The sequence below is a fragment of the Sapajus apella genome, unplaced genomic scaffold, assembly GCF_009761245.1.
Source record: "Sapajus apella isolate SASKATOON/1434 unplaced genomic scaffold, GSC_monkey_1.0 scaffold131, whole genome shotgun sequence".
NCBI classification, from domain to species: domain Eukaryota; kingdom Metazoa; phylum Chordata; class Mammalia; order Primates; family Cebidae; genus Sapajus; species Sapajus apella.
Genome location: NW_022437071.1, coordinates 83,348 through 152,473, shown reverse-complemented (window position 1 = coordinate 152,473; position 69,126 = coordinate 83,348). Strand labels below are relative to the sequence as shown.

General features: G+C 35.0%; 1 pseudogene; it reads right to left on the bottom strand.

The window, feature by feature from the left end:
* Positions 1-9,019: 9,019 nt before the first annotated feature.
* LOC116539715 lies at positions 9,020-44,467 on the bottom strand (annotated as a pseudogene).
* Positions 44,468-69,126: the final 24,659 nt, after the last annotated feature.

Below are 69,126 nucleotides of genomic sequence, written 5' to 3'. Positions count from 1 at the left end.
TGATTTTTTGTATTTTTAGTAGAGACAGGGTTTCACCATGTTGACAAAATGATCTCGACCTCTTGACCTCGTGATCCACCCGCCTCGGCCTCCCAAAGTGCTGGGATTACAGGCTTGAGCCACCGCGCCCGGCCTGTTCTCCATTTTAAAGTTTAACTTCCTCGTTCATCTCCTTACCGCTAGTTTCAGTAAACAACCTTCTCACCGGTTCTAATAAGTAGCTCACATCTGTTCCCCTGATGCCCTGCACCTATTCCTCTTGCTGAAATCTCACATCCCACTCACCTATCCCCTCCTAATCTACATATTTAGAGTCCTGACTCATCCTGGTCACCTGTTCTGACCTGAGTCACCTTTAGTTACTGACAGAAGGGAAAATACAAATTAAAAGTGAACAGCTTAATTCTCTGCGTTGAAAATAAGAGAGTTTCCTCTGCCTTTTCTTGGAGCATTTACTTTAGAAATCTTATTAGTTCTCTCCCTGTCACTTTAAAATGCACATAAATGTTTTTAAAAGCTAAATAAGCCTCTTGCTAGCTTTACAACCTAGAAATGTCTTTCTCAAGAACCTTGAAGTCACTACGTGAGATATAGTCATATATATATTCGTTCATGCGGTCACATATACTGGCACCCCTGTCTTCCAGTTTCTGCAGTAAAGCAAAGCCTAACTTCCTCAGGTGACTCACTCCACGTTGTAAAACTAACTTTTGTCATGAAGATACAAAAACTTCATTGTGTCTTTGGATAAAGGCAATTAGTTTACATAGATGGTCACTCCAACCATCCAATGAATTTAGAATGAACTATGTGTGACAAATGGTGCTGTCAAGACCTCTAACTTGAGGCCTAGTTATTGTTTATCTCGAGAACATTTACATAAGGAATTATATCTGCTTGGATAAATAAAATGGTGAAATTTTTTTCTGTCTTTTCAGTTGCTGAGCGGATTGCCTGTGATACATGTTACATTCTAGTTAAATGCATATTTAATTATCAAACTGTTACTTTCTCTTCTGCAATTGTGGAGAGGTTTTTTGAATTGGGAGGATATTTTGTTTCTATTTCCCAATGAAGGCAAGAGCAAAATCAAAGAAAATAGTTAAGAAATTACTGTGGTATTCCAAAAGACCAGTAATGTGATACGTGTCATTTGAAGCACTGGAAACTAAAATGTAAGTTTCATGAGGGTCAAGGCTGTGTTTTCAGCAACTAACAATGTGTCATGTGGCCAAAGTCATCTATTTGTTCTTTTATTTACCTAATTAGCATTTATATGATTATTTGCTATCTGTAAGATATGAACTTAGACCCCAAAGGAAATTAAAATACAATCTACTTGCATTATTTATCAAATTACCAAGTTTTTAATCTTTTTCTGATAATTATTACATAACGTCTTAATTGTGCTAGACTCCCAATCAGCATACAAGATACAGAGCTTACTTATTCAATTTAATTTTTTAGTGTATTTTCTTCTGAAGGTTATTCATCAAATCAAAATATACTAAACCATTTTGAATAGTGTATTTAGCAATAAATTACATGAAATTATATATGTTTATATTAGATATTAATAACAGTGACAATGATCTTAAAATTATAAAACAAGATTTTAAAACAATGTTAATTAAAATTTGTGTGCCCATTACTTATATAGTTAGTGTCTTATTACCTTTCTGGTTTTGTTGTTGTTGTTGTTGTTTTGTTTTTGTTTTATTTTTTAAGACAGGGAAAGAAAAAAAATAAAAAGGAAAGTATCTTGGATAATTTTTCCCATAGTAGGAAAAATAGGATTAATTGATGATTTGCAGTCTGCTCACATTTTCTGATTAACTTGTCTGATATGACTTGGAGGGAGATACTTCTCCTGGAATATTTTAAAGGTAAAAGTAATCTGTACCCATAATTTGGAATGCAGAAAAGGCCAAGCTCTATCTAAAAAGGAAATTCTCTAAAAATAAATAATAAAAGTATAAAGTAAGCATCATTTAAACCAATAGGTATCAAAAGCTGCTTGAGCATTTTGTTTAGCAAAGTGGTCACTCCAGAGAGTTTCTGTGAATGCATTCTGATGGGTGATATTACGGCATAACTATCAACTTCTTGAAACAGGGCAATTTAATTTCTCAGAACAAAAAAATGAAAATATCCAACTTCTTTCATTGACTTCTGGGCTACAACTGGGACTAACTCTTAACAGGACTAAGCGTACCAAACAAAAAGGAGTGATTTTTTACTCTCCTAATTGGTTTTTACTTTATTAACACAAAACATATTCCATTATGTTAAGAAATAGGAAATTTAAGACAAGCAAATCTAAACATTTACATTACCAAACCAAGGACTGAAATAATTGTGTATGCTACTTTTACCAAAAACAAATCCCGCATTGTGAAAATTAGGTTGAGTTCTTAAATCATTTTGAAGAGCAGTCCAAAAAATTGGACTCATTAGATGTTTGTTCAGCTCTCTGGTTTGTGTTGATTAAGCTAAGTAAATGGCAATGCTTTGAAGTAGAAAAAACTTTTTGAATTTGAAATTAAAATACTTATGTCCTTGATTTCTACACATGTAAACTTAGGCAGTTGAGGTAACATTAAAATGAGTCTTTTCTCCTCTGCAAAATAGAATTAATGGCAACATTTTTCCCTGTGTAACACTGTTAAAATGGAAGGATGCAATTTAAAAAAGCTTGAAAATGGTAATCTATTTCTAAGTGTAAGGCATGTTATTACCTCCATAATTAGAAATGTTAATTATTGAATAATATTACGAATGTACAAAAAACATTTTTACTTATTTTTATTTGACCTTTAGAAATTTTGTGATAGTATATAACTATTAAAAATGCTCCAATAACCCAAGTGTTAATATTACTAAGTCCTTTTAGAGAGGAGAACTGGGCAGGTGAGGACCCGGGTTGGTAGGAACAGAATCTGAATTATTAATAATGCATACCTAATGCCTAGATGTTAGTAGATGATAAATTCATGTGGAATAGTTAATAAGTAACATATATTCTTAGCACTTTAGTGTTCATGAATGTATTATCTTGTCATGCCTTTGCTTGAAGGGTGAGACAAAGAAAATTTTCTGCCTAAGGGGAAAGAGGGTATTAGAGAAGGTAGAAATCACATTCACATTCCTCTCCTAATTAAGTTATTTAAAAATATGTATTGATTTCCTCTTGTTGCAGTCATGTCATGGCTTTCATATAGCATGTCCTAAAAAGGACAAGAGAGCAGAAAAAGGTAAAAGACAGATTTTTAGATATTTACTTATTTGTTAAAGGTAAAATACTGATTTATATGTATATATCTATTCATTAAACAAAAATTCATTGTACTCAGGACCATTCTAACCAAAAGGGACATAGCAATAAATAGATGAACCTTATGCTTGTCCTAACAAAATTATAGAATAAATATTAAACAGATGTTTACAATAAGAAAACCTGACATGATTGGTAAATGCAGAAAACATGAGAACATTAGCCTAACATTAGAGTCGCTGAAGTCTAAACAAAGAACAGATGTATTAATTGATTGATACCTGAAAAGTGATTAAGCTAACAGTGGTGAAGAGTGTCCTAGGAAAAGCCACTTCCTATAAAAATATATGCAGACAGGATGAAAGGAATCCCACCACCCCACTCCCAACCTGAAACCAAGGTTCTTCATTAAACATGGTCATATCACTTTGCAGTTCTAGAACACTTTCACATTTGTAGCTATTTATTTGAATGCCTATCTTATGAATCATTAGGCCATCTCCACGAGGAAAGGAAAATCATCTGCTTTTTTTAAATCACTGTATCCTCACCTCTTATTACAGGGATGACTAGTTTTTAAAAGCTTGATAAATAAAAGCTTAATACAAAATAAGGTAATAAAAAAAAATTTAGTGAAGCTACAGCTAAGAAGACTAAAGGTAGTTTGGAGAAAAATGAGTTTGAAAGTATGGCCAAAGATGAGATTTTTATCTTAATTTAATATAAAATCATTGAACAGTCATGGGGGGGCACTAAGCTGGTCTGAATTATGCATTTAAGAATATCACTTTGCTTGACAGTAAGAGGAATTTGGAAGAAATATCATCAGGAGAAAGAGATACCAGTTACGAAACTGTTACAATAATTCTTACTATTGATAATGGTGGTCTGGTCTAAGGTATAGTGGAACATATGAAGAATATGGGATGGCCTCTGGAAATATTTGGAGAGCTAACAAAAAGAAAGAAAGAAAGAAAGAAAGAAAAGAAAGAAAGAAAGAAAGAAAGAAAGAAAGAAAGAAAGAAAGAAAGAAAGAAAGAAAGAGAGAAAGAAAGAAAGGAAGGAAGGAAGGAAGGAAGGAAGGAAGGAAGAAAGAAAGGAAGAAAGAAAGAAAGAGAAACAAAGAAAGAAACAAAGAAAGAAAGAAAGCGACAGATATCATTATTTCAATTCTGCCTTAATCAATCTCTTTACCCAATAAAAATGTATTGAATATCAATATAAATTCAAATGTGAGCATATAGGGAAACTCACAGCTATAGTAACAAACCATTATTATACCATAGTACAAGGGCTATAACAGAGTAAGTAAAAATAAAAAATACAGAAACAAATAAGAAGCTTCACTCATTTATTTAACAAATTAAATGATCATTATGTACCAAGTACCATATTTGTAAATGCCTTCAAGAAATGTACAGTATTGTGGAAAATTCAGATAACTATAGTATAATAGTTAACTAGTAGCAGACAGCTAGAATTCACTGAGTGCTTACTTACTAAAAATGAATCATGGAGCTAAACGGATTTATTGTTATATCTTGTTTAATGCTTCTGAAAAATGTCTCATGATAGTTCTTTTTTTTTTTCTCTCTCTTTTTTGAAACAAGAGTTTTGCTCCTGTTGCCCAGGCTGGAGTACAGTGGCATGGTCTCGGTTCACAGCAACCTCTGCCTCCTGGGTTCAAGTGATCCTCCTGTCTCAGCCTCCCATGTATCTGGGATTACAAGCATGTGCCACCAAGCCTGGCTAATTTTTGTATTTTTAGTAGAGATGTTGTTTTACCTTGTTGGTGAGTGTGGTCTCAAACACCTGACCTCAGGTGGTCCACCCATCTTGGGCTCCCAAAGTGCTGGGATTACAGGCCTGAGCCACCATGCTTGGCGGGAATAACTCTTCTGTCTTCTTTGTTGAGTTCTCTTCTCCCTTACAACTGAATTTTGAAATGTGCTAGGACTCAGTTCTTGATTCCCTTCTCATCTCCATCTACACTTATGTACAATGTGATTTTATTCCTTTCAGAGACTTTAAATGCATCTATTTGCTGTTACTCCTAAATAAATATCTGCCACTCAGACCTTGCTCACAAACTCCAAACTTCTATATCAGCTGCCTACCAGAAATGTCCGCAAGTAACAAAAATGAAATGTTAATACCTGCTTCGTTATCAGCCTTTTCCATTTCAGTGGATGGTACAGTCCCTTCCAATGGCTCAAGGCAAAAACTTGGGGTCATTTGTACCCCCCTTTTTTTGTTTAGCCCTTTTTAATGTATCTGTTTGGAGCATGGGTTTTTAAAAGCTGCGCACACATATAAAATGGAGATAACGGGACTTATTTTACTGAGCTGTTGAAAGTAAAATGAAATAACGTATGTGAAATCATTTCATGCTATATAAATGTTGAGTATTATTACTATGGGTATCATCATAATTCTCATCATCTTACATTTTCTGCCACAAAGTTCCTGGGTAGTTATTTATTGTTAGTATTGATAGTTGTCCAAACGCAAAAGTGTAATTGAGCAAGTATATGGTGAAAACAAGAAATGTGATTCCTTTTAGGTTATAATCATCCCAGGAATGCAATAAAAGATGAGCTGAAATAATGTACTCTAAGGTACTTTAAAAACCAAATTGCTATATGACTGTAAGTTATTCTTTTTTTTTTTTTTTTTCAGGACACAGCTGAAAAATGTTTGGAACTTTGACGGGTCACTTAAGATTTCTGGATGTATGTTCCTCATGTTAAGAATGGAGAGGTGAAACCAGATGGTATTTTTAAAATGTCCCATCCTTAAAAATATATTGTTAAGTCTACACATGATTAAAAAAAAAGAAAGCTTACAGAAAAAGGTTACCTAATCATCTACATCATTTTGGTTATAATAGTTTGCTTTCACTGGTAATATTTAATTTCCTGATGAGTACACAAATGTGTCCTTCACAGGCAACAATATGAAAACCACAAATCCCCTAAACTTCTAAAAAAGTGGCCATTGTTGACAAGATGATAGAAGCTCATTGGCAATATATTTGTGTTTTATCTCCCCTAAACTTCTAAAAAAGTGGCCATTGTTGACAAGATGATAGAAGCTCATTGGCAATATATTTGTGTTTTATCACCCCCAACCTAATTACGAAAGTATGAAGAAAAAGGCTGGTATTGAGGGAACAGTGAAGACTACAGTATTATACTGGGGAAATAAGTTATAATTAATCTGGTAAAAGAAAACATTGAAGAAATGATCAAACACTGAAGAGCAAGCCTACTAATATATATCAGGTAGTAACGTGTTTATATGAGAAAACTAGAGAAAGCATGTGTCAATAAGATTTAAAATTATAGTCTTAGGAACAACAACAGATTTAAAAAAAAAAGAATTCTGCTTGGAAAACTTGAAATAGCAACAGGAATTGCCATACATAAGTATTTTTTAAAATATAGTTTGTCTAACTCCGATCCACTTTATCCTTCAATTAACTGCATGCTCTTCAAAATGATAAAATAACGATCTCAGAGTGCCCAAATAATTGAGTGTTCTTGAATCATATGAATAAGATTACATTCTTTGTTCTTTTACCCTCTACTGAAATTGGTGTAATGCTTGTAAAAAGATGCTCACTTGACAGTTCTAAACATGTAAGCCCTCCATTAACCCAGAAAGCAGGTATAGAATACAAAGGAGATTCCAAACACCTCACATGAACTGAGTGCGTGCTAAACACTCCTCCTATCAGACCACTTGTAAAGTGAGAGGCTCATACAGTTCACAGGCCAGTTAGCATTTTCTCTGTTGCTAGCATATTCAGAGATGAAGCTAATTAACCACAGATTTGTAAAATTATTTCAGCTCAGAGAGAATCTCCAGAGATATGTTTCTCAGTTTAATGGTGAATTTGCTTCCATTGTGATATTGGCTAAGGAATGTTAATTCATTTCATTCAAGTTAATAAAATAAATTAACTATTCAACTATCCTATACTCTTATTTACCTTAAATGATATATGTTTATTTCTATGATCTATAATTTTATTACTTTTACCATGTATGGCCTAAATATACAAGGTGGGAAAAAGATGCACTCTAACCTGAAAATTGCTGATTAAGTAGCTGACATTATAAAAATTACATCTTAAAAGCTTCGCACTCAACATCTATGAGCTAATGTTGAGACTTGAAAAGTGCATGAAATATTTGAAGTTATATCAAATAATGACATTATGCATCTTTACTGTATAAACTTGGTGCATTGACTATAGTTAATGTAAAAAAATTACACAATTTAGAAAATCTAAGCACCAAATCCATTATGCACTAGTACTTCTCAGGTGTAAAAAATGTTCCCAGATACCAAGAGGTGTCTTTGAAATCTCCTTCACATTCTTGCATTGGCACAAATTGCTAGACTTCTATTAAACTGGGAAATGTAACTCAATAGATTTAAAAAAATAGACTCCATACTATAAATCCCCATTTTTCCTTTGATACATGTCAGTTTTCCAAAGTTGATGACCCAGAAAATTTAAAACTCTGAAGAAAAACTCCATCAATTTACAATGTGTAATGATATAGAGGAAAGTTACACAAAATTTGAAAATCAAAAGAATCAACCCATATTCAAAGTATGGCATGTACTTTTAATGTCATAACAAGGAATTACTTAAGAATTGTTACTTGTGTTTGAATTTATTATTCAGTTAGAGTTGCAACATTTATAAGTTTAACCTTCAATTGTGGATTTATGTCTGGCAGAAAAAATAATTCCAAAGGTTATGTTTTTATTGCCATGTAGCAAATTAACTATTTAACATTGCAGTCTTATTTTAACTTTTTTTTCTTCAAATATGTATAAATAGACAGATTCTTAATATAATTTTGTTCTACCTTTAAAATATTAATTGTTTTCTTAAAAATTAATGAATTCAATAAAGATCTGTGGCTTGGGTTTATTTATTTAAGAATCACATTTTAAACTACTTGAAAATTATATTTTGATTATAAAACTTTCATGTTAAGAAGACTTGAGTTTCTAAACTTACCAAGTCATCTCCCTTGTTGCTTGATCCTAGGCAAACTATTTCATTCCTAAATCTTACTTTCCCTATCACGATAAAAAAAAAATAAAATATAATTTTATTCTAATCTACAATAGCATATTCCTCTGAAGTACACATGGACATTCTCCAGGATAGAGTTCATTTTAGGCCACTAAACAAGTTTCAATAAATGTTAAAGGATTAAAATAGTATAGTGATTCTTTTCTGATCACAATGGAATGAAACTGAAAATCAACAGCAGAAGTAAAGCGGGAAATCTACAAATATGTGGAAATTAAGCCACACATATTTTTTTCAGTGACCCTTCCTTACTTTAATATTTATTGTCTTTTTCTGCTTTTGAAATGTGCTCTCAATTACAAAATATCAAACTACACTCAGAAAAGGGTGTAGAAAAAGCCAGCCAGAGGCACGGCATGGAGAAGCCCACAGGTAAACACTGACAGCAGCAGCAGGCGGCAAGAGGTGGGGGGTGACTGAAGCAGTGGTTACAAATGTTCACAGAAAGCTAAAAGTATCCAAGAGGTTGTGCCCTAATGTTAGCACATGTTAGAATAGTTACTACCTTGCTGGGTGGCCTCAGAGTGTTTGGGTTCAGATTCTACACAGAAATACGATTTCTTCCAGTTAAGTGTTCTTGGCTTGCACCGATCACAGTGCTATTGGAAGGTACTGAACCAGTCTTGTTAGTTTTTCAAAATGCTGATGTAGACCTGATAAATGTTTTGAGAGATTTCAAGAGCTCTACTCTTCAGTGACAGCACATAATTGGGGTTTTGTAAGGTGAATATGTAGCTCGGCCAAAATCCAAATGCCATTAGTGAGCTTCAGGGATTGATACAGCATGTCCTGCCCTCTCTCATTTTGCTTGGCAATAGTAGAAACATTGTTGTTTTTCAACTTGCTGGAAACAGTGTCAGCATTTAAATGACATTTATTAATCTGAAACTGAAGTTCATTTTCACTGGGAATATCCTTCACTGTGGACCCTGGCACTCCATTTTGCCATCTTCTATGAAAAGCACATTGAGTGGGATGAGGAGGTTGAAGTGGAAACCATCAACATGGTTTTTCACAGCCATCTGTTGGTTATTCAGAGATTCCATCTTCATGCCTGTGCAAGGTGTCGAGAGGCAGGGAGACATCAATGCTCTGGTTTGGCATTAGTGGTGTATGGATGGACAGAGGGGTGTTGGGGATGACACCAAAGTTATTCTTGTTAAACTGGATTGCAAAATGTGTCAAATGCTGCAGAGCTTTATTGGTGAACTTCATTTCCATAAAGATGTACCCTTGGTAGTGAGTCAGTGTTCCTGAAATCTCTGTCTTTATCCTTTACTGCAGGTAGCCAGATAACCTTAGGAGCCACATACCCACCAGGTGCCATGCCTATCCCTGTGGAGAGTTCAAACAGATCATTGAGTCCACTGCTGACCACACAGGTGTAGGTGAAGAAGCAAAGGTTGCAGGCACTAATGATGGGATGTAGGATTGCTCTTCCAGACTATCTAGTTTGCCTCCAGAAAGATCCACTGCTCCCATCAGCATGGAGAACACCTGTGGCACACTGACCTGGGGACTGAGTTCAAGGTTGAAAAGATTCCCCCAGAAGATTACCTTGAGGGGGGATAAACTGAAGCTGTTCCAGAGTAGTTGCAGTGGTGGGACCAACAGGGCTTTCACCTGGATCAGTGCTCGTGTGATATTGGCAAGTGTTTATGATGGACTCCATGACTTTCTTCCAAAAAAACATAGGGAGGTTTATAACACACAGAGGCCAAAGAACCAATGTGGCAGATGAGCTCATCCACTAGAGTTAGCTCAATAAGATCCGTCTCCTCAGAGATCAGTGGCATCTCAGACAAGACTTGTTTAGCTTTGACAGGGTCGGTTGAGAGAAGACACCAAAAAATATAGCCCCAGTCTCGAAGGTCAGGATTATTAGAATTCTGTACAACACATTCTTAAACAACAAGTTGATCAAAAAAAGAAATCATAAGGGAAATTATAAAATATCTTCAAGCAGATGAAACTTATACTGTAACATACCAAAGCTTACATGATGCAACAAACACAGTATTATAAGAAAAAATTATAGCTGTAAATGCTTATATGAAAAAGACAGAAAGATCTCACATCAATAAACCTAACATTATACTTTAGCCAACTAGAAATAGAAAAGCAAACTAAACACAAAACTAGCTCAAAAAAGGAAATAAAAATTAGAGCAGAGATAGCAAAACAGATAATAGAAAATAAAACAATAGAAATAAGAAATGCAAGAGTTGGTTCTTTGGAAAGTTCAACAAAATTGACAAACTTTTAGCTAGATGGATTAAGAAAAGGAGAAGATTGAAAAAACTAACATCAGAAATGAGAGAGATGACATTACTACTATTTCTAGAGATATGAAAAGATTACAACAGAGTACTAGGATAAATTGCACTCCAAGAAGTTTAATAGCCTAGATGAAATAGACATGCACCCAGAAAAACAAAACCTACCAAGACTGAATCATGAAAAATTAGAATATCTGAATAGACCTATAACTAACAAGGAAATTAAATCGGTAATCAAAAACCTCCCAGCAAGGAAAGCCCAGGGCCAGATAGATTCACGGATAAATTTTCTCAAACATTTAAAGAATTGATATCCATTCTCCTCAAACTCTTCTGAAAATTTGAAGAGGAGGAAACATTTTCAAGCTCATTCTGAGTAAAGCATCAAACTGATACCAAAGCCAGATCAAGAAAAAACAGAAAAAATTAATCTATAGACCAATATCATGATGAACAAATTGCTTACCAAAAAACTGTTAGCAAATTGAATTCAGTAGCTCATTTAAAATATTATACACCATGACCAAGTGGGATTTATTCCTGGAATGCAAGCATGGTTTAATACATAAAAATCAATCAATGTAATACATTAACAGAGTGAAGGAGAGACTAAACCACAAATTCATCTCAACTGATGCAAAAAAAAAAAAATGACAGGAGAATAAAATTCAACACTATTTCACAATCAATCAGCCAACTATGAATAAAAGGAAATTACTTCAACATAAAGGCCATGTTTGAAAAACCCAGCTAATCTTATACCCAATGGTGAAAGACTGAAAGCATTACCATTGAGATTAAAAACAAGAAAAGAATGCTCACATTTTGTCATTTCTATTCAACATAATACTGAAAGTCCTAGCCATGACAATTAGGCAAGAAAAAGAAATAAAAGTAATCCAAATTGAAAATACGTAAAATTATCTCTGTTCACAAACAGTATAATTTTATAAGAAGAAAACCCTACTTCACACACGAAAAAATTTTAGAAATAATAAATTCAGCAAAGTTGCAAGACACAAAATTAACACACAAAAATTAGTTGCATTTTTTACACTAGCAATCAACAATAAAAAATAAAAACTGTTTTATATATAATAGTATTGATAATAAAAAAATTCTTAGGAATAGATTAAACTAATGTAGTGAAAGACTTTTACACTGACAACTATAAGACATTGCTGAAAGAAATTTTAAAAGACCTTAATAAATTAAGCCATACTGATTCATACACTGCAAAACATCATATTGTTAAGATGTCACTAGCCCAGAGATACCTACAGATTCAATGCAAACTCTATCAAAATACCAATGATGATTTTTTCCAGAAATTGAAAAATCTTCCTAAAATTTGCATGTAATCTCCAGGAATCCTGAATAGCCAAAACAATCTTGGAAAAGATGAATTAAGTTACTTATCTTCTACATTCTGATTTTAAAACGTATTACAAAGCTACAGTAATCAAACAGTGTGGCACTGGAACAAAAATAGTTATATAATTAATGCAATAGAGTAAGGAACCCAGAAATAAACCCTCATCTATATCTTCAGATGACTTTCAGCCAGATTTCTCAGACCATTCAGTAGAAAAAGAAGTCTATTAAACTATCTTTGTAGAATGGGAAATCCACATGCAGAGGAATGAAATTGGAGCCTGAACCCATACTATATTGAAAAATTAACACAAAACAGAGAAAGGAGCTAAACATAAGACCTAAAACTATAAAATTCTTAAAAATAAAACATAGGAAAAAGCTTCATGACATTTGACTTGGCAATAGTTTTTTGGCCATGACACCAAAGGCACAGGCCAAAAAAGAAAAAATGTAGACAAATTAGACATCAAAAATATATTTTTACTTTATGCAAAAAAAGACATTATTAACAGAGTAAAAGGGCAGCATGCAGAATAAGAGAGACAGAAATACTTGCGAATAACATATCTGATAAAAGATTAATTTCCAGAATAGTATATGGGGAATTTCTAAAACTCAACAACAAAAAAACACAAAAAATCCAATTTAAAAACAGGCAAAGTAAATAAATAAATGTTTCTCCAAAGGAGATATACAAATAGTCAATAAGTACATGCATATATACTCAGCATCACTAATAATTAGAGAAATGCAAATTAAAACCACAATGAGATATTATTTCTCACCCATTAGGGTTGCTATTATGAAAGAAACAGGAAATAACAAGCATTGATGAGGATGTGGAGATACTGGAACCCTTGTGCTTTGTGGTTGGAAGTGCAAAATGGTGCAGTCACTGTAGGCAACAGTATAGCAGTTCCTCAAAAAATTAAACATAGAATCATCCTGTGATCCACCAATTCCATGTCGGTTATATACCGCCAAAAATTGTGTAAAATGGTACATCCACTGTAGGCAGCGGGATAGCAGTTCCTCAAAAAATTAAACATAGATTCATTCTTTGATCTGCCAATTCCATGTCGGTTATATACCTCCAAAAACTGAAAGCAGGGACATGAAGTGATATCTATACAACTATTTTCATAGTAGCATTATTTGCATTAGACAAAGTGTAATTGTATACATACAATGAAATATTATACCCCCTTAAAAAGAAATGAAATTCTGGCACAGGCTAAATAAAGCATAAATGGATCTTAAGGACATTATGCTGAGTGAAATAAGCTGTTGACAAAATGACAACTACAACGATTATACTAAAATATCTAGAGAAGTCACATTCATTGATATAGAAAGCAAAATGCTTGTTTCTCAGGGCTTCTGGGAGGGGGAAATAAGAAATTATTATTTAACAGATACAGAGTTTCATTTTTGCAAGACGAAAATTCTGTGGATGCATGGTGGTGATGGTAGCACAACAATATAAACATATTTAATGCCACTTAACTGTATACTTAAAAAGGACTAAGATGGTAAGTTTTATGTTATGTATATTTTACCATAATTTAAAAATAAATATTAAAGGAAATAAAATCGTAAAAGGTAGATAGAATAAATATATCTGTGTTCATCCTACAATATCATCTTTAATCTAGCCTTTGAGGAGTAAAGTGCTATTGAGAAGTTTAAAAACTGAACATATGGCTCCTGAAAGACTCCCACACAGCAAATTTACAAATTTGCCCTCGTGACTCCTTTAGTTACTATATCTTCCTGAAGTACTCCTTTTTGTTTAGTTTTTTCTATAAGCATGAATATATGTTCTCCAGTCTACCTTCACTTTAACATTTCCTAGCATAGAAATTTAGAAACATAACATCCATGCTATCCTTGTGCTGAAGATCCAATATTTGCAATAAGCAACCCTGTAAATAAGATCTGTGTCCTGAAAATCTCTGCAGACCCAATTTTCTGAACTTCTTTCTCCATTGCAGCAAATGGCAAAAGCATTTTCTATGTCAGTATGAACTGAATTGTTTCCCTCCAAAATTCAAAATTTGAAACCATAAGCTCAAATAGGAATATAGTAAATAAACAGTACAATAAATAGGTGTAATAAATAGTATAGAATAAAATAGTATGAGTAGTATTTGAAGATATGGCCTATAAAGAGGTGATGAAGGTTAAATGAGGTAATAAATCGTGGCTCTAATCCAATAGGTCTGGTGCTCTTTTAAGGAGAGACACCACAGCAGTCTCTTTCCCAGTACACAAACAAGAGGTCATGTGAGCACACAATGATATCATGGCCGTCTGCAAGCCAGGAAGAAAACCCTCACTAGAAACTAAATACTGCTCAACTGTGATCAGTGAGAAAATAAATTTCTGTTGTTTCAGGCATCCCGTTGATTGCATTTTGTTATGGCACCCTGAGCGGACTAGGACATCCTTGCCTGATGTTCTTCTTTTTCCCATATGTATCACAAGTGCAAAGCAGACTAGAAAGATTTCTACATTGGAACTATGTTTCATGGAGCTCTCTAAGCCCAAGTGCAAGAGCTCTAGAGAAAAACAGAAATCCTCAATCATCTCAATCATGCTTTTTTTTTTTTTTTTTTTTTTTTTGAGACAGAGTCTCCTCTATCCCCCAGGCTGGAGTGGTGCAATGGGCAATCTCTGGTCAGTGCAACCTCCACCTCCCAGGTTCAAGTGATTCTCATGCCTCAGCCTCACAAGTAGCTGGGATTACAGATGTGTGCCACCACATCTGGCTAATTTTTGAATTTTTAGTAGAGACTGGGTTTCACCATGTTGGCCAGGCTGGTCTCCCAACTGCCAACTTCAGGTGACCCGCCTGTCTCAGCCTCCCAAAGTGCTAGGATTATAGGTATGAGCCACTGCACTTGGCCTCTATTGTGCATTTTTGCCTGAAACTTCTGGGCTAGATTTCTGCATTTTCCCAGAGTTTGTCTTGAGGCACTATCAAAACCTCTTTAAAAATTGATTACACACTTTCTTGAGGCCGTAATATTTTTCCCCAGTAATAGTTTTTACTTATGCATTATATCCTATAATATCTGCATTCCCTGATCTGCTAACAAAAATTCTTAGGATTTTTATGAGATGATCTAGACACACGAAGCAGTTTAGGCGGAGGCTTGAAAACACACATGTGCAAACACACATACACAAACACACACCTTTGAGTTCATGATGACTGCATTCAATTTTTATCTCTCCACATTAGTTTAGGAAATCTTCCCATATAGTTAGTTCCCCATGACCAACATAGTGAAATCCTATCTCTACTAAAAATACGAAAATTAGCTGCACATGGTGGTCTGTGCCTGTAATCCCAGCAACTCAGGAGGTTGAGATAGGAGAATCACTTGAACCCGAAAGATGGAGGTTGCAGTGAGCCGAGATTGTACCACTGCACTCCACCTGAACTTGTGATCCACCCACCTCAGCATCCCAAAGTGCTGGGATTACAGGTATGAGCCACTGCACCTGGCCCACTAACACAGTTTTCTAATGTTCACAGGAGCCATCTAGTGAAGACAGATGGTGGCAGGTCAGGCTATAGATACGTGGTAGTCAGTAAATCACCAAGGGCTGATATTCTCTATTAGATTGTTCCATTTTGCTTTTTAAATTTACTGTAAACAACGTAGAGCAGGAAAATAAGAGGATTTGGTTAAAGTAGTGTGGTTATGGCCTTTTAAAATATTGTAAATGAAACACAATATCCAAGTTAGTTATTAGACAAATCATTCCTCCAAGTTTGCCAGAAAAGGTAGTTACTTGCTCTTAAAACCGAGATCCTAACACAGGCTACCAAAGAGTCCAAAGCCTGTACTTTAAAGCCATGTTCTGCCTATTTGGAAAAGAGAATTCCTGGCCTACAAAGGACTCTATACCTTTTAAGTTTCTACGTAAAATCTATTCAGGCAGTACCAGTCACAGTGGGATCCTTGCTCAGTATGATTTCTCCTTTTTGTGTGTCTGTGTGTTGAGTCCAAATTCCCTGAGTGTATAGCCGTCACTTTTGGGCCTTCTAGGCAAGACTGTTGTTAGAAGTGAATGTGCCAATAATCCTTCCTATTAAGGTACCTATTCCTGCCATGCTTGATTCTTAAGGAATTTATGGAAAAGGAACACTCCAAGCAAAGATACACTCTATTCTTGTAAGAACTCCTTCCAAAAATTCTTAAGTGGCAACCAGTTCTTATTAAGGGGACTGGAAATGATATAAACTCAATAATGTCTGGCCTCTCATAGCCTAGAAGTTAGACTGCCTTAAGCAATTGACCCCATAGGCAGCACTTTTTTATGATGATTCTCACTCTTACTCGCAAAGGGCCTTGGTAACCACCTCTAACTTACACTAACTATTCCAATTCTGTGAACATAAGAGTAATGGATTGTTCATAATGAAAGAATATTGGCCACTTGCATTCAGTCTCGGAAAGTTTCATTCTCTGACATTGTTCCCAAGAAAAGGTTTAGACCACAGTGCCATATGGAGAATGCATTGAAAACACTGGTCTAAGGACTTTTCTTAAGCCTATTAACCCAGGCTTCTAGACCTGGGTTGTTTTAATGTTCTCCATGTTGCATTTGTTTCTTAGTGAGAATTGGAGACAGAAGCCTGCAATAAACACCACCCACACTAGAAGCTAAGTTACAAAGTATTTTTGACGATATATTGATGTTGTAATAAATATTAGTCATTTGTGCTTATTTTATTTTCATTTCACCCAGCACAAAATTTTGTTCGTAGCATATAGTAGGCTCTAAGTAAAATTGTGCAGAGTGAATAAACAAATTCCTAAGCAAGTATAAAGTATCTGCTAATTTTCAGCTAATAAACTGTTAAATAACTTAGCCTACATGCACTTCTACTAGAATTATCTTTCAAAAATATTTATTCAGTGCTTCTGGTAAAGTAAAATTAAACAGTGAATGAATGAATAATAACATAGAAATACTATTTAACAATATATTTAAATATATTAACAGATATAATTTTTAAACCCCTACCTTTACTGGGTTTATAGTCTGATGATAGAGATAAGCATTATGTAAATTAAGTAAATAGCTAATAAAATGATATCAATTAGTGGAAAGAAATATTATGAAGAAAAATAAAGTAGAATGAGGGGATACAGAATGTGTTTGTGCTATTCTTCATGGGATAGAGCAGGTACAATGGGACAAACACTTACGGGAAGGAGCCACGGGTATAGTGGGAAAAGACAAGGCAAGTAGTCTTAAAATTATAGTAAACAAGAATGATATATACATATGTCTTACTCAAGAAACTTCATTTAATATACCTGTGACCTCTTAAAGTAGATGTTAGTTAAATACATTTTAAGATAAATTTTAAAAGTCAGTACAAACTTGCTCATCGCTGGTAAAAGATTCACTATGCATCATACATATGCAGTAAAGAGTACCAAAACTTAAAATCTTTATATTCTTTTACATTGGTTGCTCCACTTACTGAGCATATTATTATAATGTATAGCTTAAGCAAGTGTTTGAAATCAGAAAGCATGAGCTGAAATCCACATTCTGTCTCTTCTCATAATTCAGTGCATGTATCTCAATTTGGATTCAGTTTCCTTGCCTCTAAAGCAAGGAAAATGATCTCTACTTCTAACTTAGATGTTTTATATTCATTAATTCATTCACTCACTCATTTGTTCAGTCATTCGATACATAGTTATTAATTGTTTACAGTATGACTACCATCATCTGGCCATGTGAATACAGGGTTGCTATCCTGGGATTTGTGAAGAGATCATCAGGAAATTATTAAACAAGGAAATTTGTCATGTGTCAGGTGATAATAAGTATTAAAAAGAAAACAGAACAAGGTAAGAGAAAGTACTTGGGACATTCTACTATTTACAATAATGTTTTAAGGTAAATTTGTCTTACAGGATGAGAGAAATTTAAAGATAATGAGAGATCCATCGTTGTGGACTCATCTAGGGGAAAATAGTCCAGATACAAGAGTATAATTTCAAAGGCCCTATGATTGACCATGCAAAGAGACATGTATGACTATAGTGGAATGTGTGAGGGGACAAGTGACAGAGCAAGGGCAGACAGATAAACTGGAGGCATGATTTGGAGACACGTAAACCACAATGAGCATTTTAAATGTAATTCTGAGTGGGGTTATAAACCATTAGAAAGTTATATGACATAATAAAATGTGGGAGAAGAATAAACCATGTAGTGGCAAGGTTAGAAGCAAGAGGATTCGTTGGTGGTTTTCCTTGAATCCAGATGACAGAGATCTCAACAATCTGGGGTCAGAGAAGGTGATAAGAAGTGGTCAGTTAATGGGTACATTTCAAAAGTCAAATGAGGGCTGGGTGTGGTAGCTTGGGCTTGTAAACTCAGCACTTTGGGAGCCAAGGTGGGAGGATTGCTTGAGACAAGGAGTTCAAAATCAGCCTGGGCAATATAGTTAGACTCTGTCTCTATATAAATTTAGAAAAACTATAACCAGGTATGGTAGTGTGCACCCATAGTCCTAGTTACTCAAGAGGCTGAGGTGGGAGAATCACTTGAGTCCAGGAGGTCAAGGCTGCAGTGAGTCATGGTTGTGTCACTGCACTTTGACCTGGGTGCTAGGGCAAGATCCAGTTTCAAAAATGTACGTATATATAGTAGGATGTGTTGATGAGTTGGATGTAGTTTGTGAGAGAAAAGGGGAGTAAAGAATGACTCCAAGGCATATGGTCTGCTATAGCCTGAATTAACTGCATTCCAAATGTATGCTAATCCCAGGAACCTATGAATGTTAAATTATATGGCAAAAGGGATTTAGCAGTTGAGATTAAGTTAAAGATCTTGAGATGGGGAGATTATTTTAGATTTTCAGGGCAGGCTCAGTGTAACCAGAAAAATATATTTTAAGGAAGACTCAATAAAGACAATCTCTAGACACTGGAAAAGGTAAGAGAATGAGTTATACCTTTGAGCCATTAGTAAAAACCAGCCCTGATAACATCTTGATTTTACCCTAATAAAACTTGCTTGAGACTTTTGATTTCCAGAACTGCAAGAGAATAAATGTGTGTTGCTTTCAGCTATAAAAATTGTCCTAACTTGATACAACAGCAATAGGAAACAAATGTACAGTTTAAGTAACTGAAAGGATAGAAACTAATGGAGGAAGACAAAAAGAGGCAGGTTTAGGACTGTATATGAAAATCAAGTAATTTGGATTTGAATGTGTTATTTGAGATAACTTTTAAATATCAAGGTGGAAAAGTCAAATAGATTGGTGGATACATAAATCTATAATACAGAATGCTCTTAGCTAAATAAATAAATTTAGAAGTAATCAGCACATATGTTTGATATTTAATCCGTGAGTCTCAGAAGAATAATCTAGGCTATAAGTATAGTTGGGGAAAAGAAAGAAAAATACCGAAAGAAGTTCTTCAAAGGTTAAAGACAGAAAACTCAAGGTAATTCAGAAAAGCAGTCACCAAAGAAGTAAAGAGAAAACTAAAGACTAGTGTCTTGAAGGCCAGAGAGAGAAAATTTTCAAGAAAAAGTGTGTATTGGCTGTGTCAAATGCTGCTGACAGAATATAGCAGACTGAAAATGCACCATTAAATTTAGCAGCATGTGTTCACTGATAACTTTGATAAGACCAAAAACTGTGTAACTTTAATAAGGCCTGCTTTGGTAGAAAGAGGGAGCAAAGTCAAATGAGTTCTGGAAAAATTAGGTGAAGAGAAAAAGGAGACCCTAGTCAGAATATAGCATCCTTGAGCTACAAGAAGGAATGCAATACAAGTCAAGGAATGGACATTAGGTAAGAATTTAAGCAGTCCATATATTACTGTGAAGATTAATGAGCTAAAACAAAATATCGACATATCTACACAAAATAGTTACTCAATGAAATGTATTATTATTAACATAAAAATTCCTCCCACAATCTGATAAATTATGTTAGTGGGATGTCTACTTTGCAATCAAAGAAATTAACTTCTAGTTAAATTAACTGAATTTCCCAGGTGTATTGCTCTACTTCACTTTCCAGAAAACCTTACAGTATGAGCAAAGTCACATAATGAAAAAAAAATTCGGTTATGAAAGACAGAGACCTTGGATTTGAGCAACTTTTCTGTTATAAAATATTTATCAATGTTGTGATATTAAAAACAACTTCAGTCCTTCATGTTCATAATAGAGCTAATGACACCTTCCCTACACAAGGTTGCTGATAGGATTAAATAAAATTTGCATGTTAAAAATTTTTATAAAATGTCTGACATTTTGAAAAGGGTATTGCAAAACTGGGACAAATATTTTCTCAGTTGGAGAAATAATCTTAGAGCAAATAAATCTGAAATTTGACTTTCACTGAAGACTGATGATGGCAGACAGATGAAGACAGTGACTAAAACATAGGAGACAGCAATAAAGAAATTATTTGACACACTAAAAAAAAATTATGTTTGAGCACCAAATGTAAAAGTCAAAAGCAACAAAGAAAGGCATAAAATGCCAAACCTAGGTCTTCAATTTGAATGTTTGAGAAACTCAGAAGCGGTGGGGGAGTGGGGAGATGCAGCAGTTGTGATCAAGGTGTCACCATGAAAGTTTAGTCAGTGATAGACTGAAAATGAATGGAGGCCAGTGGTTCATATATTAGACTAACAGGTGAAAGAAACCAGGGCCCATGTGAGATGGAAATAAATTCAAAGACGATAGGGTAAATTACAGACATTTAGTCAACTATCCATCAAGGTGACAATTCCTTAAATTCTCACCAGAAAACAATATTACTTTTAGTTTCTTAATTAGACTCCTTCCTTTAGTGATCTCACTTCCTATAGAGCTTTACTCCAAGCAAAAACAAGAATAGTATAGATTTAATCTACCCCTTCTGCTCATTTGACTTCTGCTACTTTTTTGAAAAAAACGATTATTTTTCCAAAAAATTGGAATTAATTAATTAAATAAATACAAATGAGGTAAGTATATACAGAATCACACATACACAAAATGCTGGGACCCAGATTAGTAATTTAAATAATTCTCAATATACAGTGAAAAAAAAAAAAGATACATCCGCTTTTTTTTTCTTCCAAAACATTAACAATGTGCAAAGGAAGGCAATGCTGCTATTGTAAAGCTCTGAATCAAACTATCTGCTAATGGCACCCACTACAAGGCAATTGTGAAGGTCAAATAATAAGATCTGTGTACAAGGTTAACATAGTACTTGTTCAATAACACGCATCCAATAAAAGGAGAATATGGCTATTATTATCAAGATACATTGTTTTCTTAAAACAGGTTTCTCTTTACTACAAAAACAATAATTACTTTGTGCCTAGACATGTTTCATTAATATGAAAATAAAATTTGATGCCTCAGTATATCATCAATATTTTTTGGAGTCTATTGTTTTTATTTTTCTCATTAATACAAAGGAAAGCCTCATATATATCCATCTTTGCTGTTGAGTCTTTAAAAGCTATAATACTTACATTGTGCAAACAGTATATTTCATAAGACTGAGTATCATATGGATTGCATAAAATGAATATACTTCATTAATAGATTTTGTTTTAAATTATGGAATTCTTGGATACTAAAATAAATTATTATTTAAAAGAGCTTTAACTGTTCTGATGGTTTATGTTGTTTTTGTTTGTTTGTTTGTTTTAGGGGGGAATTATATTAACCTGTCTGTAGTAACTGTACTATAAGAGGTTTGTTAGTTTTGGAATTTTTAAAAATTCATTAACTATCTCAAATGCGTTTTCTGGTGTACTATCAGTAAATAAAGTATTTTCTCCTGACAATGGTCATCAGAGGAGGATCTATTCTTCTCAGTATAAAAAAGTATAAAACTGGTAAACATTTTTAAAACAAATTTCAGGACAACTTAAGAAGTGTTTACTCAGAAAAAAAAAAAAAAAAGCTGGTACTACATTAGATTAAAAAACGAGTCTATAGCATTCTTGCCTATAGGTATTTCCATCTTATCAGTTTTGTTGGCAAAATCCCAGAGCTTTACCTGATGCCGGTGGAGGACTCAAATCAGGGCTGTTAGAAGAGCAAGAAGAAATTCAATGGGAAGATTTAGACACAAGAGGGTCAGAGAAGAACTGAAATAATAAATTTTTCAAATACAGTTGGCTAGCAGCTAAGCTAAAAATGTGTGAGAAACCCCAGAGGGCTCAGTGAAAATTGAAAGCCTGGGGAGAATATGAACTTGCTGAATCTTTGCATATAATTCTCAACTCACATATAGCTGGGGTGGTAGGGGTGGAGAACTTACAGAACTAGCTTGAGGTGCCAGAGCACATCCTCTGTTGAATTACTAAGTAATGTCCAAACTAGGCAGACATAGGGGTGATCCCATGGGAATCAGACTTCAAAAAACAAAACAAACAGAGCAGATACATGAGAGGCTGTGCTATAGCTTGTGTCTGTGTCCCAGCCCAAATCTCATGTCAAATTGTAATCCCCAGTGTTAGAGGTGGGGCCTGGTGGAATGTGATTGGATTACGGGGGAGGATTTCCTTTTCGGTGCAGTTCTCATGACAGCAAGTGAGCTATGGCGAGATCTGGCTGTTTAGAAGTCTGTAGTACCTCCCGCCTCACCTTCTTCCCCATGCTCAGGCAGGTAAGATGTGCCGGCTTCGCCTTCACCTTTTGCTGTAACTGAAAGTTTCCTGAGCCTTCTCCAGCCATGGTTTCTGTACAGCCTATAGAACTGTGAGCCAATTAAACTATTTTCTTTGTAAGTTATCCAGTTTCTGGTAGTTATTTTTAGCAGTGTGAGCACAGCCTATACAGGCTGCATACCATAGTATGCCCAGAACTCTTCTTAAAACCCTGCCCTCACAGGCTTGTGATCTTCCTTTGGGTTCCCACCAGTTAGAAGTTTTGCCAGCCTGTGCCTGAGAGCTTGGCCAGAGATGTGGGGACCAACCCATTCCTCTCCATCACAGCCAGCACCTGAACACTGGGCTGACCAAACCCCATCCAGCTCTACAGGGACTCATACAGGCTGCCCGGGGGGGCCATCTAGGGGCTGGGGAATTGGGAGACTACTTAGCCTGTTTCAGCTGGGCTGGCACCTGACTACTTTCTCTCCCCAGGGCCTGAGGTGAGGCCAACCTGATAAGCCACCACCACCACAACCAACACACACTCACAGGGTTCCAAAGGTGGATCCTCCTCCTCCTCTATGTAAAGCAGCAGCGCTACCACATCAGAGAACAGGCAAACCGGAATGCTGTCTGTATCAGGCTGAATGATGAAGTTCTGTCCCAAAACCACTCCTACAGAGAGATACAAAATAGGCGTTTTCCAAGGCTCTCAATCACATTGTGGTGTGGAGACAGACTATACTGTGCATCTCAACTAGGAGTCACAAGCTCCGGAACAGGGTTCTGATAGAGTAACAGTCCACATTCCTTACTACCTAGGATAAGGAGCCAATGCAGCCACCCCACTGCCCAGCAGAGATTTCAGTGCTTTTCACCAGCAGCTCTTCCCAGCCACCCTCTTCAGGGCTGGTACCCTGTATCACCATAGGAATATTCATGGGCAAGCCAGGGATTTTAGCTCTGTCCAGCTGTGTCTCCTAACCCTTTTGAAAGAGAAAACTCAGGACACCTAGCACTCCACTCTCCAGCACATTACCTGAAGCAACAGAGAGCACCTCACAGTAAACAACGATAAGGTACATACCAACTGCTTGCACCACAGTTGGCTTTTATCTGCAGGTGTCATTTACTGGCCTGAAGGTAGGATTGCACAGCACGATGTAAAATCTGCTGTCAGAAGTGTTAGGCTATGAAAGCAAAGCAAAAAATACTAGTCAAAATATAATCACACACCCAAGGTAGGAGAAAAGAGGAAATTTTTTACAAACACAATAATATATAAGAGAAAGAACAAATTCTTTCACACACAAAAAAATGAGAAATGACAACATCTCCAGATGAAAAGGAACCAGTGCAAGAATTCTGGCACTATGAAAAATCTGCATATTGTGATACCAACAAAGGATAACATAAACTCTGCAGCAAAAGTCCCTAACCAAAATAAAAACTCAGAAATGACAGATAAAGAATTTGAAATATGGATAGCAAGAAAGCTAGTGAGATCCAAGACAAAATTGAAAGTCAACACAAAGAAACTTCTAAAGCAATCCAGGAAATGAAGAAAATGATAAACACCTTAAAAAGAAATCAATCAGAACTTCTGGAATTGAAAAACTCTTAAGATGCATGTTCTTCACATGTACCCCAAAACCTAAAATGCAATAAAAAAAAAAGAAATTTCAAAGCACAATTGAAAGCTTTATCAATAGGTTACACCAAACAGAAGAAAATAATTTATAGCTTGAAGGCTGATTTTTTTTTCAACTAACAGAGCCAGGAAAAAAAAAGAGAGAGAGAAAAAAATTTTAATTAGCAAAGTACTGGAGAAATATGAGATTAAATACAGTGACTAAACCTATGAATTATTGGCATTCCTGAGAGAGAAGGAAAAAGAGTAAAAAACAAATTATGGAAAACATATTATAGGAAATTATTTTTTTTAAATCCCTGATTTTGTTAGGAAGGTAGATATCTAGATACAACAAATCCAAACAAAACCTTAAGATACTATAGAAAATGCATGTCATCAAGGCATATCATCAGCAGACTGTACAAGATCAATGCTGAAGAAAGACATTTTAAAGCAGTTAGAAAAAAAGGCCAGATCACTTACAAACGGAACCCAATCAGGCTAACAGCAGACTTCTCAGCAGAAACCTTGTAGGCCAGAAGAGATTGAGAATCTATTTTTAGCATTCTGAAAGGAAAAAAAATTCAATAAAGAATTTCATATTTTGCCAACTAAGCTTCATAAGTAAGGGAGAAATAAAATCTTTTTTAGCCAAACAATCACTAAGGAAATTCATAATCACTAAGGAAATTCATTTTCACTACAGAAGGCTCACAAGAGATTCTTAATGCAGTTGTAAGAATGAAAACAAAAGAATCGTACCTGTTACCACAAAAACACACTTAGGTACATAGCCCATAGACCCTATAAAGCAACTGCACAATATGAACTAGTAAGAAACAGCCTAACAACTTCACAATAGGATCAAAACGTCACATATCAATATTTACTTTGAATGTAAGTAATATAAATGTCCCACTTAAAGGCACAGAGTGGCAAGTTAAATTTTTTAAAGACTCATTTATCTACTGTCTTCAAGAGAACCATCTCACACGTAATGTCATTCACAGGCTCAAAGTAAAGAGTTGGAGAAAGAGCTATCACCCAAACGAAAAAACAATAAAAGAACAAGAGTCACTATTCTTATAACAGATAAAGCAAACTTTAAGGCAGCAATAGTCAAAAAGGACACAGAAGGACACTACATAGTAATAAAGGGTTCAATTCAGCAATAAGACTTAACTATTCTAAACACACACACACTCAACATTAGCATACCCAGATTCATAAAACAAGTACTTTTAGACCTATGAGAAGACTTAGACCACCACACAATAATAGTGAGGAACTTTAACACTCAACTGGCAGTGTTAGATCATTCAGGCAGAAAACTAGCAATGAAAGTCTGGACCTAAATTCTACACTTGAAAAATTGGACCTATAGACATCTACAGAATACTCCACCCATTAACCACAGAATATACATTCTTCTAATCTTCACACAGAACGTACTCTAAGACCACATACTCAGTCATAAAGCAAGTCACAATAAATTTAAAACAATGAAATTATTATTGGTTTTGAAATTATTATTATTGGTTGATACCAAACTCTCAGAACACTATTAAGGAAAAAAAAAAAATCAATACCAAAAAGATCTCTCAAAACCACACAATAATATAGAAATTAAGCAAACTTCTAAATGATTTTGGGTAAACAAAAAAATTAAGGCAGAAATGAATAAAAATCTTTGAAACAAATGAAAGCAGGGACACAAGCATCAACATTTTTGCGATGCAGTAAAAGCAGCCTTAAAAGGAAAGTATATAGTGCTAAACATCTACATTAGGAAGTGAGAAATATCTCAAATTAACAATCTAATGTCACACCTAGAGGAATTAGAAAAACAATAAACTAACCCCAAAGCTGCAGAAGAAAAGAAATACTAACATCAGAGCAGAGCTGAATAAGATTGAGACCCGAAAATCCATACAAAAAGATCAATGAAACCAAAAGTTGTTTCTTTGAAATAATATACAAGGCTGATAGACCACTAGCTAGATTAACAGGGAAAAGAAAAAGAGGAGATCCAGCTAAGCACAATCAGAGATGACAAAGTTAGTATTACAGTCATTCCCACAGAAATACAAGCAATCTCCAGATGCTATTAGGAACAACTCTCTATATGCAAATTAGAAAATATAGAAGATTAATAAATTCATGAAAAGACAACCTCTCAAGTTTGAATCAGGAAGACATTGAAACTCTGAACATACCAATATTGAATTTCAAAATTTAATTGCTAATTTAAAACAAAAGAACTATCAGCTAAAAAAGCCCCAGAGTAGATAGATTCACAGTCAAATTCTACCAGATGTACAAGGAAAAGCTGATACCAATTCTACTAAAATTATCCCCCCCAAAAAAAATTGAGAAAGAACTCCTCCCTATCACCATAATAAAAAAATCTGGCAAAGCCACAATCATAAAAGGAAACTACTAGCCAACATCCTTGATGAACATAGACACAAAAATCTTTAACAAACTACTAGCACACCAAATCCAGCAGCGCATCAAAATGTTAATTCACCATGATCAAGTAGGCTTTATTCTTGTAATGAAAGTTTGGTTCAACATATGCAAGTCAATAAATGTGATTCACCACATAAATAAAATTAAAAACAGAAAGCATATAATCATCTCAATACGTACAGAAAAGGGTTTTGATAAAATCCAATATCTCTTCATGATAAAAGTCTTTCACCACACTAGCACTGAAGGAACATAACAGACTATAAGAACCATCTATGACAAACACATAGCCAACATCATACAGAATGGGCAAAAGCTGGAGGCATTTCCCTTAAGAATGGGTTCAAGGCAAGGTTGTCCCACACAGTACTGGAAGTCCTAGCTAGGGCAATCAGGCAAGAGAAAGACTAGAAAATTCTAAAAACTCAGGTAAATTCTCCTAGAACAGATAAATAACTTCAGCAAAATTTTAAGTCACAAAATCAATGTATAAAAATCAGTAGCACTTCTATACACCAATAATATTTAAGCTAAGAACCAAATCAAAATATAATCCCAATTATAATTGCTACAACCTAAAATAAAAAGAAATATAGCTAACCCAAAAAAAATGAAAGAAAGGTCTCTATAATGAGAATTAAAAGACACTGCCAACAAAAGTCAAATATGACACAAACAAATGAAAAAATTTTCCATGCTCATGGATAGGAAAAATCAAGATTATTATAATGGTCATACTGCCCAAAGCAATCTATATATTCAATGTTATTCCTATCAAACTACCAAAGTCATCTTTCACAGAAGTAGAATAAACTGCTCTTAAGTTCATATGGAACAAAAAAGAGCCTGCATAGTCAAATTACTCCTAAGCAAAACGAACAAAACCAAATGTATTACATTATCAGACTCCAAACTATATTCTAAGGCTACAGTAACCCAAACAGCATGACATTGGCACAAAAACAGGCAGACAGACAAAGAGAACATAGATATAAAGCCTTATATTTGACAACCATCTATATTTGACAAAGCCAACAAAAATAAACAATGGGGAAAGGACACATTATTCAATGGTGCTGGGATAACTGGATAGACATACCCAGAAGATTGAAACTGGACTCCTACTTTTCACCATATACAAACATCAACTCAATATGGTTGAAATATTTAAATACGATACCTAAAACCATAAAAATCCTAGAAGAAAACTTAGAAAATGCCCTTCTGACATTAGCCTTAGCCCAAAGTTTATGATTAAGTCCTCAAAAGTAATTGCAATAAAAACAAAAATTTACAAGTGGAATCTATTAAACTAAAGAGATTCTGCACAATAAAAGAAATTATCAAGAGTACACAGACAACTTATAGAATGAGAGAAAATATTCTCAAACTATGCACAAGATAAAGCTCTTGTTCCAGAATTTATATGGAACTGTAACAATTTAACAATCAAAAACAAATAACCCCATTAAAAAGTGGACAAAGAACATTCACAGACACTTCTCAAAGAAGACAAATAAGTGGCCAAAAAACCTGAAAAATGTTCAACATCACCAATCCTCATAGAAACGCAAATCAAAATCACAATAAGATACCATCTCACTCCAGTAAGTATGGCTACTGCCTTTTGTTTTTGTTTTGTTTTGTTTCATTTTCTTGAGGTAGAATCTCGCTCTGTCACCAGGGATAGAATGTAGTGGCACAATCTTAGCTAACTACAGTCTCCTCATCCCAGGTTCAAGCGATTCTTCCTCCTCAGCCTCCCAAGCAACTGGGATTACAGGTGTGCACCACCACAGCCAGCTAATTTTGTATTTTTAGTAGAGATGGTGTTTCACCATGTTGGCCAGGCTGGTCTAAAATTCCTGACTTGAAGTGATCTTCCTGCCTCAGCCTCCCAAATTAGAATGGCTATTGTTAAAGGGTCAAAAATAATAGATGGCAAGATTGTAGAGGTCAGGGGATGCATATACACTGTTGGTAGAAATGTGAATTAGTTCAGCCACTGTGGAAAGCAGAGAAAAAATTTCTAAGAACTTAAAACAGAGCTACCATTCAACCCATCCATCTATTACTGGATTTATACTCAAAATAAAATTAATTATTCTACCAAAAAGATGCATGCACTAGTACATTTAGGTCAACACTAGTCACAACAGCAAGGACATGGAATCAATCTAGGTGTCCATCAACAGTAGACTGAATAAAGAAAATATGGTTCATATTCATATGGAATACTATATAGCCATAAAAAAGAATGTTCTCCAGAACAACATGTATACCACTGGAGGGCATTATCCTAAGCAAACTAATGTGGGAACAAAAATCCAAATACCACATGTTCTCACTTATAAGTTGGCGCTAAACATTGAGTACACATGGACATAAAGACAGTACTCAACGAGGATTACTAAAAGACGGAATAGGAGAGGGGTGAAAGTGTTATAAATCTGGGTGCTATGCCCACTATCGGGTGACAGGATAATTTGTGCCCCAACCCGTAACAAACCTGCACGTGTACTCCCTGACTCTAAAATTAAATCTGAAAGTATAATAAATTATAACATCCATTGTTGGATGTATAACATATACAGATATAACAGTTATGTCAATAATAGCATAAAGGAGTGGGATTTGGTGCAATATTTCTATTTTTTTTCCAAAAGCAAGTTAGTACACAGTGTATGATAAGTCAAAGATGCATATTTTAGTTTCTAAACCAAACACTTTAATCAATGCAAAGAAATTGGTATTCATATTGCAAAGAAACTGATTGTGGTAATAGTTACATGACACTTGTCAAAACTCACTTTTTAAAGGTAGACTTTATTCTATGCAAATTACATCAGTGAAGCTGATTTGAAAAATGAGCTTTCCCAGATTTTTTCTACAAAAAAAGAGGTCTTATTTGAATATAAACAATCTTAGGAACAACTCAAAATTGGCTAAAAGTGAGAAGATGTAGGAAGCTGTGATAGTTAAACAAACTCAGAATACAAAAGACAATGTTTTCCCTCTACTAAACTGTGTACCAACAAACAGCATATTGAAATGAGAACGTTTTGTAAAATAATGTAATATGAGAATTTCAAATAAAACATAACTTTAATTTTAATTAAATATCAGAATGTCATAGAACTTCTCTGTCTTATTGAAAGAACAATTTGTGTGAAATGTGATGGCAAAAGATTGTCAAAAGGCATCAAGGAGAGTGACAATGTCAATGCTTCGACCTCTGCAGTAACGCTAAAGATTCTAATCTGAAAGTACAGCTTTCACGTATCAATCTGAATTTAGCAATAGGACAAACTAAATAATTTAGTAAATGCAATGCTTTTTAAATCAACATTTTCCAAAAGCAGTACCCCTGGTTTTGTTAAGGGGAATCCCCAAATGGTAAAAATATCAGGCTCTTGCTAAGATTGCATCTTCTCTCGGTTCAATAGATATACATAGCACAGGTTTTTTTCAGAGGTATTTTATTGTTTTTCTACTTTTCATCAGTGTTCTGTTGCCATGGCAATAAAGTAGGCTATCTTGTTGGATTTCACCTTTGCTGTCTTACTTCATATGGTTCTCTCAGCTCAGAGCAAACATGGTGGGTGCTGCACACATACAAATGTCTGATTTCGTATTTCCTTCTTGAGAGTGCTTGGCAGTTAGTCTCCTGAGACAGCTGAAGCAGCACTTCACAAAGTGGCATTCATCCTTCTCTCTAATGGCCACCATCATATGTCTCATTTATTTTGCGATCTCTCTTTTAAGAAGGACACAGATTCTCTTGAAAGATTTCTTTTTCCCATTGAAAACAGAGGTCTTTTAACATTTCAATTAACTTGGTTGTCAGATCAACTTTAAATACATTCCCTGTTTAATGTTACCCGTTGTTAAGGTGTGAAAAAAAAAAGAAAACTCAAAAGAGCATATAGGCTCACCAAAAATACAGAGGAATAGATTTATTTAGTGAACAAACACTTTAACTTTTAGTCTCTTCTCATTTACCTACAGCAATTACCAATTCTTTCAACTATCTAAATGTAAATCATGATTCCCTTCAAAACCTGTTTAAGTCTTTGAATGGGGCAAAGAAGCATGCACTAAATATTTGTTGAAGAGGTAAATAAACATGTAAGGACACACATGCACATATACACACACATCCCAAATATTGTTGAATTAAAACCAGAAAGAAACTACAACAGGGATTAAACCTTGTGCCTGTTAGATATAGGGAGTCCTTCCACAAACACCATGCTTTCCCCTTCTGCCCAAAACAAACATTTTCCCCCCAATTTCTACCTATTTCTGATTACCTAAGTTTAATGTTACCATATTTATTTGCATCTGAGAGCCAGTGTTCTTCAACAATATTTATTCATCGGGTTTTTGGTTTGCGATTATTTTTAAAGGAAATTTTTAGTCCTACTACTTATAGATTAAAATATAACTTTTATACATCATTCATAAGACAGATTTCTATGAATTTAAGCAAAGTTTACAAAAAGTAATGGTAATATTTTTAAGATTTCATAATTCTGAATTTTATTTAATTTTGTGGTTGTAGTCAGTATTGTCTAGATAATTCTTACCACATTATTATTATTGTTATTAACCTCACACTTTAAAGTTTTTCTGTCCTTAAAACAGATGACTTATTTTATTTAAGCAGTCCTTTTTTGCATCCAAGTTCATGGAATGTTCATTCCATGTTTTCTAAATGATCAATAATTTGTATTATTGTACTGTCATTAGTTCTTGTTAGCAGTGCTAGTTTTTTTTCTGCCTGTCAGGATTTCCCTATCCTTTTCTGTCTAGTTCCTTTGCAGAGTCACTGACTTTGTTTCTGAAGCATCCATCCATTATAGTACTCATTTCCAACTCCAGGAACAGCCCTATATCCCAGGTTGGCTAGAGATACCATCCCTTCTCCCCAGTGATTACTTCAGGAATCACTATATTATCCCTTCAGACACAAGGAGTTCTTAGAGGAGAAATCTCTGCATAGGCAATGCAAATATAAAGTAGCAGCCATCTTGCTCACAATATGAAGTTCTTCTCGATGAAATAATGCCACATAGAGACAGGCTGAGCCAAGAGGGAGATAAAGACATGGAGGTGACTACATGTATATCTAAAACCAGTCTTTTACATAACTGTTTCAGTTGTATGTCCTAATAGTGACCACTTTTCTTAAGCTCAGGTACTACATCATTTCAGAGGACTTCCCCGCCCACAATAACTAAACTTTTAGTTTTTCTTTTACTGCACACTTTTATAACAAGCATAACACTCTGATCTGAATTCTCTAATTTACTTATTTTCTTTTATAGTCTCTTTCCCCCACTACAACATAAGCTTCACTTTTGAGGATCTTTTCTCACAATTTTTACTGTTGTAGCCCCAGAGCCTAGCAACATGCCTGGCTTTCAATAAACAGTTGTTGAATAGATAAATGAATGAATAAAGCTTGTTTGAGGGGAGTTTCTGTAACTAGAAGCTAAAAGAACCTGACTAGTGCATGTTTTGTTTTTCTAGGTTGTAGCAATACCACAAAAATCTGGAAACTGTTAATTCTATTTTGTTAACTTTTTGCATTACTTTTTCTTCACATTATTGTGGCTTTTGTCTAATTTGCTTCCCTCAAATGGGTTTTCAAAATAGTCTTCCAGCAGCATTTTCTGTACCTCCACTTAACCCTTTGTTTTGGTATTCATACTGTCACCAGAGTGATATTTACAAGAAAAAAACGATTATGTTTACTCTGTGTGCTCTAATTTTCAGCAGAAATCTTCCAATTTCCACGTTCTTCAAACAAAACCATATCTCCCCTGGCTTCCACATATTCATGAACAGGAATTAAGAAGGATCCAAGAGCACGATGTACTTCAAATCAAACCTCTCCTGCAAACTCCACATGCCCACTAGTGAGAGTGAGAATCATGGAACCCTATGCTTCTGGCAAGACTCACCCCTCCCTTTCCAAAATTTACATCTCACCTCCACCTGATTTGAGACCACCGTTTTATTTTTCCCTTTATCCACTTTTAAATCAGTTATCACAGGACATTCAGAACTCCTAGCTCATCCTTTTCTGTAGATTCTAAACAACATGATGGTTACATAACCAGAAGTGCAACAGTCTCGTCCCCACCCCACCCTGCCCCCAGCAATCTTTAAATCACTTTTCTGCTCTATTTTTATGCTTAGAATCTCTCTCTATATATCATATACTGCCTTTCCTGACAAGAATTAATATAAATTCCCTTTCATTGCTTCCCAATTTCTCTAATCCTTCTTGTGGTCTGGTATGGACAACAGAATCAGACCTGGACAACGTGGCACTCATTCTCTGTTCTGTAAGAGACGGCTATGTATGGTTTGTCTCCCAAAGATGCCTCTGTTCTAATTCCTGGAGTCCAATAACATAATGTTCTATGTGGCACAGGGGAAATAAGGTAACAGATGGAATTAAGTTTGCTAATACCTTAATCTTAAAGTAGGGAGATTATCCTGGATTATCCAGGTGGTCCCAGTGTAATTGCAAGTGTCTTTAAACATATAAAAAGGAGACAAAGTTAGATCCATTAATGTGAGTATGGATTCGAAGGTGAATGAGGGACCATAAGTCAAGTAGTAAAGGCAGGCTATGGCAGCTTAGAAAAGAAAAAAAACAGATCTTCCAGAAAGAAATGGAGCCCTGCTGACAACTTGATTTTAGACCAATGAGACCCATTACAAACTTCTGACCTCCAGAATTGTACGTAATATGTGTGTGTGTTGCTTTAAGTCACTAAGTTTTTGGTAATTTGTTAAAGCAATTTCTTAGTCCATTTGTTTTGCTATAATAAAAAATACCATATTTGTACCTTATAAGATAGAGCATACACCTTATTAGCTTATAAACAACAGAAATGTATTTCTTACAGTTCTGGGGCTGGAAAGTCCAAGATCGAGGTGCTAGCTTTGATAGTGGCTCAGTGTCTGGTGAAGGCCCACTTCCTTACAGATGGCACCTTCTTGCTGTATTCTCACATGGTGAAAGAGGCTAGCAAGCTCTCTGGGATCTCTTTCATAAGAGCACTAATCCCATTGATGAAGGCTGTGCCTTGATAACCTTATCACATCTCAAAGTTCTCACCCCTTAATATTACCACCTTGGCGGTTAGGTTTCAACATATAAAGTTTGGGAGAATAAAAAAATTCATATCATAGCAAGCAGCAACTGATACATCATGTGACAAAAAAGGGCCAGTGTTTCATGAAAATATTCCTCATATTGACATATTGATAATGGAAGAGAGAAGAATTCTTTTTACTAAGATCCCAAGATGTAAGAATCTATAGTGCTGAAACCAAGAACCTCTCTCCACCACAGGAAAAAAGGAAAAAAATAAAAAAAGCTGGCTGCTCTGGCTTACACCTGTAATTCCAGCACTTTGGGAGGCCGAATTGGGTGGGTCATGAGGTCAGGAGTTCCAGACCAGCCTGACCAACATGGTGAAACCCCGTATCTACTAAAAATACAAAAATTAGCTGGGTACAGTGGCATGTGCCTGTAATCCCAGCCACTCAAAAGGTTGAGGCAGGAGAATCACCTGAACTCAGGAGACAGAGTTTGCAGTTAGCCAAGATCACGCCACCGCACTCCAGCCTGGGCTACAAAGTGAGATTCCATCTCAAAAACAAAGCAACAACAACAAAAAATCTCGTAAGAATTCAGCCCACACAAGGATGTCACATAAAACGAACAAGCTATGAGTATACATTATGTGTATATGGGACTTTTTCAGTTATGTGAGTCAATGCGTTCTTTTTTATCTTAAGCTAGTTCGAGTCACATTTTTGCTGCTTTAACACACACACACAAGTTCTTAAGCAATATAATCATATATTTCCTTGACTAAGTCCAGATGAATTAAAGATTTAAACATAAGAACTAATACCATAGAAACCTGAGAAGAAAACCTAAGCAAAACCATTCAGAACATAGGCATAGGCAAGGACTTCATTACTAAAACACCAAAAGCATTTCCAAAAAAAGCCAAAATAGACAAATGGAATATGATTAAACTCCAGAGCTTCTGCACAGGAAAAGAAACAATCATTAGAGTGAACCAGCAACCAACATAATGGGAAATAATTTTTGCAATCTACCCATCTGTCAAAGGGCTAATATCCAGAATCTATAAAGAACTAAAACAGATTTACAAGAAAAAAAAAAAAAAAAACGTTCAAAAGTGGGTGAAGGACATAAACAGACACTTTTCAAAAGAAGACATATATCAGGTCAACAAACATGAAAAAATGCTCATCATCACGGGTCATTAGAGAAATTCAAATCAAAACCACACTGAGATATCATCTCATGCCAGTTAGAAGTGATCATTAAAAAATCTGGAGACTACAGATGCTGGAGAGGACATGGAGAAATAGGAACACTTCTACACTGTTGGTGGGAGTGTAAATTAGTTCAACCCTTATGGAAGACAGTGTGGCGATTCCTCAAGGACCTAGAAATAGAAATTCCATTTGACCCAGCAATTCCCTTAGTGGGTATATATCCAAAGGATTATAAATTATTCTATTGTAAAGACATACACACACGTATGTTCATGCAGCACTGTTTATTATAGCAAAGAACTGGAACCAGTCCAAATGCCCATCGATGACAGATTGGTCAAGAAAAATGTGGCACATATACACCATGGAATACTATGCAGCCATAAAAAAGATGAGTTTGTGTCCTTTGCAGGGACATGGATGAATCTGGAAACCATCATTCTCAGCAAACTGACACAAGAACAGAAAATCAAACACCTTATGTTCTCACACATAGGCGGATATTGATCAATGAGAACACATGGACACAGGGAGGGGAGCATCACACACTGGGGTGTGTTGGGGGGGATTATGGGAGTGACACTGAGGGATAGAGAGGTTGGGGAGGGATAACATAGGGAGAAATGCCAGATATAGGTGATGGGGGATGAAGGCAGCACACCATCTTGCCATATATGTAACTATGCAACAAACATGCATGTTCTGCACATGTACTCCAGAGCCTAAAGTGCAATAAAATAAAAAATAAACATGTGAAACAATGGTGAAATCTCAGAACATCAAATGTTAATGTTAACTGTATTTTTCCCAAAATTTATATGTTGAAGTCCTAATGCCCAGTACTCTAAAATGTGACTCTATTTGAACATGGGGTTTTGAAGAAGTGATTGAGTTAAAATGAAGTCATAACAGTATGCCCTAATTCAATCTTACTGGTCTCCTTCTAAGAACAGAAGATTAGGATGCAAAAAAGACATCAGGGATGGTCATTCAGAAAAGAAAGGCAATGTGAGGACACAGTGAGAAAGCAGCCATCTGTAAAGACAAGGAGAGAGGGTTCAGAAGAAATCAGACCTGCCCACAACTTGATCTTGAACTTCTAGTCTCTAAAACTGTGAGAAAATTAATTTCTGTTATTTTAGCCACCAACTCTGTGGTATTTTATTATAGTAGCCCTGGCAAACTAATAACTAATACACCAACAATGAAAATATTATTCTAAAAACATCTTGCAAAAAAAAAAAAACACAAGCAATCACAAAAGGTTAATAATCAGCTTAATATTATATTTCATTTAAACATGACTTCTGTCTTTATTGTTATCACTTAAATATAATTTTTTTTCTAATCACATCCAAATGTGTTTACTGGTGTCTATTCTCCTCATCCACCTGTAGTTAATTCCTTACTATGCAGGCAAAATTATCTCGTGCAAATAAGATCACATAATACCTTCTGTTCAAAACTCCTGATGGCTTTACATACAAAATAAAATACAAAGAATTTATTATGACCTATAATGTCTCTTCTATTGTTCTTTCTTTCCCTTTCATTCTTTATTCATGTTGACCATCTTTTAGTATCTGTAACAAAGTTCATTAATATCGAACAGTGATTCTCAACCTTGGCTGAGTATTGGAAACACCTACAGAGATATTAAAAGATTGATGCTTGAGTTCTACTCCCTAGAGCTCTAGATACATTGGGTCGGATATTCAACCTTGGTATCAGAATTATTTTTTTTAAGCTCCCAGGTGATTGTTAGGGTCAGAGAAGTTTAAAAACCACTAGTCTAAGGAATGTTCCCTATTGCCCCAGTTTAGAATCCATTTGTCCACACCTTCACTTGGCTCCCTTCTTTGTCTTTCAAAGCAGTCCAAATGCTTGATCAAATGTTCTCCAATCTCCTTGGGCATGCTGTCTGATCATCCTGCAGAAAGCACCTTCATCGTACCCCTCCACATATACAGTCAGTCACTAAACATTTACTTTGTTTATTGTAGTACCTATAACCACCGGATCCAGTTTCCTATCTGCCTTCTTCACAGAATGTGAACACCATAGAGAACAGCCGCTTCTTACTCAACTCTGTGTTCCCAATGACTAGTACATAGTGAAAGCTTATTAAATATTTGTTGAATAAATAAATCAATTTATCAATAGATAAGAAAGGGGAACTTCAGAGTTCTAGGACAAAACTATTCTGAGTGTAAAATACTAACCCAGAAAGTTAATATTAACCTAGGAGGTAGATAGTTACACAGAGACATTCAAAAGTACAGAACGAGATAGGTAAATTATTAAGAGATATTTAAATAGGACAGAAAGAGGATGAGAAAGCCCCATGTCCACGGTAATAAAAGACGTTGACACTGCAACAGAAGACCTGGGTTCATGTAATGTCTCTGAGTGTTGGTTTTCACAAAGATGAATTGCAGATATTATCTTCTTTGAGTTTTTTCTGGCCCCTTCTCCCAGGACTAAAGTAGACGGAGGTAGTAAAAGTTTTTGGTACTTCAAGAACAATGTAATGGATTTTTAAAGTAAATTTTAAAATTTGCTTTATTCTGCCATTACAGAATACCACAGACTAGGTGGTTTAAATAACAGACATTTATTTTCTCTGGGTTCCAGAGGCCAGAAGCCTAGAGTCACGGTTTCAGCAGGGTTGGTTTCGGAGAGGTTTCTCCTCCTTGCCTGCAGATGGCTGCCTTCTCACAGCTTCCTCTCATGTCCTTTACTCCCTGCACAGACACTGCTGGTGTCACTTCCTCTTCTTAAAAGGACACCAGTCTTATTGAATTAGTGCCCCATCTTTATGACTTAATTAGACCTAAAACCTTCTTAAAGACCTTTTGTCCAAAATGCAGTCATATTGAAGGATTAAATTTTAAAATAGGAATTTTGCAGGGGAGGGGACACAATTCAGTCTATAGCAAGCTTCAGCTAACAAATACGTTGACAGCCTGGGCAAAGTGAGACCCAATCTCTACAAAAAATAAAAATAAAATAATTATCCAGGTGTGGGGGCATGCACCAGTAGTCCTGGCTACTCAGGAGGCTGAGGCAGGAAAGGGCTTGAATCCATGAGTTCAAGATATTAATACAATCAACTGCGGTCATGCCACTGCCCTAGGTGACAGCAAGACTCTGTCTCTAGGAAAACACACACACACACACACACACACACACACACACACACACACACACAAATAAATTGAAAGCTTAGTTAGGAAACTAGAAGAAAATTCATAAAATACCAGCTCTAGATTGACATTCAACAGACGTTTAAGTACTACATAGTTTCTTGTTCACTAGTTTTTGTGATAAGTGAAGTAATGTGCTAGCTACTTTTGGTGAAAGTTCCAAAACATAATTAGCAAATCAAATTTGTGAAGAAGATTTTCAAAAATTGAAGTGTTTCACAAGCATTTCTCAGTGATAGAAATTTGCATTGTAAAGCAGAAACTAGCTTTCCTAATGTTATATTAAGTATTATATTCTGCAGAACACTAACTTCAAGCATTTTCTCAAAAAGTTTTAAAATCTAGAAGTTTGAGAAATATTTTGATAATATACTACTTTCTAAAGATTCATAATGCACATTAGCATATTTTGCTAAAAAACAGATGCTACGGAAAGAATATATTTTATTTTGCTTATTCCAGCACCTCCAAAATTATCTGAGTCTTTTTTCAAACACTTTTTAAAACCATTAGGTAATAGTTTATTAGAGATACAGTAACAAACACCTGTGTTTATTTAAGAATAAAAATGAGCAGAAGAGAGAAGCCCAGGTTAACTGACCTTTAAAATGTAAATTCTGAAGGCACTTTGCTTTACTCTCAATTAGAAATGCTGGATAGAAAAAAAAATAGGTGTGCTTTGAAATATTTTTAGTGGAAATTTCAAATATCAAAAAAATAAGAAATTAAACAAAAAAACTCAGATTTTACATAAGTGAAATTTCTATTTTTAGAATCTGTCTTAAGTTTCTCAAAATGCCTATGATCCACTTATTTTCAAGTAGCAATATACATAACTTTTCTATTAAGACTTCATATGATGAATGATTTATAGATACAAAATAGTCATTACTCTCTCTTTAAAATCATATTTTCTCTTTCTTATCTAAAATGTCATAGATGTGAGGTGGTCCCATGAGTTAAATTACCAATGGCATAAGATACCGTAAGTGGAACAGAGTCTTATTAAACAAATCCATGAGGATCTTTTCCTCTGCATTCTCTAGCCTGCTCCACCAACTCTCTCTGTTGCTTCCCCTTCTCTGCCCTTTCTCAAATCAATTCATTTCTATGCAAATGCTTGCATCTCTCTGTGGAGGATATGTGATAAGAAACCAGGCTTTTTCTATAGACAGGCTGCTTATTGAGTAATTTAGCCATCCTTTACTCAAACAGAAAATCTATGACTATCATCATTTATTCATTCACAAGGGTGTTTTCCCACCTGAGGCAAGGGCACTATTTTAATTTTGCTTTAGAGCTGGTAGGCACATTTCTGCTCTATTATGGTCAGTAGCCCCACTTTGAATGTATGTTCCAGGGGCAATCTCCCCTCAGAACCTTTCAAATATTCTTAATTCACAGAACACCATTAATCTTCCATGTTTTCTGATTTACCAAATTCTAACTGTCTTTTTGGAAGTGCAGCCTCTTTGGCTGTTGCAACTCACCTTTATTCCATTAATCCGTATTATACAAGTTAACATTTAAATGGTTCACTTTCTTTGTCTTGTAATCTCCCTAAAACAGATAAGAAATTCCTTGAATACAAATAATACTTCTAACATGCTTTCTGTTCTCAACACTTATTATAATATGTTCAGCCCATAATACATGTCCATAAAAAATTGCTGAATTAAAATCAGTGGGGTTAATAAGAAAGATGGATTACCCTCAACCCATTTGGTTAAAGAGGAATAAAGACCTGTAGATCTAAGTTTATGAAGTTGTATTGTCTCATCAATACATGTCTTCAAAGTATGAAGTTTTCTGGTTGCACCTTGTGGTGATTAACTTTATGTATCAGCTTGAGTGGAATATGAGATCTGTAGATTAAACATTGTTTCTGGGTGTGTTTGTGAAAAGTTTTTTTTTTTATCTCTCCCTTGGTTAGATTAGCATTTGAATGTCTGGACTCTAGTGTTTACCCTCCTCAATGTGCCTGAGCATTATCCAATCCTTTTAGGGCCTGAGGAAGACAAAAGGCAAAGAAAGGAGCGATTTCTTCCTTTTCTTCCTGTCACACTGTTGAGATGAAACATCCAATTTCAACTTCTTCTGGCCTAGGACTGGGATTTACATCATCAGTTCTCTGGTTCTCAGGCCTTCGGACTTACACTGAATTATTCCTACAAGTTTGCTGTCTTTCCAGCTTGCAGAGAAATTAAGTCAATTTCTCATAATAAATGTATATATGTATATACATATATATAATACATAAATATCATTTATATGTTATATATTAAGACATAGATAATAAATATGTATATTTTATATAAATGTATATTAATATTATAAGTTAGATATATGTGTTCTGGAGAACATAATAAAAACATTGTATAAAAAGCCCAGAAAGTTGCCAAGTAAGAGACTCAGATGAATTACTAAGATATATTACATTTCAATCACACACTTTCATGCCTTAAAAATAGTCATGCTTTGGTTTTTTCTGTTTTGTCTTTTTTGAAATTGTTTTGTTTTGAATTTCAAATTCTACTATCATTAATGCTGCTTTCAAATCAATTATTTTCCTTACACATAGATCTAATTTTTTGTTTATGCTGGCCATCAGGGTCATAACTATTACAATTTTATCAAAAGACATATTTAGTTTCTCTCTTGGAAATTATTTATTTTGCAGGTGAAAAACTGACGTACTTTTGGTTATCATTTTCCAGTTTAGGTGCATGACCTGCATTTGCATAGAATACTTGGGTCTCAGAATTGATGCAACATAAATAAGCAGGTTTTTTGGTGACTTACAAGAGCACTAGTTTGAAGCTATCTCATTTAAGCCTCTTATATACATAATCATGAATAGTTTTGAAATTTGCGATGTGTGAAGTAGAACATGAACTCAAGACAATGGCCTTGAACTTGCAGACTTTTGACACAAGTTCTTCACCAAGTGTGAAGAAAGTCCTAGGTATTCCTGACCGGTCAGCAGGAGAGCCTAAATTTCATCGTTTTCTTCAGTATGAAGAGATTATCCAAAAGCAAAGCGAAGTTTTTATATTTGTATTCCACTGGTTTCAGTTCAGTAAAACCTAGAGTTGTTTCATCTGCACCTAAAAGGTATGGCACAATTTTCTTAGGAATTAGGAGAGCAAAGTGCCTACAGTTACAGGAACAATTTCAGTTCCCTTCATTCATTCCTGGGTTTTTCTCTATTTTGTTCATTTTCTAAGAAGGTTGAAGAAGGATGAGGTGATAGAGAAGAAAGCAACACCATTGATTTTTTTTTAAAGAAATGATGTATATATGTATATATTTGTATATGTATGTATGTGTATTATTTTGTCATAATCCCAATTCTCTTCTTTGCACCAAAGTTTGCCGTAATATTTTCTCCTGAAGGTGCATTCTGGTTCCTTTAAATTAGTCAGTGTTATATTGTAGGAGACTGTCATGGAAACAAGGACTCAGTTTAGTTTTGTCATTTTCACAGGGGAATGTTTTAAAACAATCTTTTTAGTAGCAGATACCTTTAACCCTAATAATCTCAGGTCTTCATGAAAATATTATATTTTGCAGATTATGGTTAAAGGTAGAAAATTACTAGTTCCCTAAGATAAATAAGAGCTCCATTTAACTGCTGATATCTGGTTTAGCATTACATAATATGTTGATCTTACGCTCTGCTTTTGTCCAAATAAAATGCAGTAGTATCAATATCAATTTCAGAAAAATGGGCTGAATATGCTTTTTTTGGTGATTAAATCTGATGTATGATATTTAGAGTGACATGTTCTTTTGCTTTTGTTTTCTCATGAGATACTAAATATTGTGTTGTACGTTTGTTTTTAGCATATATTAAAGTTTTGAACCAACTGTGTTAAAGGTTATGCTTTGCAATTTAAATTTCCTAGAAGTTGTTGAGCTCAAATGTATCCTACATCCAGCTGTAGAAATTTGTCAGAAATTGTTTTAATTTTGTATACAATTGTACTGTTTAATTCTAGCCACTGCACTGAACAGTATTTGGCTTTACACAAGGAAATGTGTGGCTTTTGTTTTGTATTTTTTTAGTATAGAAGTTCCTGTGTCTTATTTAAAGAAAATCAGTAAAACTGAAAAAAAAAAACTTTATAAAAAAAATCTTTACAAAGCTTTATTGAAATTGTACATCAAGGTGACAGTAATTCAGTGTTTTGAAAACGGTAACAAAAAAAGAGTGCCCCAAACTCAGGGATACCAAATAAATACTGGAACCCAGGGAGCTCACTTCTCCCTCTCCCCCCAGAATAAAGGGCATAATAAAGGTAGAATAAAGGTAGCTTCTGATGAATGAGTGATAGGAACCTGGGCTAGTGGGCACGTCTGTGGCGATCCCTGGAAACTGAGCTGTGTGTAAAGAAGTCTGCTTTGGTCTAAAGGACATCTTCCCGACCAAACTCAGAAGGCTGCTGCAACTTCTACATTCCTTTCAGAATAAGCAGCAGCAACTGCTGCAGCCTTCCCTAATAACTACGGGCAGAGGTCCTGAGCAAGGTGGTACAGGACCTTGTAAAATCACACTGTGTGATCTTACAGGGAGGAAGTTTTCACAGTTAACACTGTCACCTTATTATGACTGGAATAAAAAGCTGGACGACCTGCCGGTTAACTGGCCAGTCCTCAGGATCAACCAGCTGAATGGAGAAATCAGGCGGTGGGTTGAAAAGTCTGTTCTAAGAACAGATTATTGCTGAACAGAGTTCATGTGATTTCTAGCCGCGGTGACTTAAAAAAATTGCCTTAAGGCTGTGCAGCCAGCCACCTCTGCTTACAGAGTACTTCGTGCACGTGACTGTAAGAAACAACTGTAAAACTTCATCTAGAAATCAGCTAGCTTCTAATTTCTATGGAAACGACACCTCCCTGGAGCCAAGAGGGACAATCTATTGCTGATTTTGAAGGAGAGGAAAGACCAACGCTGTACTTAGTTCTACAGCCAGGCCTCAACAGGGACAAGTGGCCGGCCTTAAAAAACACACAGATAATTGGAAATGTTGTGTGGCCTCAGTCTCTGCTTCCCAGATTTTTACTGGCAAAGGAGTTAGCATTCATTTTTGGCTTAAGAAGAATCGAGAATGTGGGTTTAGAACTGTACCCGGCCTCATGTGCTGCGGGGCCAGGGCTGCAGATCCTCCATCGCCCTCCATGTTTTCTTGGCCTTGATGAGTCCCCGACGCTCAAAGCTCTGAGGGTGCTAGGGGGACCGTCACAGACCGAGGTACTGCAGGAGCTACTCTGCCTGGACAAACCTTCAAGCATGACCAGGGCAGGTAGGAAATGTCTTCTGAAGAGTGTGAAATGAGCAATTCACAGTCCATCCCCTCTGGGAAAGCACGAACGCATGGAGCCTGGCAGTGCACACTGTGTCAAGGACCACCATCGGCCCCCAACTCTTCATATGGGCTTGTATAACAAGGTGGTGACTACTCCTTCTTGTACTGGTGAGTTGCGCTGAAGACGTACTCCTTCTTTTTTTTTTTTAATTAAACTTTATTAAGATATAATTTATATAGAGCAAAATGCATCTCCGTGTAAATTTTGATGGGTTGTGACAAATTTGTATACCCATGCCATCACCTCCACAGTCAAGATAGAGGACATTTCCAGCACCCTGCAAAGTCCCTCTATGTCCTTTTCTAGTCAATTGCCACTTTCCTCTACTCTAGCCCTGGATAACCACTGATCCACTCTCTGTCATTATAGATGAGATTACTCTTTTCTTCTTTGATATCTGGCTTTTTTCATTCAAGATGTTTTGAAATCTATCCATCAGTATGTATCAGGTCATTCCTTAATAATGCTGAAGAGTATATCCATTGAATGGATATACTATGGTTGTTAACATATTCGTCTGTTCATGGACATTTGGGTTGCCCTCAGTTTGAGGATATTAAGAATAAATCTGCTGGGCACGGTACAGGTGAGTTGCACTGATGACATACTCCCTGTACTGGTGAGTTGCGCTGAGCACTGTTACTCCATCCTTGGTGGACAGTGCATACAGGTGGTTCAGCATGAAGTGATTGGGCTCAGGGAGCAAAGTTGGATCACAGGAAATCCGCATGTCCTTGTTCAGGATAACCTGGAGGAGATGTGGGGGGAGAAAGGGCGGCGCCCATTTGAAATAACAACAATATACACTTAAACTTGAGGGATAAGTGTTACAGAGATTTTTTCACAAGAGTAAAAAAGAACTCTTTTTTACTGGCCTTTTTGTTAAGTTTATTTCCACAGCAGTTTAGCCGTCAATATGAAAGGACATAATTTTGAATGCATTATGGCATTAACTCAAAACAATGGAAATATTATCAGATGTTTATAACCTGATGCTTCAAACAGCCAAATTAGAATATGAGACAGTTTAATGTGGTAGTTACATGTCATATTTAAAAATAGGGTTTCTTTTATTTTCTGTGTTCTCTCAGACTATATCTACAGAATTCAATGAATTAGTACAAATCTAGTAAAACAAACAAGTATTATTTTACACTCTGCATACATTGAGTAGGCGCTGTGTATAAAAAAGTGAACACAAGAGACACGGTTCTTTTCTTGGTGGAGATTATCATTCTGTGGAAAAGATGTATAAATAGCCATTAAGAAAAAGTAAAGAATACACAAAAAGGAAAAAAATCAAGAAAAAGTAATGGCTAATCAACAACATAATTACACAGTAAATCCATGGAAAGGAGAGTTAGGTGCTGAAAAATTAGACAGTGTTTTAGAGTCTTATTTTAGAAAGTGTTTAGCCTAAAAGATGGGAATTACCATGTGAAAAATAAAAACAGTTCAATAGAATAGAGAGAGACGAAAAAAAGAAAAGTATCTAAATCAGGAGAGGATTTTATAGTATAGTGGAAGCAAAGGGGAGTAATGAACAGGATAAGGATGGAGAAATTGGCACGGGCCAAGTTGTAAGGGGGGCAATAGAACAGGATAAGTACAATGGGGAGCCGTTAAAATTTTCAAGCAAAGAAAGGACAATATAAATTTAAGTATTTAAAAATTTACAAGCTGCTATGTTGAAAGTATTAGAAGGGAATAAGTATGAAAACAAGAGGAACATTTAAGACACTATTGTGTTATCTTAGAGATAGATAAGAAGTAATTTCGACAAGACGTGCCAAAACAGTGAACATATTAAGTGATATGAGTTAAAAAATATTTTGGCAGCAGAACTGCAAAAATTTGAAAAGAATATGAAAAGAAAGAAAGGGAAAGGAGGGATTTGAGCAACTAGATGGATGTCTTGAACACTGAAATAGGCATTGTGTTAATTTGGATTATTTGTGTTATAACAACAGAAACACATAGCAAATTAGCTCATGCAAAAAGGGTAATTCATCAGCACAAGACTATAGATTGTTTCAGGTACTGATGGATATAAGAGTTTAAGCCTGGTGAATTGTTTTCTGCTTCCCTCTGTGTGTTCCTTTCATTTGCTCGAAGGCTTTCTCCAAATGATGAGAACAGTGCCCAAGTATAGTCATTAAAAAATTCAGCATTTCTAAGTCAAATTTCAGAGGGGAGCCCAGTAACTCCTAGTTCTACCTCTGTTACACCATTCAATTGACCCCTCCATCAATGTTATATGAATAAAGTGAGTCAATTGTGGAGTAAAACTGATAGTCCTTTTCCTTTCCTTAATTTTATTTTTTCATGATTTTCATAATATCATGTTTTACTCAGTTCTCTTCATACTTCTGTATATTCCTTTTCTTTATTCTCTCAGTGTCCTTTGCTTACACCTTAAATACTGACTTTTTTCCACCTCAATCCACTTCTCTACTGCTCATTCTTAGTATCTTTCCCTGAGCCTACACATCTATTACCACAACTTTAAATTTTCTCATAATTACTCAGAAATTATTCATTGGATACTACCCAACACCAGATTTTTTCCAGGCACTATGGATATTATTAACAAAACATTTATTTAAGTCTATCTACCTACCTATTTGTCTATCTATCATCTTTCTATCATTTATCTATCAACTACAGGTTGTTAACAGAACAAAAAAAGGATTGACACAGAAGTCAAAGGAATCAGCATTTCTTTAGGAAACAAAGAATTGCGAAGTACACTGAGTTAGAGCAGCCCTGAATAGTGTCCTGTGGGATAGATGTGGGAGAGATTGTTTGTAGGGGATTTTCATAAAAAGTTGTTTTGGGTGCAGTTTATTGGCTGGGCAAAAATCCTAAGTTGCAAACCCATTCAGAATGGTTAGTTAATTAGGGTACTTACGCTGAGAGATACTGATAGTGACTTCAATTGTTATCCAAATCTACTGGAACATTCTGTGGCTTGACCTTCAGCAGGTGTCAGTATGGTTTTCTTCCAACCCCTCCGTTAAGGCCATAATCATGTGGTTTTTGTCTTTGGTTCTGTTTATGTGGTGGATTGCATTTATAGATTTGCGTATGTTGAACCAGCCTTGCATCACCAGGATGAAGCCCACTTGATTGTGGTGGATATGGTTTTTGATGTGCTGTTGCAATCGGTTTGCCAGTATTATATTGAAGATTTTTGCATCATTGTTCATCATTAATATTGGCCTGTAGTTTTCTCTTTTAGTTGTGTCTCTGCCAGGTTTTGGTATCAGGATGATGTTGGTCTCATAAAATGATTTGGGAAGGATTCCCTCTTTTTGTATTGTTTGAAATAGTTTCAAAGGAATGGTGTCAGCTCCTCTTTGTATGTGTGGTAGAATTCAGCTGTGAACTCATCTGGTCCCGGACTTTTTTGGTTGGTAGACTATTAGTTGCTGCCTTGACTTCGGACCTTGTTATTGTTCTATTTAGGGTTTCATCTTCTTCCTGGCTTAGTCTTGGGATTGTACATATATCCAGGAATTTATCCATGTCTTCCAGATTTACTAGTTTATGTGCATAGAGCTGTTTGTAGTAATCTCTGATGGTAATTTGTATTTCCGAGGAATCAGTGGTGATTTTCCCTTTATCATTTTTTATTTCATCTATTTGACTCTTCTCTCTTTTCTTTTTTATTATTCCAGCTAGTGGTCTGTCTATTTTGTTGATCTTTTCAAAAAACCAGTTCTGGATTTACTGATTTTTTGAAGTTTTTTTGTGTGTCTCTATCTCCTTCAGTTCTGCTCTGATCTTAGTTATTTCTTGTCTTCTGCTTGCTTTTGAGTTTTCTTCATCTTGCTCCTCTAGCTCTTTCAAATTTGACGATAGGGTGTTGATTTTAGAACTTTCCTTTTTCTCATGTGGGCATTTATTGCTATAAATTTCCCTCTAGATACTGCTTTAAATGTGTCCCTTAGATTCTGGTATGTTGTATCTTCGTTCTCATTGGTTTTGAAGAACATTTTTATTTCTCTATTCATTTCATTGTTTATCCATTTGTCATTCAGGAGCAAGTTGTTCAGTTTCCATGTGATTGTGCAGTTTTGACTGCTTTTCTTAATCCTGAGTTCTAATTTGATTGTGCTTTGGTCTGAGAGAATGTTTGTTATGATTTCCATTCATTTGCTGGGGAGTTATTTACTTCCAATTATGTGGTCAATTTTAGAGTAAGTGTGATGTGGTGCTGAGAAAAATGTGTGTTCTGTGGATTTGGGTTGGAGTGTCCTGTAAATGTCTATTAGGTCCGCTTGGTCCAGATCTGCGTTCAAGTCCTGGATATCCTTATTGACTTTCTGTCTCGTTGATCTGTCCAATATTGTTAGTGGAGTGTTAAAGTCTCCCACTATTGTTGTGTGGGAGTCTAAGTCTCTTTGTAGGTTGTTAAGAACTTGCTTTATGTATCTGGGTGCTCCTGCATTGGGTGCATATACATTTAGGATAGTTAGCTCTTCTTGTAGCATTGATCGCTTTACCATTATGTAATGCCCTTCTTTGTCTCTTGATTTTTGTTGGTTTAAAGTCTATTTTTCTTCCTTATCACTTTTAATCTCTATGGTTGATACAACCATCCATTCAGATATCAGGGAGTCTTTTCTTCCTTTCCTGAGCTTTGATCAGTCCCCAGGAGTTTAAATCCAAATTAATGTTTGAATTAACTCAAGTCCCCATCATCTATCACTTAGTCTATTGGTCTAGTTTTCACACTTACCTCCCTGACTCCAATTTCCTTTCCCTCAAATCAAACTTCCATATCACTGCCAAAAGGCTCCACATAAAACAAAATTCTGATCACTCTACTTTTTCTCCTATAACCATTATAAAAATTCAAGCAGTTTAGCATGACGTAAGTCATTTGACCACAACCTCCCTCTTCCTCGACCCAGCCTTATATTTTTGCCAATTCTCTTCAAGAATTTAATGTTCAGCATTTACTCTTGATACCCCCTGGGCTTGAAATTTCTTACTCTCCATAACTCCTTCATCAGATTAATTACTTATGCTATATCATTGATTCTTTCCAGAAGGCTTTCTTGGAACCTTGAGATTGTATTACATATCTCTCCTCTGTGCACCCATTCTCTCATTCGTTTATTAACTTATAGCAACTTTTGCCTACTCTCCTATGTGCTGTACTTGACACATGTGCTATTTTTCTTGATAGTCATGAGAGAGAAGAAATCATGTGTGAGCCATGAGGAAAAAGCAACACATCTTATTTATCTTCCTCTCTCCAGTAACTAATTGAGTGCTTTACACAACAGACATTTATCAAGTGAGGGAATAATATGCTTCTCTCTCAAGCCTTAATAATTCAAACCACTATCCATATACATTTCTCATTATAATAATTCATTATAACCTTTAAATTTATGAAATGGTTTCACATTTATCATCATGTTCAATCCAAATCACTTTTAAGGGATCATTCATAGGTTTTTATGTTCCTATTTTTTTTTTTATATATAACAGGAAAGCTGAGGTTTAGAGAGATTTACTTCAAGTCAAACAACCAGTAATGGAACTGTAACTCTGGAAAATTCTTTGGACTCCTAACTACATACATTTTCCCAACATAGCACATTGCCTGCTAACTAGTGTGGTGACCCAATGTCCTCAAATCCTTTTTTCTGAAACTTGCCAGACATGTTTCTAATTCTGGAGATTCTAACTTAATGCAAACAGACACCTCTGCTTAAGCAAGCTTGACCTTTTCCCCGTGAGCTTCAATCTATTTCTAGCAACCTACCTCATATATCTCTCCTTGTGTTTGCCATATCATTTCAAAAGCCAACTTATATAAAATAAAATGTATCATTGCTGCTTTGTCCTGGGAATCTGGAAATTAAAGTTACAGCTGTATCTTCTTATTCATCTCTAAACTTCTTTACTGATAAATTGTCATTGTTTATTGAAAATCGGACAGGCTATCATTCACACCTTCAGGGCCTCACTGAACAAGTACATTTTAGATAATTAAATATGGCATGCTGAAAATAGTACTCTCCCATTGCATAATTAGATTTAGTCATAAAAATATTTCAGTGACAACCTAAGCTGATAAAAAATGAAAATCTCTAACAATTAGGAGATTACTTTCATTACTTCAATTACATTTTTGAGTGAAAAGTATATTAGTATTATTTTTCATCTTGTTTGTATTTCACTTAATTTTCTTTATAATGAGCAAGACAATGATGCTATCTGTTTTATTTTTATTTATTCCTATTTTTGCTCCATGTCTATCAGTTATTTAGCTGCAATAATGGAACAAGTGCAAAAGAGATTACCTTTTGGATTTACCAGGTTTAGTAGTGATAGGGTTAACTCTTTCTGCATTTTCACAACTTTCTTCTTATTTTAATATCTGTTGGAAACCATTTACTAAATGAATACAGAATTGTTAAAATTAAAGTAACTAACAAGACAAGAAAGTTCAAAATATAAATTAACTACCTACTCAGTAAGCCACACCTATAATATATGATTGTGCAAGTGAGGCATGAGTATTTTAATCAAATGTTCATCTTAATTGGTCTTTAGATTTTAGAAATAAAATCAGAAAGTTACTTCTATGACTAAAAGAAATGAAGCTGACAATTTTGGGGCTGGATTTCTAAGAACTTGGATGTGGTCATTATTGTGATGTGACATCCATATGCCATCTGTAGAAGACCTTGTTGCCTCAGCTGCCTGGAAAGCTGTCAAGTAAACAGACTTTGGCCATCAGCCCCTTCTGAGACTACATGTGCTGCAGAGCAACCTAAATCACACCCCTTCTTAGGTGTCCCAATCAATGAATGATCAGTGGAGTGAGGTCCAACTTGGGACAACACTGAAGGGCCATTCTAGCTCCCAAAGATGATTGTCGTATAAGATCGTGATTGCCTGACATTGCTGGTTCTGCCAACAAAGCTCTGCCCTCTGCATCATAGCTCTGCCCTCTGCATCATAGCTCTGCCCTCTGCCTAATCTTGCCTCCATACCCTGTTTTCCACAGGAGCTGCTCTCTAATAAGTATTCCACACGCCCAACTCTCTTACAGTCAGCTTCCTCATCCCTACCCAACCTGAAACACCAGGCTTCAAGAAATATGTGACTTCTCTAAATTTACATGTAAGTTTTTATTTTAATAGGTATGTGTGAATTTTCCTGGGAAAGGTTCTTCTTCATTGACCTTTATATGAAAAAATATAAGTACTAGTGTGCTAGTGTACTGAGGACCATCTAGTTACGTAGACATGAATTGCTGTTAGTTTTAGCCTTTGAATTAACGCTGACAAATTATGTGCCATGACTAATAAACCCTAATCTTCAATGGCTGTCCTGTTATATGAATGGGCCAAAATATAACTAAATCAATAGATGTTTAAAAAGCAAAGAACACCTTGCTAAGGTTAAAAGATAAATGACTTTATACCATACATTTTGAAAAAAGAGATGATATCCTTTGTGGTCAGGAGACTCTTTCAGGTCCTCCTTTTCATTTTTATATATTTTTTTAAAAGACACATGAAAACACACCAAGGTGATGATACCCCCTGAATTTTTTTTTTAAAGATTGTGATGTACTTTTGAAATTGTGTGCGTGATTTCTTGCCTAGAGCCCTGCTGAATCTTTTTTCAAATTCATAAAGTCCCTCAGGATATTTCACAGTGTGAGGATACACAGTCTCCTGTCCTGACAGGTCATTATTGCATATCATGCTGGGATTGAGTGCAGGACTGGAGAGTGGCTGCTCTCCCTGCCTTTTCTGTAAACGTACGTGGGATTCAAGCTTTGGAATCTCAGATGTCCACAAGAGCTCAAAGGGAACTTCGTGATTGATTTGTACTACAGGACAGAGTTGACACAAGAATGGCAGTCTAGTTCAGCAGCATTGCACTCAGGGTCGTTGGCAAAAGTCACATTGCATGAGGTGGACCACCATGAGGCTGTGGCCACCTGCTGCAATTTTTTATGACTTAGGTAAAGTTTTGATGTGGCTTTTTAATTTAAATTTTGTAATTAAAAGCAGCTTTTTCAAAAGGAAAGGTTTAACTGCAAAAGAACACATCTACCAAGTTCTGACTAAAGAATAGAAACCAATATAGAGTAATGAAAGCACAGGGAGGTATATGCTGTGTGTCTAATTAGTCTGCAGTCTTCTAAGCTGAGATATACCACAGGAGAGAGTGTGCTTGGAGCAAAGCTACTTTCTTTCCTTAATGATGGTATACTTTCCAATCATTAAAATATTAAAGTCCTAAAAAATGCTATGGCATACAATTTATGATTTCACTTCATAAAATTGAGAAATCACTAGGAAAAACAGTATGCTTTTTAATTAATATGTTATAATAAATTATGTTTTTCTTCTGCTAAGCTCATTGCAAGAAAAATTAAAAATGCATGAGAATACATAGAAATAAATGAAAATAACTTATAATCACACTAGGTACAGAAAGTGCCACCTGGACCCCCATGAGTAGACCACCAGAGAATCAAAATGCACTGACAATATTATATAATGTCAAACAAATTTTAATTTGTTGTTGAAAGCTAATAATAATTAAAATTGACTAATTTTTTAAGTAAATTAACTAATTTTTTCAGTTACCCCAATACATCTTTTGTTTCATATATATCAGGCACATAGAAGCAAAAATACTTGCTTCAGAGAACTGTTTTGAATCAAGATCAAAGGCTTACTCAAATTAAGTAACATAAATGATTCTAAGGGCTTTCGTGTAAAATAAGCACTCAAATACAAAATCAAATTCTATTAATACTTTAATAATATTAGAAGTTTATTTAAATCTTTATAGAACATTTTTATATGCCAGTGATATTTCTTGTCTAATTTTAAATAATAATATTGATCTATTGAGGGAACATGATAACTCTGAGAACATAATGTATAAAACCCATGAGTCTTGAAAAGTGATAGCCAAATCCTCAGTCTATCCCAGGTGGTTACATGTTTTATTTCTAATACTGAAGGGGATTATCTGAGTTTAAAAAAAGGTTTTTTTTGTTTATTATTAGAAATAAACACTCAGGAATGTGTTTATTTATAAAAGATGAAATGAAACACTAGAAATGTTGTGTTGAAATGTAGTGTTGAAATTTCTTTAAAGAAATTTCAAGATTTCTTGAAGGTTGGTGTTTCAGGTTGGGTTGGGGATAAGGGAGCTCACTGTAAGAGAGAGTTTAGCATGTGGAAAATGTATTAGGAAGCAATGTCTGTGGAAAGGGTATGGAGGCCAGATTGGGCAGAGGGCAGAAATGAAATGAAATTTTGTTACTTTTGCCTTTGAATTAACTCTGAGAAATTTGGTGCCATGACTAATGAACACCAATAACTCAATGGCTATCCTATTATATAAATGGACAAAAATAAAACTAAATCAATGAATGAAGCAGATATGTGTTTATAGAAATAAATATTCAGAGGTTTATTTTGATCTTTTTAAAAGTCAATAAATTAAATTTATAATTATAAATATTTAGTTCACTTTTAATAAGTTCAGGTTACTTGCCTTAAGTATATGTCTAACAAATTCTCAAATTATTTTAAGAGTTTTTCAATAATTTATGGTCTGACATACAGACATAATTAAAAACATCTAAACAAGGTAAACTAAATCAAATATTTAACAATTCATTTTCTTAGGTTTTTTAGTTTCCTGACAAATTTCTCAAACAATAAATACTTCTTATAATTCTAATAAGTTAAATTTATAAAGTAAAACTAGAATTATATATTCTTAAAAAAGGTAAGATTTCAACAAAAAAACATAAACCTAAAAAGTTATACATGAGATATTTTTATTTTAAATCACAGGAATTTAAAAATTGAATGTGTTCTTGTGATTTCAGTTGGCTAACTCTCTTCAAAGTTACAGAGTCCAACAGGAAGTATGCTCTTATTCCTTTTTCTCTTTTTTAAAAGAAAGGGTCTCACTATGTTGCCCAAGCTGGCGTCATGCAATGGCTCTTCACAGGCACAATCATAGCATGCTACAGCCTCAAACTCCTGGGCTCAAGTGAACCTCCCACCTCAACCTTCCTAGTAGCTGGGATTACAGGCAAGCACCACCCAGCTTCCCATTCTTTACTAAAGAATATTAATACTGTGATTTTGAATCTTTCACATTTTTTATTCAATTCTAAACCTTTTTAAGACTGAAAAATGCCTCCTCCTTTCCCCATCGAGAAATATTTTTGACATTCTTTAAATTTAGAAGGCTAACTTTCAAATCTACCATACAGTTGACCTTCAACAATGTGGAAATTAGAGGAACTGATCTCCACCGCCCCCCCCGTGCTGTCCAAAATCCACATATAACATTTAACTCCCCCAAAACTTAATTACTAATAGCCTATTTTGACTGCAAGCCTTACCGATAACATAAAGAGCCAATTAATTCTTATTTTGTATATTATTTGTATTATATTCTGTATTTTTACCATAAAGGTAAGCTAGAGAAAGGAAAATGTTATTAAGAAAATCATATGGAAAAGAAAATATATTTATTATTCATTAAGTGAAAGTGAATCCTCATAAAGGTCATCATCCTTATTGTCTTCAAGTTGAGTAAGCTGAGGAGGAGGAGGCGGGGAGGGGTTGGTCTTGCTGTCTCAGGGATGACAGAGAGAAAAAAAATAATAAGTGAACACAGGCAGTTCGAATCCATGTTATCAACTGTATTTATTAATTGTCATGTATACCTGTGTCACTAGATTCACCTGCATCTATTCTATATATTGATAGTTCCTACCCAGGTTGACAGCTTGATCAGGTTTTGTATTTCATTGTCTTTGGAGATAAATAAATATATTTTCTGCCAAAGCCTAAAGATTTCTAAATTTGAATGGGAACTTCATTATTTCATATGCTTCTCAAGACTATGCAACTCTTTTGAGTGTTAAAATATTTGCTTCAGTTCAAAATACCTCTTTGTTCTCTGTATATCAGGTCCAACATACAACCTGTTTCCTCAGAAACCAACATTTCCCATGTCTCTACTACTGATGCAACAGGAGGAGAAATAACAAAAGATGGCTATCAGGATAGCCTTTCAAAGAATATATGAGTAGACTAAAAATTCAACACAGGCAAGCTCTAGTAGGGAAGTGGGCTTGAAGAGGATAATACCATTTTTTGAACTGGGATTTGAGAATCTCAGTTTTGGGTGACTCATTTCTAAGACCGTTTTAATGCTGCATTGTGATAGCATGTACTGATAATTATTTGCTGCAGCGGCAGTGTCAGTAACAGTGGAAAGTGTAAAACTAAGGTGGTGTGGCTTTTGGGAAGCTTCCTAATAATGCCTTCTTTCCTTCACCTCCTTCCACCATCACCACATTTCACATGCATAATAAGACACAAATATTCTCCCTTTCATTTTACTTGAAATACACGGCTCTTTTTGTATATCTTTCATTTGTCCATTTTTGAAAAAAGACAGAAAATTGTTTCTCCTCTACCAGAAAAAAATAATCTATGGTTTATGGAAACAAGAGAACTGACAATCTACCTCTGAGTAAAAGGACACAATACAACATTGTGGGATCTGGAGTCACTTAGAAAGTATACATGGCTTTTCTGTTCTGTCAGCTTTAGCCAGATCTTCTCGTGTTGGAATATAGACACAACACTACCCAAAACTCAAATTTTTATGTGAAATTGCCCTATAGTAAATTATTTGTTCAAACTTTTAATAAAACATTATTCAGGATAAACCAAATGCTCCAGTAAGATTTATTCAGGCCCCAGGCAACTAGTTTGCCTTTGAGTGTCCTTTAATTCAAAGTGCTGCATGTTTTCTAACATGAATTATCTCAGTGCCAGAAGGATCCACCTGCCTGCTTGAAAAATTTTGTAATAGTCATTTCTGTAAGTTAAGATTGTGGTTTACATGCCTCTTCTGTTAAAACTTAAACCACACTCCTTTAGCTAACATAATAAATTATTTAAGCTAATTGGAATAATATTATACCTTATCATGAATAATTAGATATTATTCTCTGATTGGCTAATTTTACTTTCCCATCCTTCATCGTCCAGAGTAAATATCTTTTCCATTGTGAAGGGCATCCAGCATAACATTTCATTTTTTATCTTTCTCTCTACACTCACAGCACTCTGTAACGTACCTCAACTGCAACAAATTGCTATGAAAGTAACATATTTTGGTCAGTCTTCTTGTTCAAACAGGACTAAGAATCTGTGATGCAAACATAAACCCAATCATAACTTGGAGCCAAACCACGCCAAATGCAGGCAAAATAATTCTATTCCAGCCAACCTGTGACAGGTGACTAAGAAAAAATTAGTGGTGTGTTATCTAGCAGTATTGTGGCAATAACTACCTAGCACACCTGATTAGAGTCTTATCATAATTATTAAGGGATCATTTGAGGGCACTGTATTCCTGGAGATTAGAGCACTGAAATAAAGGTAAAAACTTTACGGAAGAAAATATTTTGCTTTTAATAATTTTTCTTGAAACTATTACTTGAGAATAAATAACTGCTCCTTTTGAGCAAATATATGTGATCCTTGAAGTCCATGAGGTTCTTGTTTATTATTCTGAAAGGAGTATTTGTAATATAGAAAGAAATATGGCAATCATTTATTTTCCAGTGGAACAAACACATTTAAAAGTACTAATTCCAATCATTAAATATATATTTTTGACCCCTTATTGTATACTAAATGTAAAATGAAGTAATGAGATCCAGAGATTGTAGGTCAGGAAGAGATCATGAGTTCAACTGGAAAACATCCATGAATAGATTCCAAGTAAACTTTGGCTCTGTTAACGTATAGCACAGAATGTTACTAGGTATCATCAGTCCTCAAGTAGCCACTAAAGGAAAGCTTGGAAATCATCTTCCTGGAAGAATCCATAGAAAAGGGGAGGATAAAACTAAGATCTAACTCTGGATAATGTAACATTTAAATACAGGACAAAGGAAGAAGAAGCCAAAAATGAGAGCAAGGACTTGCCCTAGAATTAGAAGAAACGTTTGGAATAATTGGTGTCATAAAACCCAAAGAAGGAACAAATTTCAATTAGGATAGTTGGCAGAGTAAAATATTTGAGAAAGTGTGGGCTATATAACAAAGAAAATTATTCATTAAATTTGGCAATTAGGAATTCACAGATAATTTCAATTACAGAAATTTTAAAATGCAGAAAGGCAGTTAGCCACGTTACAGCAGATTGAGGAGTGGTTGGGCTGTTTAATAGAAAAGACTCCATAGATAAAGCTTTTCTAGAAGCTCGACTGTGACTAAAGCTGGGATTAAAACACATCTATCTGATTCATAATTTTCACATGCTTACTTATGAATGTTCTATTAAGCTTTGTTAAGATACATTGATGCATTCCTTAAATTTTTCATTTTCATTTATCTTATCATTTTGCTTTTTTAAACTATTTTTTAAATTTCAACTTTTATATTAGATTCAGTGGGTACGTGTTCAGGTTTGTTACATGGGTATATTGCATTATGCTGAGTTTTAGGGTACAAATGATCCCATCAACCAGTAGTGAGTGTGGAACCTAACAGGTAGTTTTTCAGCCCCTCTTTATTCTCTTACCCCCCAGTAATTCCCAGTGTATATTGTTCTCATCTTTCTGTCTATGTATACCCAGTGCTTAGCTGTCGCTTATAAGTGAGAAAATGTGGTATTTGGTTTACTGTTCCTGCATTAATTCATTTAGAATAATGGCCTCCAGTTGCATCCATGTTGCTGCAAAGGATATAATTTTGTTTTTTTAATGGCTGCATACTATTCCATGGTGCGTATGTACCACATTTTCTGTGTTCATCCTCCATTGATGGCCAACTGGGTTGATTCCATCTCTTTGCTACTGTGAATAGTGCAGAGATAAACAATCAACTGCATATGTCTTTTGGGGAGAAGGATATATATCCAGTAATGGGATTTCTAGGTTTTACATTTAAAATTTCTATATTTTACATTCATTGAAAAGTCTCCAAACTGCTTTCCACAGTGTCAAAATGAATTTACATTTATTTCAAATTGTATATACATTCTCTTTTTTCTGCAGCCTTGCCATTATCTGTTATTTTTTGACTTTTAATAATAGTCACTCTGACTGCTGTGAGATGATATCTCATTGTGGTTTTGATTTGCATTCTCTGATGTTTAGTGATGTTAAGCTTGTTTTTCACATTCGTTGGCAGCTTGTATGTCTTCTTCTGATAAGTGTTCGTGTCTTTGCCAACTTTTAAATGGGCTTATTTACTTTTTGCTTGTTGAATTAAGTTTCATGTATATTCTATATATTTTAGACCTTTGTCACATGAACAATTTGTAAATATTTCCTCTCATTCTATAGGTTGCCTGTTTAATCTGTTGCTAATTTATTTTGCTGTAAAAAGCTCTATAGTTTTCTTAAATAATATAATGTAATTCATTAGAATTAAATGCTTACCAAAAAAATTGTGCTAGGACAAGTCACATCCACATGCAAAATAACAAGTTTTTATTTCTACCTCATATCATACAAAAAATTTCACTGACAATGGTTCTAAGAACTAAATGAAAGAGATAAAACCATGAAACTCTTAAAAGATAATATAGGCATAAATCTTTGTGAACTTGGATTAGGCAATAGTTTCCTATATATAAACCAAAGACACAAAAAATTAAAGAAAATAATAGAAAAAATTTTGTGCTTCAAAATTTAAAAGCCATGAAGAAAGTGAAAAGATTACCCACAGAATAAGAGAAAATACTTGAAAATCATAGAGAACACTTAAAATTCAACAACTCAATAATAAAAGACACCCCAATTGAAAAATGTGCAAATAGCCCTTTTTTTTTTTTTTTTTTTTTTTTTGAGATGGAGTCTCTCTCTATCACCTAGGCTGTAGGGCAGTGGCACAATCTCAGCTCACTGCAACCTCCGTCTCCTGGGTTCAAGCAGTTCTCTGGCCTCAGCTTCCTGAATAGCTGGGACTACAGGTGTGTGTCAGCACACCTGGCTAATTTTTGTATTTTTAGTATAGACAGAGTTTCACCATATTGGCCTGTCTGGTTTCGAACTCTGGACCTTGCAAACTGCCCGCCTCAGTGTCCCAAAGTGCTGGGATTATAGGTGTGAACCAATACACGTGGCTGCAAAGGATCTTAAAAGACATTTCTTGGAAGAGGATAAACAAATGGACAGTAAAGAGATGAAAAAATATGCTCAATCTCACTAGCCATTAGAAAAATGCAAATCAAAACCACATGGAAACACCATGTACTATGCACTAAGATGACTATACTCAAAGCCACAAGATAGCAAGAAGTCTTGGCAAAAATGTGGAAAAATAAAATCCTCATATGTTGCTGATGGAGGCAAAATAACACAGCTGCTTTGGAAAACAGTCTGGAAATTCCTCAAAACATGAAACATAGAGTTGCCATATGACCCATTAATTCTAATCCTATATATGTAGTCAAATGAAATAAAAACATATGTACATGTATATAAAAATTTGTTCACAAATGTTCATAACAACAGCCAAAAAGTGGAAATAACCCAAATGTTCATCAACTAAAGAATGGACAAATAAAACGTGATATATGCACACAATGAGATATTATTTGGCAACAAAATGAAGTACTGATACATGCTAAAACATGTAGGAATCTTAAAAACGTTACACAAAATAGAAGCCAGTCAGAAAAGGCCACATATCGTATAATTTCTTATACAGGTGATATTCAGAATAGGCAAAACTGTAGAGACAGAAAGTGGATTAGTGGTTACCTATGGTTTGTGGTGGTGTGAGATTGGAGAAGTGGGGAGTAACTACTAACAGGTATGGGGCTTCTTTTTGAGTTGATGAAAACATTTCAAAATTGATGGTCTTAATGATGATTGTGCACCTCTGTGAATACACTAAAAACCATTAAATTTTACATGTTTAAATGGCTGAATTTTCTGGCATATAAGCTTATCCCAAACAAACTCTTATCAAAGGAAATTTATAAGTATTCATTTATTTCAAATTTGTTACAATAATGCAGTGACTAGGAACTCATACTTTCTTTTTTTAACTTTTATTTTAGGTTTGGGGGTACATGTAATGGTTTGTTATATAGGTAAACTTGTGTCATGGGGGTTTATAGTACAGATTATTTCATTACTCAGGTATTAAGCCTAGTACCCAACAGTAATTTCTTTTCTGCTTCTGTTCCTCCTCCCACCTTCCATCCTCAATGAGACTCCATGTCTGTTGTTTTCCTCTTTGCGTTCATGAGTTCTCATTATTTGCCTCCCGCTTGTAAATGAGAAAATGTGGTATTTGATTTTCTGTTCCTGAATTAGTTTGATAAGGATAATAACCTCCAGCTCTATCTGTGTTCCCACAAAATATATGATCTTTTTTTTATGACTATGTACCATTCCATGGTGTATATGTACCACATTTTCTTCATCCGATCTGTCACTGATTAACATTTAGATTGATTCCGTATCTTTGCTATTGTGAATACTACTGCAGTGAACATTTGCATGCATATGTCTGTATGGTAAAATAATTTCTATTCCCTTGGACATATACCCATAATATGACTGTTAGGTCAATGGTAGTTCTGCTTTTAACTCTTTGAGAAATTGCCACACTGTTTTCTACAATGGCTGAACTAATTTACACTCTACCAAAATGTTTCTTTTTCTCCAAAACCTTGCCAGCACCTGTTATTTTTTCACTTCAATAATAACCATTCTGACTGATGTGAGATACTATCTCACTGTGGCTTTGATTTGCATCTCTCTAATAATCAGTGATATTGACCTTTTTTTCATGTTTTTTGACTGCATGTATGTCTTCATTTGAAAAGTGTCTGTTCACGTCCCATGCCAACTTTCCAGTGGGTTTTTTTTTTTCTTATAAATTTGTTTAAGATCTTTGTAGATGCTGAATATTACACCTTTGTCAGATGCCCAGCTTGCAAATATTTTCTCCTGTTCTGTAGGTTGTCTGTTTACTATGTTGATAGTTTCTTTTGCTGTGCAGAAGCTCTTAATCTTAATCATATCCTATTTGTCATTTTTTGCTTTGGTTGCAATTGCTTTTGGTGTTTTTGTTATGAAATCTTTGCCTGTTCCTGTGTCCATGATGGTATTGTCCAGGCTTTCTTACAGGGTTTTTATAGTTTTGGGTTTAAAATTTAAGTCTTTAGTTCATCTTGATTTGATATTTTTAGATGGTGTAAGGAAGGGATCCGGCTTCAATCTTCTGCATATAGCTGGCCAATTATCCCAGCACCATTTATTGAATAAAGAGTCTTCCCTATTGCTTGTTCTTGTCAGCTTTGTCAAAGACAAACTAAAGATGGTGATGGTTGCAGGTGTGTGGCCTAGTTTCTGAACTCTCTATTCTTTTCCATTGGTCTATGTGCCTGTTTTTGCACCAACACCGTGATATTTTGGTTACTGTAGCCCTGTAGTATACTTGGAAGTCAGGTAATGTGATGCCTCCAGCTTTGTTCTTTTTGCTTAGGATTGCCTTAGGTATTCAGGCATTTTTTTCCTTTGGTATCATAAGTATTTTTAAATCATTTTTTTTCTAGTTCTGTTAAGAATGTCATTGGTAGGTTGATAGGAATAGCACTGAATCTATAAATTGCTATGGACAGTATGGCCATTTTAATATTGGCATATTATCAATATTTGATATTGATTCTTCCTGTCCATGAGCATGGGATGTTTTTCCATTTGTCTGTGTTTTGTCTGATTTCTTTGAGCAGTGTTTTATAATTCTCATTGAAGAGATCTTTCACTTACCTGCTTAGTTGTAGTCCTAGGTATTTTATTCTTTTTGTGGCAATTGTGAATGAGTTTGCTTTCATGATTCAGCACTTGGCTTGGCTGTTGTTGGTGTATAGGAATGCTAATGATTTATCTACTCTACATTGATTTAGTATCAGCAAATTTTTCTGAAGTTGCTTATTAGCTGAAGGAGCTTTTGGGATGAGACTATGAACTTTTCTAGATATAGAATCATGCCATCTGCAAACAGGGATAGTTTGACTTTCTCTTTTCCTATTTGGATACCCCTAAATTCTTTGTCTTACCTGATTCCTCTGGCTAGGACTTCCAATACTGTGTTCTTGTCTTGTGCTGCCTTTGAGAGGGAACGCTTCCAGCTTTTGCCCATTCAGTATAATGTTGTCTGTGGGTTTGTCATAGATTACCGATATTTTTTGATGTATGTTTCTTCATTACCTAGTTTATTGAGTTTTTAACATGAAGGACTATTGAATTGTATCAAAAGATTTCTCTGCATCTATTGAGACAATCATGTAGCTTTTGTCTTTAGTTCTGTTTATGGGATGAATCACATTTATTATTTTGTATATGTTGAGCCAAAGTTGTATTCCAGGGATGAAGCCTACTTGATTGTGGTAGCTTGGCTTTTTGATGTGCTTCTGGATTTGGTTTGCCACTATTTTGTTGAAGACTTTTGCACTGATGTTCATCAAAGACATTGACCTAAAGCTTACCCTTTTGGTTGTTTCTCTGCCTGGCTTTGGAATCAGGATGATGTTGGCCTCATGGAATGATTTGCAGAGGAGTCCCTCCTCCTCAAATTTTTGGAATGGTTTTAATAGGAATGGTACCAGCTTTTCTTTGGGCATATGGTAGAATTTTGCTGTGAACTTATCTGGTCCTGGGCTTTTCTTGGTTGGTAGGCTATTTATTACTGCTTCAATTTCACAGCCCATTATTATTCAGGGAATGAATTTTTTTCCTGGTTTAGTCTTGGGAGTGTATATGCATCCATGAATTTATCCATCTCTTCCATGTTTTCTAGTTTGTTCTGCATAGAGGTGTTTGTAGTAGCTTCTGATGTTTGTTTGTTTGTTTTTTTTCCTGTGGGGTCAGTGGTAACATCCACTTCATCATTTCTAATTGTGTTTATTTGAATCTTGCCTATTTTTTCTTTATTAGTCTGAAGTCATTCAGGAGTCTGTTGTTTAATTTCTATGTAATTGCATAGTTTTCAGCATTTTTCTAGTCTTGACTTCTATTTGTATTGCATTGTGGTCTTAGAGTAGGGTGTTAATGATTTTGATTCTTTTGTAATTGCCAGAGCATTATTTCCTGTACAGTTATGTGGTTTATCTTAGACCGCATGCCATGTGGCAATGAGAAAAATATATATTCCATTGGTTTTGGGTAGATAGTTATGTAGAGGTCTGTCGTATTCATTTGGTTCAATGTTCAGTTCAGGGTCCTGAATATCTGTGTTACTTTTCTGCCTCAATGATCTGTCTAATACTATCAGTGGAGTGTTAAAGTCTCCCACTGTTATTGTGTGGGGGTCTATGTCTCTTTCTAGGTCTCTAAGAATTTGCTTTATCAATGTGGGTGTTCCTATTTTGGATGCATATATATTTAAGATAATTAGGTCTTCTTGTTGAATTGAACCTTTACCATTATGTAATGCTCTTCTTTTTCATTTTTGATCTTTGTTGGTTTGAAATCTATTTTGTCTGAAACTAGAATTGCAACCCCTGATTTTTTCTGTTTTCCATTTGCTTGGTAGATTTTCATCTATTCCTTTATTTTGAGCCTATGTGAGATGGGTCTCTTGAAGACATCATACAATGGTATGGGTCTTGCTTTTTTATCTAGCTTGCCACTCTGTGCCTTCTCAGTAGGGCATTTAGCCTGTTTACATTCAAACTTATTCAGATGTGTGGATTTGATTCTGTTACTGTATTTGTAGCTGGTTATTATGCTGGCTTGTTTGTGTGACACAAACAGTGTCACTGGTTTGTGTATTTAAGATGTTTTTGTATTAGCTAACAGCAATCATTTCTTTACATATTTAGTTCTCCTTTAAGATGTCTTTCAAGGCAAATCTAGTGGTAACAAACTCTCTAAACATTTGCTGATCTGAAAAAGAACTCATTTCTTTTTTGCTTAGGAAGCTTAGTTTAACTGGATATGAAATTCTTGGTTGAAGATTTTTTTTCTTTAAGAATGTTGAATGTAGGCCTCTTATCTCTTCTGGTTTAGAGGGTTTTAGCTGACAGCTCCACCATTAATCTAAAAAGGCTCTTTTTGTAGGTAAACTGCCCTTTCTCTCTAGCCATCTTTAACTATCCTTTCTTTCATTTTGACATTGGCAAATCTGATTATGTGTCTTGGGGATGATTTTCTTGTGTAGAATGTTGCAAGAGTTCTCTTAAATCTTTAATCCATCATGAATTAATGTTTGTATATGGTAAAAGGTGAGAGTCCAGTTTTATTCTTCTGAATACGGCTAGCAAGATGTAGCACCATTTATTGAATAGGGGGTCATTTTCTGGTTGCTTATTTTCATCAATTTTGTCAAAGATTAGATGGCTGTACATATGTGACTTTATTTCTGGGCTCTCTATTCTGTTTCATTGTTCTGTATGTCTGTTTTTGTACCAGTACCATTTTGTTTGGGTTAATGTAGCCTTACAGTTTAGTTTGAAGTCTGGTAATATCATGCCCTGGCTTTGTTCTTTTTGATTAGAATTTCCTTTACTACTATAGGTCTTTGTTTGTTTCATGTGAATTTTAGAATAGTTTATTCTAATTCTGTGACAAATGACCTTTGTAGGTTCATAGGAACAGCATTGAATCTGTGGATTGCTTTGGGCAATAAAGACATTGATTCTTCCTATTCATGAGCATGCAATGTTTTACATTTGTGTGTGTCACCTATGATTTCTTAGAGAACTGTTTTATAGTTTTCATTAAAAGAGGTTTCATCTCCTTGGTTAGAAATATTTTTAGGTGAGTTTATTTTTGTGGCTATTGTAAATGAGATTGGGTTCTTAATTTGGCGCTCAGCTTGAATGTTACTGATGTATAGAAATGCTACTGATTCCTGTACATTGATTTTGTATCCTGAAGCTTTGCTGATGTTGTTTATCAGTTCTAGGAGCCTTTTGGCAGAGTTTTCAAGATTTTTTGGGGTACAAAATCATATCATGAGCTAAGAGGAATAACTTGACTCCGTTTTTTCCTATTTGGAAGCCTTTTATTTTTTTTCTCTTGCCTAATTGCTGTGGCTAGAACTTCCAGTACTGTATTGATTAGGGGTGGTGAGAGTAGAGCATCCTTTTCTTGTTTTTGTTCTGAAAACAAATGCTTCCAGATTTTGCTTACTCAGCATGATGTTAGCTGTGTATTTGTCAAAATTGGCTGCTATTTTGAGGTGTGTTCCTTCACTACCTAGTTTGTCAATGGCTTTATAATAAAAGGATGTTGTATTGTATCAAATGCCTACAAGGAGTATATCTCTATAGACCAAAATAGTTATTTTAACGTTTATATAATTATCTGAATTACTCCATGTTAGATCAGACCTAAGAAATCTTATTAACATTCTCGACTCTACATTTAGTAGATGTGTGGTTTATCATAAGTCATTTCAACTTTCTCAGCCTTTATTTCCTATAATTAAAAAATGGGTCTAATATTATCTACTTGATTGATGGTATGTCAGAGTTAATTCTTTTGGATAAATAACCAAAAATAGAAAGGCTCGATCATAGAGTAGTTCTATTTAAAAAATTTTTTTGAGTAATATCCATACTATTTTTATAACAGCTGCACAGTTTTACAATCCCATCAACAGTGTATAACCATTTCAATTTCTTCACATCCTCCTCTATGCTTATTTTCTTGTGTGTTTGTGTGTGTGCACATGTGTATTTGTGTTTTATAAGAGCCATCCTAACAGGCATAAGCTGATATCCCATTGATTTTCACTTGCATTTCCCTGATAATTAGTGATGTTGAACATCTTTTCATATACTTGCCAGTCATTTGTGTATCTTCTTCAGAAAAGTATCCATTCAAGTATTTAGCCAATTTTAATTAGGTTATTAGTGTTTGGGTATGAGGGAATCTATTGTGTATGTATGCATGTGTTTGCTATTGAGTTGTAGACATTATATGTTTTAGAAATTAATTTCTTATTAGATATATGATTTGCAAATATTATCTTTCTTCACACAGGTTGCCTTTTTACTCTGTTGATTGTTTCCTTTGTTGTTATGCAGAAATATTTTAGTATGATATAGTATTGATTATATTTGCTTTTACGGCCTGTGCTTTTGGTGTCATACCCATGAAGTCATTGCCAAGACCAATGCCATGACTTTTTCCCTACATTTTCTTTCATAAGTTTTACAATAGTAGACCTTACATTGAAGATTTTAATAAATCTTGAGCTGGTTTTAGTGTAGAGTATAAGAATTTATGGCCAGGTGTGGTGGCTCATCCCTGTAACCACAGCACTTTGGGAGGCTGAGGTGGGCAGATCCCTTGAAGTCAGGAGTTTGAGACCAGCCTGACCAACATGATGAAACACTGTCTCTACCAAAAATATAACAATTAGCCAGGCATGGTGGTGCACACCTGTAATCTCGGCTACTCAGGAGGCTGAGGTGGAAGAATCACTTGAACCTAGGAGGCAGAGGTTGCAGTGAACTAAGATTGTGCCACTGCACTCCAGTCTGGACTACACAATGAGACTCTGTCTCACACACACACACACACACACACACACACACACACACACACACCCCATCTGATTTTCTTCCTTTGCATATGGATATCCAGTTTTCCCAGTACCGTTATTGAGAGGCTATTCTTTCCTCACTGGGTATAACTTCACGCACTTGTCCAAGATCAGTTGACCATATATGCATGGATTGATTTCTGAGATCTCTACTCTGTTCTATCAATCTATACATTTGTCTTTATGCCAGTACTATATTGTTTTAATTATGGTAGTTTTGTAATATACTTTTACATCAGAAAGTGTAATGTATTCAGTTTTGTTATTTTTTTCTCAAGACTGTTTTGGCTCTTCAGGGTCTTTTGTGGTTTCATATGAATTTGGGTATCGTCATTTTTCTTTTTCTGTAGAAAATGCCATTGGGATTTTGATATAATTATGTTGACTCTTGTTAAATACAGTCAGAAATTCTTCTTTAAAGGTTTAGCATGCTTAAGTTTCCTTGTTCTTTGTTCCCTGCTTTCAAGGCCAAACTTCCTTACTCTCTGTGTTCCCCTGGCCCTGGTAAACAACCTTGCCACTAGACCTTATCTACAGAGCCCATATTCCACATCTGCTAGCTACTCTGTGAATTACTTCTCACATCACAATGGCTACTCCCACCAAAACTGATCTTCCTGGCTTCCTACTGATGTAACCACTTTCCTGCACTTTTCAAGTTAGCCAACTGGGTTCAGCTTAGATTGTGCAGTCCAACTCCAGCCAGCGGAGGAAGGGCACAGTAACAGGGGCAAGCTGTGTTAATAGATGATAAAAACCTCTGCTTTCCTTTGTTCATATATGCTCTCATGGCAACAAGCCTTATGAGGGGCACCTTCTAACAGGAGCAAATTAGCCAGACTGAGAAAATTTAAGTTTGAGTGCTAATTCTTTGTGGCACTGAAAAATTTTATTTCTAACACTCTGAAGATCACTTTGGGTGACATAAATATTTTAACAATATTAAGTCTTCCAATTCATGAACACAAGATGTCTTTCCATGTATTTGTGTCCAATTTCTTTAATAAATGTAGCTTTCATTTAATTTTCTTAGCTGTTTATTTCTAATTTTTTTTGTGCTACGGCAAGAGGGATTGTTTTTCTTAATTTCATTTTCAGGTATCTTATTGTTAGTGTATAGAAATGCAAGTAATGTTATGTATGTTGATTTTATGTCCTGCAAGGTTACTAAATTTGTTTATTAGTTCTAACAGTTTATTGGTGGATTCCTTATGGTTTTCTTTGTATAAAATCATGTCATCTGCAAACAGAAATAATTTTACTTCCTTTTCTATTTGAATATGTTTCCTTTCTTTTTGTTGACTAATTGCTTTGACTAGGATTTCCAATATTATGCTCAATAAAAATGGCAAGAGGGGACATCTTTGCCCTGTTCCTATTTTTATAGGTAACACTTTGAATTTTTCACTATTGTGCATAATATTAACTGTGGTCTTTTCATATATGGCATTTGTCAACAGAGCATTTTAAAGCACATTTATCTTAACACTTAGGACAAAGATAAGATTTGAGATTCTCTTAAATTACTTTCTGATTATTACTTTTAAGAAAAAATCATATACATTTTTAAATTTTAAAAATTGAATCAGTTATTTTACTAATAGTTTTTCCAGAGCCCAAAGCAAGATTTTTGAGAAAAGAAGCAAGGTTCAGCTCTAATTGAACCAGAGATTATAATGAAAGATGTGTTCTGGAAATGGTCTTAAGTTATTAAGTTACTAACAGGTGAGCATATAGGAAAGCAGCCAGAGTTTTCTGGCATTGATCGTTTTAATTCAGTACTATAGTAGTGAAACAGCCTTTCTAAATTCTTCTAAATAGCATTGTGTTGTGTTAAGCGTTCATTAGGTTTTTCATTGCTCTATAACATTACCTTAAACTTAGCACCCTAAAACAACATGCATTTATTATCTGACAATTTTCATTAATCAGTAGCCTGGGTACAGCTAAACTGGGTGCCCTGCTCATGCTCTCACCAAGCTGTAATTCTGGTGTCAGTGGAGGCTGCAGCCTCAACAGAGGCTCAGCTGTAAATCTCAGGTTTCCAACCTATTCACAGAAATTAAATCACATTATTTTTGATTAAAGTTTTTAAGAATTTAAAAAAGTATTATATATGTGTAGAATATTATAGGTATTATTATTATTGATAAGAGGAAAACAGCAAATTTGAACTATCATGTTCAGAATCATCCAACTTTCCGAAAATGTGTGTTTTTGTTTCTTTTATCATCTTGCTCCTAGGTCATTAAACGTTTCCCAGCATATTTTCAATCTGATTTTCTACTTTACTTTGAAATAACTCAGAGCACAGAAATTCTACTGCTATTTAGAAAGATATTTAGCACTCTAACAGGTCTCATGCTTAGGAATTTTTTCCTCTGTATTCTACCTGGCTTTCCCCTTGCTCTGTCTTATCTCATTACCTTTCCATTTCTTCCTGCAATATCACATTGCAAGATTTTATCTAATCTTCAATGCACTGTCATCTCCTCATCTTTTTTAGTTCTGTTGCTTATGAAGCAGTTCCTTGACATAGAATTATGTTGCTTTAAAAACTATGTGCCAGGTGTATAATAGTAACTTGCAATGCTTCCAGATGAATCTTGTTTAATTTTCTTTTTTTAACCTTTCTTTAAATTTACAGAACAACACATGTTCAAAATGCATTGAACAGCAGGAGCAAAACACTTTTGTTGTGAGAGAAGAATGGAAAAGTACATATACAGGCTGCTTTTTTCATAAATGTAGTGCTGCTTGTCTA